At 36.0% G+C, this 72,089-nt stretch overlaps 2 protein-coding genes and 1 pseudogene across 4 annotated transcripts; all 3 read left to right on the top strand.

Annotated features, from left to right (window-relative positions):
• Positions 1–27,102: 27,102 nt before the first annotated feature.
• On the top strand, positions 27,103–33,074 carry LOC137713149 (cation/H(+) antiporter 18). 3 transcript variants are annotated; one of them, XM_068452413.2, is made up of 4 exons: positions 27,103–27,475; positions 29,617–29,863; positions 30,431–31,432; positions 31,535–33,074. In XM_068452413.2, exons 2-4 carry the CDS (start codon positions 29,663–29,665, stop codon positions 32,750–32,752), a joined length of 2,421 nt encoding a protein of 806 aa, XP_068308514.2. In that variant the 5' UTR covers positions 27,103–27,475; positions 29,617–29,662; the 3' UTR covers positions 32,753–33,074. The 3 variants fall into 3 exon arrangements, with proteins under 3 accessions (XP_068308514.2, XP_068308516.2, XP_068308515.2); XM_068452415.2 differs by lacking the exon at positions 27,103–27,475 and adding an exon at positions 28,759–29,070; XM_068452414.2 differs by lacking the exon at positions 27,103–27,475 and adding an exon at positions 29,349–29,457.
• A 10,743-nt stretch (positions 33,075–43,817) lies between these two features.
• On the top strand, positions 43,818–47,853 carry LOC137712924 (cation/H(+) antiporter 18). Its single transcript, XM_068452127.2, has 4 exons — positions 43,818–44,066; positions 44,608–44,849; positions 45,360–46,361; positions 46,442–47,853. Exons 2-4 carry the CDS (start codon positions 44,649–44,651, stop codon positions 47,639–47,641), a joined length of 2,403 nt encoding a protein of 800 aa, XP_068308228.2. The 5' UTR covers positions 43,818–44,066; positions 44,608–44,648; the 3' UTR covers positions 47,642–47,853.
• Positions 47,854–64,702: 16,849 nt separating this feature from the next.
• On the top strand, positions 64,703–65,260 carry LOC137711990 (dirigent protein 5 pseudogene; annotated as a pseudogene).
• The last annotated feature ends 6,829 nt before the right edge of the window (positions 65,261–72,089 follow it).

Here is a 72,089-nt window from a genome sequence, read left to right on the forward strand (position 1 = left end):
CATACAACGTACATGTTGTTATATAAAGTGTTATAATATAAGTAGATGAATATTACACGTGATGTTCTAGTTTGTAGTTCGGGTACACATTAATTTTTTTCAAAAAATAAAATCAATGCTTTGTGGGATTGACCATTCCCAATTTAGTATATTTCACATTGTAAAATGGATGAATTATCAACAGGGCCGTCGTCATTTCCATGTGTGGCAATATAAGGACGTTTTTTAAGAGTGTTGGTGAGTATCACCGAATAAATTGATGAGTCTATTTTTCCAGATATGGACACCCTGTGTTTTATAATATGTAGGCTTCCATAATAAGACCTACATAATTTGTGTGTTGATATGAATAATGAATTCAGAGTCAAACACTAATATATGCTCATATAAAAACTTGAGGTCTACTCTGTAAATGTGATGCCACACGATCGTATTGTGTTCGAAAGTCACATATTGCATACAAGAATACACACACACACACACACACACATACTTAACGGTGGCCTTAAGTGTGACATCCCACATCGCCTAGGGAGTGATTCTTATATGTATATTCCCATCTCTACCTAGCACGAGGCCTTTTGGGAGCTCATTAGCTTCGGGTTCCATAGGAACTCCGAAGTTAAGCGAGAAGGGGGCTTGAGCAATCCCATGATGGGTGACCCACTGGGAAGTTGCTCGTGAGTTCCCAAAAACAAAACCGTGAGGGCGTGGTCGGGGCCCAAAGCGGACAATATTGTGCTACGGTAGAGTCGGGTCCGAGAAATGGTCCCGCCCGGGCCGGGATGACATTGAGATTAGCTAAAGTGCGTAAGAGTTAAGAGTTTGATTTCTCTTTAATTATAAGGGAAAAAGATAATCAATATCAAGTTTGATAGCTTATTGCGCCCATAACCAAGTATGCATATGAATATGTAGACTTAGTGGATATACATCTTTATGAAAAAAAATTCTGACTCTGACGAGAAATTATTTTGTCCACTTTTTGGGAAATGAAATTGTACATCTTCGAAGACAAATTATTGAATTGAATTAGAACGTAAAATTCCTTGGTTCTATATAATTGAGAGCCTAAACTTTCTCGAGTTTTAATTGCATAACCAAATCGGAAGAAATTTTTTTTGTGAATGTGCTTATGCTAGGCACCAAGCACGACTTTGTCCCATGCCAACCCAGCTACGTATCATTGACCTTGGAGTTTATAATTCCTTCACAGTACCCAATTAGAAAATAACTAGGTGAATCAGGTAGGGTCTACCGAATATTTAACATAATTAGGTTCTCAATGTTAAGATTTTGGACAAGAGTTTGTCTTGCTTATGACAAGTTAGCCTTTTGGCCTTTAATGAGATACAAAATGCCGTCTTTTAATAAAATAAAATAAAAACTAGAATAATTCCATATGGTGTTTGATAATTTAACTGCATACTGGCCAATACTTAGATATTTATCAAACTCATATAAAATAAACCAATGCTTGGCTCCTCAATTCACTTAGTAGTCGATTTACGAAACTTCGTGTTTATAATCAGAACCATTGTAATTATAAAGTTTTATAATGATTATCTCTGCAAAAAAATACTTAAAACGAAGGTTGCTTAGTCAATCAATTGTAACAAATAGAATATATGGTTCTTATTGCTTTTACAGAATTTGTCCATCTGTTTTTTTTTTTTTTTATAGTTTGATGACTAAACATCTCATACTTTATTCTTTTTGGCAAAAATCGTATTTATAAAGTGCTTAATAATATGAACGATTTCGATTAATAAGCATAAAGTTCTGTAAATTGACCATGTAATAAATTGAGGAGAAACTCCTCCATTTGAGCCAAATTAATTATAATAAACTATGGGTCGTATGGCATTCAAAACTGAACTCTCTCGGTCTCTACCCCTCTCATTCTTTCGTTTTCATCCCACTTCTCTTAAACTATTTGTCTTTGTTTTCCATAGACCCTGGATTATTATATAATCTTGACATCAACTAGTGTCATTTTTTTAGGATCCATATGTTACGATCTTATTTGGTCATAACCAAGATTCTAAAAGACGTTAGGTGCTAGTCGAGCAACGGGTTAGGGCCTAAAGCCTAGGTGGAGCCTAGGCGGACTAGGTGGATTTAAATAAATCTATTATATTTTGTGTAAATAAGTGTTTACTTATGCTTAAAATATATATAATTTATCATAAACGAAAAAATAGAATGACATATATATTATGAAGTATTGGAACATAATGAAAACATGGGACCAATGATATAATGTGTGTTCATTTAAGTATGCAACAAGTCTCTTTCAATTTATTAAAAGAAACAAAAATGTAAAATTAAAGTTATATATCATCTGTTTAATTGAGTCACGATCTAGGCGGTTTAGACGGGCGCCTCAGCAGGTTTAGGCACCATTTCTTAATTTTCAAACGCCTAAGCATTAATCAGGGTGGTGGCCAGCTGCCTAGTACCTAGGCGGCTCTAGGCGGAGATTTTTAGAACAATGATCATAACTAGTGTCACTTTCTTAATTCTGTTTGCCAATAAAATTAAAATGTTGTCACATATTTGCAAATGTTAGTTTTGTGTCTAAATTTTTAAAGACAATAAGATAAAGCAGTTATCATGTTAAAAGATGATTTATATATAGTGTTTTCTATCATGTGGTGTTTCCCGCCTAAGCGCTAGGCAAAAGTTTTTAGAACAGTAGTCATAACTATTGTCACTTTCTTAATTCTGTTTGCCATTAAAATTAAAATGCTGTCACATATTTGCAATGTTAGTTTTGTGTCTAAAATTTTAAAGACAATAAGATAAACAGTTATCGTGTTAAAAGATGATTTGTATAGAGTGTTTTCTATCATGTGATGTTTCAGTTTAATAAAATGGAGTTTTAACGAAAAGTTCGCGGTACTATTTATTTTAACGAAAAATTACATTTTTACACTAAAAAGTCAAATATGGTACTATTCACTTTACCATTTATTTTGTCATTATGATTAAAACTCAAAATTTTCAAATATTTTTCATTAGTTTTCCTTTAATAAAATATATATTATAATGTACTATGATATGAATTACTAAAGTGAATCATAACAATTACAGTGAACATGATTTGTAAAAGGGACAAGGATTGTCTGCATTCTCACTTCTGATGTCCTTCTGTTTTGTGTGGTTATGGTTAAACCATATTAACATTTTATATTTTTTTTATTTATAAAAAAAATAAGATAAAAATAAATAATAATATAAAATATTGATGTGACTTAACCTTGATCAAACAAACAAAAAAATACGAAAAAGCACCGTAAGTGAAAGGGTAGACTATTCTTGTACTTGCATAAGTCGCTCTCGTGACACTGACAGCCATGTCAAGTTGTCAAGCGACATTATTGTTTTTTTCTTTTGGTGCAGGACTTTGTGTGCATACGGTAGGCGGCGGCGCCCGTCCAAATAGGTTGCTCCTTTCATTTTAACGGATGACTTTGAATTGTCATAAACGATCATTATGATAAATTATTTTAGTGGTAATAGCCTAATTGTTAAAATTATGTTATTCCAAACTTTATGGGTTATGCATGATAGGTATATTACTCCTTAATTTTTAGTCAAACTTCATGCATAACAGTTTGTTGGAAAACTTAAAAACTCTAATCTCATAAATCCACAATAACATTTACTAAACTCAAATATACATTTAAGTGCTCGAGTGTTAACTAGTTGATAATGTGATACGGTGCTAACTAATCACTCAACTGTGCCATCTCTACAAAGTAATTTTATGATTCGAATTGTGAATATTTTAAGTTCTTATTAGACCGTGACCTAATAAATAGATGAATATAGTAATATCACTTATATAGGAATCCTTTAGACCGTGACCAAATAAATAGACGAATATAGTATTGAACATAACAATAAAACTTTCGAACTTAAGTGAACTTTTGCAAGATTGATCATTGTGAAATGAGCTTGCACGAATGTTTAGCACCATATTAAATTACTAGGCAGATGCATGTATGGACCTAGATAGTCCTAGGACCACCCAGAAGTCTAAAAAGGTGCATGTGAGGACCTTTGAGGACCACCCAACGGTATGGGCAAGTGGTGCAAGAGCGAAGACAGCTATGGTTGTTCAAATGTTGTGCAACTTAAGTTTTGAACCAATAAGAAAGACCACCATGGATATGATGTTATTGGACCTTTGGTTCCAATGAAGAAGAGAGACTTTCTCTCTCCATTTCCCACATGACCTACTCTCCATTTTTCTTTTTCTTTTTGTAACTGTTTTTCAATCAGGTTGTTCCACCTAACATTTTAATTAATAAAGGAATGGTGTATACCTCAACCAAGAGTTTTTATACCATATGTTTAACCTCGTCATTTCTTTTAAAATTCACTATAAATTCATACGACATCTGAAAAATATTTCGTAAAGTACTACGAACTTGTAATCACTGAACTTTCATCTTACACCATCAAATTCACTAAAATACTAAAGCTAAAATTATGATATTTTTGTATGTTGTATGTTAAATAGTAAACGTAATTAAAATAATAAACTCAAATTCTCAATAGTAGTTCTTTTAAGTATAAATAGGAACTTATGTGTATGATATAAAATAAATTTACTTAAATCTACCTAGGTCTCGTCTAGGTGTATAGGCATTAGGCCCTAGCCGTTGCCTGACTACCACCTACCGTACCTTGATTATGACCACCCAATGTTAGAATCATGGATCCTCCATTGTCCCTCATGAATAAATTTTAACAAGATCCAAAAGAAAAGTGTTTCACTTAATTTAGGGTTGGATTCAGTTGGCAAACCACGCCAAATTTATTGTGCCACCATCTAGTTATATATACACAATTACCAAAAATCATCTACCGCCAGCCAACCGTTACCTTGCGATTGCCGAAAGTCAATTCAGCCGAAATCGTTGGTCGGTTCAATTGGTAAATGGCACAACCAGCAAGTAGCAAATGGTATCATATAATAGTTCAAAAACTCCGTAATTTAGAATTCTAATCGAAGGTTTCATAACAACGGGGATAATTTTATGTATTTATCAGCAAAAGCTATATTAGATGTTTTATGTACAATTCTTCACAGGCTCCGTTCTGCTAGCTGGCTTTGTTGATATCATATATAGAATACATAGGTACTACGCAATGGAAAATCTTAGCATTTAATCCTTTTTAGTTGACTTTTACATGCAATAAAAAACCTAAAATAGCTTTAAAATATTTGAAATATGTATAGTATATATCGGTATACCGCCGGTATACCAAAACACAAACCAAAATCATACCGTTAATCGATCGGTTATGCCAACCAATTTTGAAGATGTACCAAGATTACTGTACCAATATGAACCGATCGGTTTGAATCGGTCGGTAAGTCAATTTATGGAAAAATATTCCAGCCCTACCACTTATAATCAGGCTTCAAAATCTCTTTTTTTAGGTCAAATAAAAATATATAATGAATGATCAAGAACAGGCGCCGGGTAACATGTCATATGTAACTAGTTAGACACCCAAAAGGAAGAACCACAACTACACAATTTCTAACTCATCAAGAATACAATAAAATTTAGGGAACTTTAACGAATAGCTCCTGGTACTGTTCATTTTAACAAAAAAAATCACAATTTTACACTAAAAACTTAATCATGGTACTATTTACTTTATCATTTATTTTGTCCTTATCGTTAAAACTCAAGATTTTCAAGTTATTTTCATTAGTTTTCCTTTAAACTTATCAATCATGGAGGACCCACATCAATCCATCTTGATATGGATAATTTAGGAAGACTAAATCTTGTATGTCGTAGAAATACTATAAGGCACTACGAAGAAAGACCGCACTATGATAATCTTATAATCGTCCGCAAATAATGACTGCTACTGAATAAAAATACAAGTACTGTAAGTGTATCCTAAAATAAAACTTTGGCACTGGTATGTAACTTTTGAAGTACAGGAGGTGACTACTCTAGTCCAATTTTGGAAGCCACCATTTATTTTGGAGTATAATTCTCTCTCATCAAAATCCTCTTCTCTCCTTTCCCTTTCCTCCTCTTTCGTTTTCTGTTTTTGTTTCTCTATAAAGAAGTCAATAAAAGACCTTGACATTGTAAAATCGTGAACATTCAAATAAGAGAGGACTAGAGGCGAGAGAAATGGGAGAGAAGAAAATTCAAAATCCTTGTTTTCTTTTTTCTCGTTCATTTTACCTTTGGATAAATTATATTTTGACCCTTAGGTTTATGTCGAAATTCATACGGCTTTCAATTTTTTCAATGTCATCAGCGACTGACAATTTTGTATTAAGTGCAATTGTTCTTGGTTCCAAATGTGGTCTTTTCTAACATCATGCTTTATTGCCACTGTCACAAAGAGATGATTAATGCTATAGTAGCTAACATTTATTCAAATGGGGGTTGGAGTATTGATCAACTTCAGGAGTGGTTTCCAAAAGAAATTGTGGATCATATTGTTAACACTCCTATTAATATTATGGAAGGTGCCCAAGACAAATGTATTTGGAATGAGATTAGTGATGGAAATTTCACTGTTAAATTCATTTATAATCTTGTTATTTAAGTGTCTGAATGCCCAGATTGGAAGTGGAAGTCTATCTAGCAATGCTATTTACCTCCTAATGTGAAATATTTCTTGTGGCTTCTATGATTGGATATACTCCTCACTAATAGTCAACGCTTCAAGAGGGGCTTAGTTACTGATCATTCGTGCTACAAATGTGTGGGTGTCTATGAGTCTATTGCACATATATGTAGAGACTATATTATTTCTATTCAAGTATTGCAAAGTCTTAATGTTCCAAATTCTTTTCTTTTTTTCTTATTTTTTTTTTTGGGCCCTGGGAGATTCTATTATTTCTATTCAAGTATTGCAAAGTTTTAGGGGGGGTGTATTCAATTGGGATTTTGAAGGATTTTAATTTTTTTAATGAATCTAGGGGTATTCAATCAAGATTTTAAGTGATTATCTGAAATTCAAGGTGTATTCAATTAGAATTTTAAGATAGTTTATTAAAATCTTTAGAAATTCGGATGTATTCAATTAGGATTTTAAAGAAATTTATAACATTCCATGTGTATTCAATTAGAAATTGATTTTAAAGAATTTGAGAAAGTTGAGGAATTAGAGGGAATTGGAGAGATTTCGTAGTGTATTTTAAGCATCCACAAATCTCACCATTTTGAAACACCCCGACCTCAATAAAAACCACTAGTTATCTTACCTTAGACTAGCCTATAAGTACGAATGAAAGTGATTAGAGTAAAGACACACACAAACAGAGCATATGTATCAAAGTGCAGTCTAGAAGAATAAATAATAATTATACAGATCATAAAAGAAACCCTACACTGGTGGATGTCTGTCAGAACCGCCGAGAAGTCCTCGTGAGCGACCGACACTAACTTCTATCTAGAACCTGGAAGAGCGCAAAACAGAAAGTGTGAGTGGGCAAAAACAAAACTTTCAAAACGATTTATCTTTTCAAATATAATAACTCCTCGCTGTAAAACCCGTATAAGTTTCCTAGAAAATAATATTGTAAACATATATGAAAACTATACTCGAGAATAACCAAACCATGTGTATGCCATGACAATCATCTCAACCATGAATAAGTAAGCCAGGTGAATTGCTCTAATTTAAAGTGACATATCAGCTGAACTCACCTAACGTGACCTATACGGCTGAATCTATAACTCAACAATTAAATCAAATCCTGCACACGAGTCGGAACCACCTATGTGGTCTGTACAACAGGCTAGGTATAAATAAGTACGCTCAAGTGCTACGATCATGTGAAGGTTGTGCGAAGTATCGCAAGTCACCTACGAGTCAGAACCACCTAATGTGGTCTGTACGAAGGTTGGCACTTGCCTTGGATCCAAGGTGATCGTGTGGTGCGGGAGGTGAACGATCACGTGAAGGCTAGGCCCTGTCCCCGGGAAGAGCACTAATATTGGGATGCAGGATATAAATCACTAAAAGCAACTCATCATAATCATGCTCACTACCATCGCAATCATCACTATATACTTACCTGAAACTTACCTGAGCGTCCACAGCATCGAGCAGTAATATGTACAACTATAATAAAGCATATTTTAATATATAATGCATATGACATGGCATTTAAAACGTAAAAACACATTTAAGCAGTTTCTGGGAAACATAAGGCATATATATGTATATATATAAAACCAAAAAGCCTACTCACTGGTATGTAGCCGGGTCATAACCCCCAAGTCTCGCCTAGCTGCCCTCGTCCTCTAGAAACATCTCACCTATATGTAAAACAACTATTTTAATGTTACTTTTAAGCACATAACCATCACTATGAAATAACTTCTCATACGTTGCTCAATTGGGGTGTTTGAATATACCATCGTGGCCTACTCAACACCACGAGCATCCCTATATTTTTAGAAAAAAATTTCAGCATCCCACGTGCTGGCCAAGGCACTGCCACACGCACGGCCATGAGCCTGACACGATGGACGGAATCCCTAACGACGTTAAGGAATATTTCGTTAAATAACAGCATATTCCATCTAAAAACTAACGGTGTTACCTTACGCAGTTAGCATATCCCGTCAAAGTTGAAAAATATTCCTCTTCTTCTCCGATGGTTCGCTAGATTCCGGCACCGGCCGCCGCTGCACTCGCCGGTTTCTGGAAAAACTTTAAATCTTAATATCTTCGTCGTTTTAACACCAAATTTCATGAAATTGGTACCAAATTGAAGCTCTCAACTAGGAGAACATGATCTTACCTATTTAAAAGCCTAAAATCGACGGAACATGGTCAAAAATCCTTCGACAGTCCAACCAAATCTGTAACTTCCTAAACTCGTGTATCCCGACGTCCAAACCTACTCCAAAATTGTTCTAAAAGACTAGGGAAGTTGTTTGAGAACTACCACGAGTCTTAAATCCTTAAGTAGATCCCACGATCATGTCGAAGTAGTTTAACTCCTCGCCAGAGTTTAAGGATTCTCAGGTTCCCGAGGTCTTTTCCCTAAACTACTGGTATGACTGTGTTCCTCAGCTTGCAAGGAACTTAGAAGTAGTCTCCATTAGCTCAATCTGTGCACGACAAGATTGGTTGGGTGTGTGGATGTACGGACTGTATGGACAGGGAAGAATCAAGAGAAAGAGTGAGTGCAAGTACGTGAGGGTGAATGTGTGTGTGTGTGGTCCAGGTTGGGTGATAATAAAAAATATAGGGCCCTAATTTGGGCCATAAAATTTAAGGCTAACAATTTAATCCAAACAAACCCAATTTTCCACTACAACCCAACAAGGCCCTTAATTCATATCAACATTCTCGTGGCGTCAAATATAATTTGATTTCGTCAACAGAAAAATGATTCACAAATTATCTACGTACACCACGTCACAAGACCCACGAGGGCAAAATTGTCATTTCCACGCGTTCAAGGATAAAATATATTTTAATTTGGGACGGGTCGTCACATCTTTCTATCAGATTTCGAGGGAATTTAATCAAAATTTTATATGGAATCTCTACAAATCAATTAAACTTCATAAAAATCCATTAAAGTCTCAAATTCTCAATTGAATAATGTTCCAAATTTTTTTTTTTTATGTTTTAATTGTCTGCATAATATTTTTTTGTTTGAAGGGTCTCTTCTGTGACCATTATTATTAGCGTCTTGTGTTTTGTGTCACCTGTTGGTTCATTTGGCAAAAGCAAAATAAGAGCATTTTTTAAAAGGAAAAGTAATGAAAAATGCTTGAAAACTTTGAGTTTTAACGATAAGGATAAAATAAATGGTAAAGTGAATAGTATCATGATTGACTTTTTAATGTAAAATTGTGGTTTTTCGTTAAAGTAAACAGTACCATGAGCTTTTCGTTAAAGTTTCTTTTTTTTAAAAGTGATTTTGTCTTCCCAAGTGATCTCAAAATTATTATTCACTCTTTTGTCGTGAATGGCTACAAGCAAATATTATGACTTCTCATAAGGTACCTGGAACCCTTACTTTCCTTCATTGGGAACTGCCTCCAAATGGGTGGTTTAAACTAAATGTGGATGGTTGCAGAAAAACACCCTCTTAATTTTTTTAGAGCAGGTAGTGTTCTTAAGAACTCTTTTGGAGCTTAGGATGCTGGTTTTTGTGTTAATCTTAGGCGTGGTTAGATTCTCAACGTTGAAATTTGGGACATCTTTTTGGGTTTACAACTTTCTGGGAATAAAGGTATTCAATGCCTTTTGATGGAGTATGATCCTACAATTGTTATCCAACTGATAACACATGGTGTCACTGACAATCATTCTATTGCTGAATTGATTTAAGCCTGTCATGTGATGTTACTACATGACTAAGAACGTAATATTCAACATATCCATCGTTAAATGAAGTAGCTGATAAGTTGGCCAACCTGAGCCTCTCTCATCCTTTGAGTCCGATCTACTTTGAGTAAGCTCCATCTTCTTGTAAGGAATTATTATTTTTTTATATTTCTGGGGTCTCTCAACTGCGCTACATTAATTTCTCTTTTGTCCGGCTATTAGTCCCTTTGTTTAAAAAAAAAAATGTAAAAAAACTATCCAAAAGCCAATATGAATATCATAAAAAAGAATGGCATCTTAGTAAAAACAATATGGTGTTTGAAAAGTATCGTAGACAATTAAAAAAGGGTAAATTACATTTTACCCCTTTAGGTTTATGATCGATCTCAATTTCTTACAACATCTTTAAAACATTTAAATTTCATATATCCGTTAGAAAATCTATTAAGTAAATCGTTAAATGATGATGTGACAAATATGATATTCACATTTGTGCTGACGTATCTGCCAAATTTTTGCCACGTGGCAAAAAAATAATTTTTTTTATGCATTTAAAATATTATAATAATTTACCCCATTAAAAAAAAAAAAAACAAAAACAAAACAAAACCCATCTCCCTTGCCCGAGCCCTTTCTCCTCTTCGCCCCACCCTCATTATCCTCTTCACCCCCACTCAAGTAATTCGTTTGTTAAGTTGTAGACTAGAGTTATTTAATATACACACGTTATCTTCGAAGAAAATATATGTATCTAATATCCAACATACATTCATACCATTTACACTCTATATCAAATATTATGAGTAAAAGTGTTCTTACTCTGTCATTCAAACTGAAAATCTCCTCTCCCGCCTATCATGTATTAATATTTTTCTCACCACTTTTCCATTTTCCACTACTATACTGAAATTTTTGTAACATGAAATTGTGATACATCATCATTTGAAAGCATCCCTATTATCATATTGAGTATAAGCCACACTATAATAAAGTTTTCTTAATTGATTTTTGGGATGCCCCCACTAAAAGAAATTTGTAGCTCCGTCCCTACCCCCACCGCAAGCTTGACTCCCTCCACGGCGATGGCCTCTCAAAGATCGCATCTTTCGACGACCTAGGTTTTCCGTCTGTGGCCTAATCGGCTGGTTCTCCATTAACGTCATGATCGTCCTCGCCCAGACCTGGGTTTTGAAATCCATGAAATTTCTGGAACATTGTTGTCGATAAGGGCGTCCATGAGAACCCTAGCGAGGAATTTGGAATTTTGGGTTAGAGAAGGAGGTGCATAATTAATGGGGGAAGGAGTGGGTGATGGGTGATGGGTGATGGGAGATGGAAGAAGGGGGTGGGCTTGGGTGGGGAGGATGAAGATTGGGAATCTTTCGTTTTTTTTTTTTTTTTGGTTTTGGTTTCAGCCACCTTTATCCCTTCCTCCCTTTCATCGAACACCTTCTCTTCATCTCTTCGTCTTCCTTCTTCTTCTGATAATTTCCGTTTTAGTATAATTTTTTTTCATTTTGATGTGCTTGTTTTGAGCAGATTAAAGTCGGCTGTTTCTACCAAACCTACCAGTCTAAGCTCCATGGAAGAACTCAGGGCCGTACGGATGGTCATGGTACTATTTCATATTTTCATAACCATAAAACCCACTGATCATTTTCGTCATTGTTCTTGATTTGGGTTGTATTTTTCATTTTTTTTTTGTTAGGTTTCAATCAAATGGGGTTGTTTGATTTGTATACAACTGAGTGCGAAAGGGGTTTTTTTATTTGGTTTCAATCAAATGGTTTTTTGAGTTGGTTTCAATCAAATGAGGATTTTTATTTCGTTTCAATCAAAGGGGTTTTCCAAGCCTTCAGTCTATCCACACTCATATCACCGAAATGGGGTATCCAAAACCAGACGCCGAGCAGATTTTGGCGCTCAACGAGAAGTAAGTGCTGTCGTCGACATTAAAGGTGATTTATCGGAGAATTCTATGCAGGAGGTAGTAGATCGAAGCAACATTTGGAGCTTCTGGGCCATTCAATCTTCGTTAAAGAATGGAGCTTCTGGGCCGTCAGGAGGGGTGGTGCGCTGGTGGTTATGGAGATTGGAGGAGATGAAGGTCCTGTGGTCGGTGGAAGAAGAGAGGGTGGGCCCCTTTTCATTTTGTTTTAATTTAATTTAATTTTTTTTTATGATGTGTCTAAGTTTTGGAGGGAATGGGCTGATGTGTAATGGCATCCCCTAGCTAGTTTTTAACGAACTAATGGATGAAAAATATAACAGATGTATTATATTGAAATAAAATAGTACGTGACGTATGAAAGTGAAATTTTTTGACAATGTTGTATGAGGTTGCAATAGACCTCAAACTTGATGTGGTAAAGTGTAATTTACCCATTAAAAAACGTAAAAATAAATAAGCCTCGTTAAAAAATACCCACACGTTGGGTTTGATTTGTTTTCATGATGAGTTTGTAATTGTAAAATTATGGTTTTTTTTTAGCTTGTGTAACGGGTCTACATTTTTGTTTCTGTTTTTGTTTTTGGCACAAATGATTTTTTATTTTTGTCAAACAATAGGTTTTGTTAGATAGATGTTAGATTAGTCACCGACAGAGTTTGAATCCATGCCGTTATGTAAGGGCTCAATAAATTTCCACCACTTTGGTAAAGTGTCACTTGCGCATAAACGATATTATCTACACTAAGAAGAAGGGAGTGGGCTTAACCTCATAAGTGCTAGCGATAATGTGTAATGGGGCTACTTTTTTTGTTTAACTCAGCATTTATGCGATTTCAATTTAAACCATAATCTTGCATTTATTTCTTATTGGTATAACTACTTGCCTTTGATAGTAAATATAATTTTTTTTTTTAAAACCCATATGGTACCTATTTTCTTGTCGATGGGTCCTTACTCACTATTGCTTGAAATGCTTATTTGTTTGATTATACTAAACGTTGTACAAAAGGTTTCCTTCTTTAATTAAATTTACTTTTCCATTAAAAAAAAAACAAAGATGATTAATTCTTTATTATATTTTGTCAGAGACTAATTGTTATTTGTTCAAAATTAATAACTATCACATTATACCTATATTGTAGATGAAGCTAATTTCCAAGAGTGATGTTAGATAACTTGTATATGAACCTATATGGTATTATACCTATTTGTTAGATAACGTGTGTATTGAAGAATGGAAATCCAGATGGCTTGCCAGAAATGAAAGTGTTATGATTCACTTGTACCGAAAAGATTCATCACATTTTAAAAGTAAAAGAATTCTTTTCATGAAGAACATTAAATCAAAACAAAAATTAAGGAGTAAGTATATACTTATAAGCTAAGTATTGAGGTAACAAATAAAAATAAGGCATGTATGGGGCTAAGCTAATTTTATTTATGCAAAGTCATACATCAGATTCAGGAATCTCTCACTTCCTTAAATAACGAAGAACACGTCACTAGACAAGCTTATGTCACCCTAACAATCTTGCAATGCACCATAAATTTCAGCATAAGGCCACAACCACAAATTGCAACCATTGTCAATGTCAAATAATCGATCTACCATTGCGACAGCTTAGCAATATGATTGAGGTTGCTTTCTCCTAGTTGCCTATAAAAAGAATTAGAGGCCTTCAATCTCAGTACCTTCATCAAATTCAATCTCTACGATTATATGAATCTCAAATGATTATTCAATCAACTAAACTGCTCTTCTGCACAAACCAATTCCTCTTCAGCAAAACCCCTTAGCTCTTCATATACAAATCAAAGCAATCCTTCGAAGCAAGCACTACTTCCAATCTCTAAGATCTAAAACTGTTACAGCTCTACCACCCCGTGGTATGATTTGGATGATGTGTATGAAGGAAAAATTTTGTCCTAGCTAAGAACATGTAAGAACATTTGAATACATAGGCATACTAATAACACTTTAAAGTAGGCATGCATTCAAAAACAATTCATAAAACCCATGACTTTCAAAGCCTAGTATATGGTGAACCATAAGACTCTTTAACAATATTAAAGAGAATAAGAATTTAGAGATTCTTTACCCTTGAAGCTCATCCTTGATTACACAAGGGATTCACCCAAGTGGAGGGCCTTCAAGTCACCTCCTTGCTCCTTGGATCTTCCTTGTGATTTTCTCCCTTTTAGTGCTCCTTTTCTTCTTTGAGGATTTGAGGATTTGTTCTCCAAAACACCAAAAGTTTGGTGTCTCTAAGTCTCCACACCAAAGATGTTGTGTGAAGATGAAAATGGATGACTTAGGGAAGAAAGATTGCTAGATGTTCTTCCCCTAAGGTGGCCGGCCTCTATGTAGAAAATGAGAGAATAGGTTTCACCCAAATTCCATTAGCAAACCCCTTAATGTGAAACCAAGCTATAATGTTGATTTTACACTTCATTTCATGTGAGTGGCAAACTTGTAATTAATACAAGTTTGCTACCCCTCACCCTTATGGCCATATGTTGTTATTGGGCTTAATTGCCCATTTTGTTTTAGTTGTCATACAACTTAAACATAATGGGCCTTGTGGACCAAAACGTTTTTGTGCCCCGAAGCCCAAAACTAACTTAAACGCCCAATACGAACGTTTCGTATAATTAATTAACTATTTAATTAATCTTGACCATTCTTCAATTAAACCATTTAATTGCTTATCCATTTCATATAATTTCTTCACTTATATCCTTACTCGGTGTACGATCCATTAGGTTCCAATTAGCGAGGTAGTGGGCGATGTTACTCTTAACGATCGATTGTGAATTGAAACCACATTTCAATTCTCCCTTAAAATTAGTGTTTGCTAATCTTTAGGGCTTCCACAAACCATGGGTGACGCCTAGCAGCATGTCATGGTTACCCAAGCTAAGTAGATGTGGTTGGAGAACCTATCCAGTTACAACTACAATGCAATACGGTCCTTCTCTAATACAATACTCTTAATTACATTGTTTAAGTGATAGTTTGTTTCATGTCTACTATCCAATGTGATATTTCTCTATATGATTCAATTGAATAAGATTTGGAACAACCTTCCTTAGTCATATTCATATGCTTTGGCCAAAGACTCTCGAATCATATCTTAGAGTATTCTCCTTCCACTATGGAAGGTTAGAGATCCCTTGTTGTGCATTCATATGCCTACATGACTAGATAGCTTGACCCCAACAATGCCGTGGACACTCCAATGGAATGCCGTTGACATAATCAAAGATCAAGGACCTAACCATTAGACATCAATGATGCCTCAGGTCAAAGGACTACTTTGCATATTGCAACTATTGAGTTCTCACATGACATGTATGTTCGAACTCTCGTTTGATCGTTGTTCAGTGTACTCGATTACTCTTTCGAGCACCTATGTGTTTGCCTTAGTGTCCAACACCAAATGACTTGAGACTAGTTCATACTCACGCTTGAGTCGACATAACACATACTAACCTTAGCGGATTGTCAATGCCCAATTGGCAATCCTATGGCTAGGAACGTTTTAGGAATGAACATAAGAGAAAGGTCTCGTTAATTTAACTAACTTAAATCACTTGTCTCTTAGATCAATTACATTCCTTGGATTCCCTTATTGCTTAAACACAAGATACTATAAATAGTGATTAACAATAAGCTTTGCCCTCTATTAAACATATAAAAGTTTAACACAATAAGTATTCCAAAAAGCTATTACATCAAATGAGTGGCTTTGTGGGCATACTTCCAACAATCTCCCACTTGCACTCAAAGCCATCTTCCCATGTATCTAATACCCATCTTTTCCATATGACGGTCAAGTTGGATTTGAGACATTGGCTTCGTTAGTGGATCTGCTACGTTATCGGCTGAAGCAACTTTGAGGATGTTAACTTTCCCCTCGGCAGCATATCTTCTAATGATATTAAAGCGCCTATCAAAATGCTTGTTCTTTTGATGTGCCCTGGGTTCCTTGGCTTGAGCTATCGCCCCACTATTATCACAGTACAAAGTTACTGGTGATGTAATGGTTGGAACCACTCCAAGTTCATTGATGAACTTCTTCATCCAGAACGCTTCTTTGCCGGCTTCAGCTGCAGCGACATATTCAGCCTCTGTCGTGGAATCAGCAATTACACTTTGTTTCTTGCTTTTCCAGCTGACAGCCCCACCATTCAGAGTGAATACATATCCGGAGTTGGAACTTCTATCATCGACGTCAGATTGGAAATCTGCGTCTGTATAGCCTTCCACTCGCAACTCTGTCGCTCCTCCATAAACGAGGAACATGTCCTTAGTTCTTCTTAAGTACTTAAGGACCGTCTTGACAGCTGCCCAGTGTTCTGATCCTGGGTTAGATTGATATCGACTAGTAATGCTCACAGCATATGCGATATCAGGCCTTGTGCATATCATGGCATACATAAGACTTCCTATGGCGGAAGCATAAGGAATCATATTCATATGCCGTATCTCTTCAGGAGTCTTAGGTCCCATGGACTTAGAAAGATGAATTCCATGTCCTACAGGAAGAATACCTTTCTTAGATTGCTCCATCTGGAACCTACTTAGCACCTTATCAATGTACATAGATTGGGATAATCCAATTAATTTTCTGGATCTATCACGATAGAGCTTTATCCCAAGTACATAAGATGCATCTCCTAAATCTTTCATGTGGAAGGTTTTGGACAACCACACTTTCACAGAAGAAAGTACTGCAGTGTCATTCCCGAATAGCAATATGTCGTCTACATATAACACTAGGAATACAACTGCTTCCCCAACGACTTTTTGATAAACACAATTGTCGTCTTCGTTTTGGGTAAAACCAAACGATTTGATTTCAGTATCAAAACGAATGTTCCAGCTCCTGGAGGCTTGCTTAAGTCCATAAATGGACCTTTGAAGCTTGCATACCTTAGTCTTTTCAGACTTGGACACGAAACCTTCGGGTTGAGCCATATAAAGCTCTTCCTCTAGGTAGCCGTTCAGAAAGGCTGTCTTCACGTCCATTTGCCAGATTTCATAATCATGGTACGCAGCTATTGCAAGCAAAATCCGAATGGACTTAATCATGGCTACAGGAGAGAAAGTTTCTTCATAGTCAATCCCTTCTCGTTGCCTGTAACCTTTGGCTACTAGTCTAGCCTTATAAGTCTCCACGTTCCCATCAACGCCTATTTTCCTCTTGAAGATCCATTTGTTTCCAACAGGTACTATACCTTCTGGAGGGTCTACAAGAGTCCAGACTTGATTTTGATACATGGAATCCATCTCGGATTTCATGGCCTCTTGCCATCTCTTTGAGTCAATGTCGGACATTGCCTCAATGTAGTCTCTAGGGTCTTCCTTTGTGTCATTGTCACCTAGAAGGTACAATTCCCCAAAGTCTTTGTCTAAGCCATACCTCCTAGGTGGCTTATTAACCCGTTCAGATCTACGTGGAGCTAGGGGTTCAGGAACAGGGTTGTCAACTTGTCGAGTGCTTGTTTGTGGTTCATCATTAATCTCATTAATTTCCTTCAATTCTATCTTGCTAGTTCCTTTAAGAACTAATTCATCCTCCATGAATATAGCAGTTCTGGCGACAAAGACTTTCTGATCGTCAGGGTGATAGAATTCGTATCCATAGGTTTGTTTAGGATACCCCACAAAATAGCATTTAACGGATCTCGCTTCAAGCTTTCCAGCATCTTGTTTCTTAACGTATGCTGGACAACCCCAAATCTTAAGATGTTTAAGACTTGGCTTCTTTCCATACCATATCTCATATGGTGTTTGTGGAACAGATTTAGAAGGCACTGCATTCAGCAAATAAGCTGCTGTGTGTAGTGCATATCCCCAGAATGATATTGGTAGATCAGCGGAACTCATCATAGAACGAACCATGTTCATCAAGGTTCGGTTTCTCCTTTCAGAAACTCCGTTATGTTGAGGAGTTCCTGGTGGAGTCCACTGTGATACAATTCCACACTCTTTGAGATAATCTAGGAACTCATTACTCAGATATTCACCCCCTCGATCCGATCTTAGGGTCTTTATCTGTTTCCCAGTTTGCTTCTCAACTTCATTCTTGAATTCTTTGAACCTTTCAAAGGATTCTGACTTGTACTTCATAAGATACAAATAGCCAAACCGAGAGTGATCGTCGGTGAATGTGATATAGTAGGAGAAGTCTCCTCTCGATGTAGTAGACATAGGTCCACATACGTCAGTGTGGATTAACCCTAGAATTTCAGTGGCACGCTCTCCTTTCCCAGTGAATGGAGATTTGGTCATCTTCCCCAGTGACAAGGTTCACAAGTTCCCATGAGGTCATTACCTAATGGGCTAAGATATCCATCTTTCGACATCTTGCGAATCTTATCCTGGTTTACATGTCCAAGTTTAAGATGCCAAAGTCTAACTTGGTTAACTTCTTCTCTAGCCCTTTTGGGTTTTGAGGTATTCCCGCTTTCAATACAGTGCATCCCACTATTCGTCTCTTGGTGAAAAAGTCCCTCTATCATATTACCATGAGAGATAATACGACCGTTCAAGTATAAAGTGCAACTCATTTTGTCAAACAATACTGAGTGCCCATCTCGTAAAAGCTTAGAGATAGAAATCAAATTCTTTATACATGAAGGAAAATATAAACAATTTTTAAGTTCCAGGACTTCCCCAGAGGGTAGGTTAAGCATGTAGGTGCCTATTGCTTTTGCAGAGATTTTAGCGCCGTTCCCAACTCGCACAACCATCTCCCCATTGCGTAGTGTCTTACTCCCTACTAGTCCCTGCATCGTATTACAGATATGTTGACTAGCGCCTGAATCAAATATCCAGGAATTGGAGCTCACTGTAAAAGCACTTTCTATGACCGAAATAGTTTCTTCAAAAGTTCGTGTCATAAGGCTCGCAATGCGCACCCTGTATTTCTTCTTCCAACGTTCATCCTTTCCACAATGAAAGCATGTTCCTTTGGATTTCTTTGCCTTCTTCTTAAGTAACCTTTTCCTTGTTTTTGCATTCTCACTCCCACTGTCCTTTTTGAAACATTTTTCAAATTTACAGCACATGTCAATCATCTCGTTAAAAGTATGATCAAATCTATTCACTTTATAGTTTACAATAAACTTAGTGAAATCATCCGAGAGATATGCAAGGAAAAAGTCTTGGGCCATTTTGTCAAGTATAATGGTGGGTAGTATTTTAGGCATGTCGTTAACTACATAACATAACAGAAATCGTATTAGATTGTTGATTAACTACTTGATTGGGTCTTGAATCAAATAGTATCACCCACTATTTTTGGCAAATTCCATATCCCTCAATAGAATCCGAGAGTTATGTTGAACTCTTAGCGGGGTATGGGAGACTCACCATTACCAAGCCCACCTCAGAATTATATCATGTTGGTTAGCAAAAATAATGATGAGAGAATAACACTTTAGTCATTTACAACTCTTGTAATTACCCATCTAGTTTGGCCTCTAGAGAATGAATGCCTCAGAATTATATCATGTTGGCACCATTGCACTTAGTTAAGTTATTCCCACCATGCTTAGTTTATGTAGAGGTTCAAGCACAACCTCAGAATTATATCATGTTGGTCATACTCGTTGTCTACACTCACCTCATCATATGTTTATGGACTCCTCCTGGATGTAAGCCCATACTTTGTACTTCCCCATTATAGGGTGAAGCCGGTGCATGAGTCACAAACGATTGGAGCCCACCACGGTGGAAGGCCTACGAAGAAATGTTCAAAACATCTCTCGTTTATCAACTTAATATTCGTTTGTTGAGGGAGTAGTTTTGGGCTACATCAAAAACATTTTAATCATATTAAAAGAACATGGGCCTATCACAACTATTGGTCCAGGTTAATATGAATTAGTAGCATATAATACTCCCACTGTTTCGTTGAAACAAGCGAGACTATATGGAACTACTAACGAACGCATTGCATCCTCATATGGACTATATAGTCGTTTTAGGTTTTAGGATGATTATGAACCGTTTGATTTGATCCAACACGAGCCTTGTGTTGTACCTTGGGTTTAAGGTAGATAGTTGTTGATTTTAGTTACGCGTTTAATCCAATTAAACCATTATTTCCTATTGGGCGTTGGACCCAACTATTCCAATTTGCATACATATAAACAAAGAGGAATACATGAAATAATAAGAAGGGCTTATGCCCTTTTACAACACAAATAATGGGCTTATGCCCTTTACAACAAATTGAAGGACTTATGCCCAATACAACAACTTGAATTAATCAAATTACATTCAAATCTACATTACTTAAAACCCAAGCATTCATAATGTAAATCGGCCAATCACATAGCTCAATTATCGAGGCCTTTGGTTCATAATCACCCTTTTCTTAATTAACTAAATTAACTAAGAAAGCAACTTTAAACAATTGGTTTTTGGATCCATAGAATTGATTTAAATGGAACTAAATATAATGAAAATCCAATTCTCATTAAAGAGACAAAACAATTTTTGTTCTCATTTTATTTGGGCCATTTTGTAAAACACAAACTTTTGGGCCAAAATTCAAATACACAAAAGTATCAACATTTTATATAATTGCACAAAAGTACCCCACTAGAGGGGTGGCCGGCCATCATTGAGATTTTTGATAAAAAAAAATTTTTGTAAGTGGATTTTGGTGGGTGAGATTAAAGATGGTGGGGATGGTTTGAAAAGAAAATATATCTTTGATATAATTAAAACCATTTAATCATTTCTTACCAACAATCATCATCCATCAACTAATATTCAAAAATATATCTTTGACATAATTAAAGCCATTTAATCATTCCTCACCAATAATCATCACCCATCAACTAATAATCAAAACTTTATGTAAAACATAAAACTTTTGAATCAAAACTTCAAAACTTTTTGTTCTTGATAAGAACTTCAAGAAATATGAAGAACATACATGAAAACTCATAATAGCTCCATGGATGTTTTCTTTCACCAAAAACTCAAATTTTCACAACTCAAAAGAGGGTTAATATCCTAGGGTACTTAGGGGTTCCAAAAAGCACTTTAAAACCATTTTAACAAGCCTAACATGAACCCAAAAAATCACCCTTTGGATTTGGCCGAAAATCCCAAAACACTTGACACCAACTTTTAGTTCCATTATTCATGCTTTAATGAAATACATCTACAACATTTGAGATGCTAAATTTTCAAGTAAAATTTATATTCAAAGCAAGAACAAAGCTTGTAACATTTACAACACTTAAATCACAAAATATGAAAAATCACAAAACCCAAAAGGATCCACCATAAACTAGGCCTAGGCTCTGATACCACTTGAAGGAAAAATTTTGTCCTAGCTAAGAACATGTAAGAACATTTGAATACATAGGCATACTAATAACACTTTAAAGTAGGCATGCATTCAAAAACAATTCATAAAACCCATGACTTTCAAAGCCTAGTATATGGTGAACCATAAGACTCTTTAACAATATTAAAGAGAATAAGAATTTAGAGATTCTTTACCCTTGAAGCTCATCCTTGATTACACAAGGGATTCACCCAAGTGGAGGGCCTTCAAGTCACCTCCTTGCTCCTTGGATCTTCCTTGTGATTTTCTCCCTTTTAGTGCTCCTTTTCTTCTTTGAGGATTTGAGGATTTGTTCTCCAAAACACCAAAAGTTTGGTGTCTCTAAGTCTCCACACCAAAGATGTTGTGTGAAGATGAAAATGGATGACTTAGGGAAGAAAGATTGCTAGATGTTCTTCCCCTAAGGTGGCCGGCCTCTATGTAGAAAATGAGAGAATAGGTTTCACCCAAATTCCATTAGCAAACCCCTTAATGTGAAACCAAGCTATAATGTTGATTTTACACTTCATTTCATGTGAGTGGCAAACTTGTAATTAATACAAGTTTGCTACCCCTCACCCTTATGGCCATATGTTGTTATTGGGCTTAATTGCCCATTTTGTTTTAGTTGTCATACAACTTAAACATAATGGGCCTTGTGGACCAAAACGTTTTTGTGCCCCGAAGCCCAAAACTAACTTAAACGCCCAATACGAACGTTTCGTATAATTAATTAACTATTTAATTAATCTTGACCATTCTTCAATTAAACCATTTAATTGCTTATCCATTTCATATAATTTCTTCACTTATATCCTTACTCGGTGTACGATCCATTAGGTTCCAATTAGCGAGGTAGTGGGCGATGTTACTCTTAACGATCGATTGTGAATTGAAACCACATTTCAATTCTCCCTTAAAATTAGTGTTTGCTAATCTTTAGGGCTTCCACAAACCATGGGTGACGCCTAGCAGCATGTCATGGTTACCCAAGCTAAGTAGATGTGGTTGGAGAACCTATCCAGTTACAACTACAATGCAATACGGTCCTTCTCTAATACAATACTCTTAATTACATTGTTTAAGTGATAGTTTGTTTCATGTCTACTATCCAATGTGATATTTCTCTATATGATTCAATTGAATAAGATTTGGAACAACCTTCCTTAGTCATATTCATATGCTTTGGCCAAAGACTCTCGAATCATATCTTAGAGTATTCTCCTTCCACTATGGAAGGTTAGAGATCCCTTGTTGTGCATTCATATGCCTACATGACTAGATAGCTTGACCCCAACAATGCCGTGGACACTCCAATGGAATGCCGTTGACATAATCAAAGATCAAGGACCTAACCATTAGACATCAATGATGCCTCAGGTCAAAGGACTACTTTGCATATTGCAACTATTGAGTTCTCACATGACATGTATGTTCGAACTCTCGTTTGATCGTTGTTCAGTGTACTCGATTACTCTTTCGAGCACCTATGTGTTTGCCTTAGTGTCCAACACCAAATGACTTGAGACTAGTTCATACTCACGCTTGAGTCGACATAACACATACTAACCTTAGCGGATTGTCAATGCCCAATTGGCAATCCTATGGCTAGGAACGTTTTAGGAATGAACATAAGAGAAAGGTCTCGTTAATTTAACTAACTTAAATCACTTGTCTCTTAGATCAATTACATTCCTTGGATTCCCTTATTGCTTAAACACAAGATACTATAAATAGTGATTAACAATAAGCTTTGCCCTCTATTAAACATATAAAAGTTTAACACAATAAGTATTCCAAAAAGCTATTACATCAAATGAGTGGCTTTGTGGGCATACTTCCAACAGTGTAATTCCAACTACCTTGATCAGCTCTTTGAGGAAAATGTTTCCCACTCAGTCCAGTCTGATACTAGTGATCTTAGTGGATTCCTCTAGCATTAACTTGTCATACATGGCCTGAATGTTGCTAGAGTTCACTACTTTCTTTATACTTTCAAATTTATATACTTTTCAAGTCATGTAGATTTGTTCATCAGCTCGGAATATCTTTCGTAAGTGATTGTAATCTCGATTCCATCATGAAATGACTTCATTCAATTTCCTACTTCTATTTCTATTTCTACTTTTACTTTTAGTTATAACTTAGGCAAACACATAAGTTGTACTAGATTTCAAGCCCTCGTTTGTTCGAGGCATAAAAAAGAACTTAATCAAACCAGTGTCCCATTTAGTACACAATCTTTTAGTTAAGAAGTCATATCTAAGCCCAAACACAACACAACTCTACACACACAATTTTCTGTTAGCAACCTCCAACAGTGGTACACATATTTTCTCTTTCCTCGAGCCATCTCATGGCACTGAGAATGAAAGCAACACTCGGAACAAATACATATCTAACCTAGTCAGACTATACTGAGTTTTGAAACCAACAATAAGTTGCTTATGCGGAAAGATGGTCAAAGGGTTTAAATTTCAAATTTCAAATTTTTGGTTTTACCTTAGAGAACTGCTAGTAGCACTCCAAAAATCTTATTATGCACTCCTCACAAGTGTATTTTCTTTCTAATTATTTAAGGTTTGTAGTGCAAAATGAGATTTTTAGAGTGACAATAACAATTCATTGCCTTAAATACTTTACAATAGTATTGAAATAATTAGCATTAACTGTATAGAGCCACTAGAAGTTCTTTTTCCTTTCTAGATTTAGGAGCTCCTTGAGGAATCCCTATTTTATGAGCCACTCATTTAAGAAGCTAATTGGAGATGCTATTAGAATAAAAAAACCACACTCATCTGACTGTAATCATTAAGGTGATGATGCTGCCACTTAGTACTACAACAGTAATATTCATCTCAACTTATAAGTGAGAAATCTTAACTTTAAATATCGTGAACAAAAAATTCGATACCGATTTATTCATCTCAGCTCTAAAGTATAAATATCTAATTACATATGATAAAATGACAATGCAAATCTCGTCGAGGTTAGTCAGCAAAATACACCTAAATTTTGATTCTCATTAAACTTTGACGATGACGCATGGTAATTGTGTTGCTGTCTACCTTTTAGAAAAATTAATACAGACACACGCTAAGAGCAAGTCCACCCTTCCTTTTGAGGCTGGCCCAAAGTCTAAAAAAATAGGCTGGCACCCCAAAAATCTAGTCAACCCCACAAAATAGACCATCCCAAAGTCCACCCTAGTCTCTAGGCCGACCTATAATGGGCTGAGTTAGGAACCGGCCAATCTGACGTTATGCTGACGTCAGCCATGTCTGATTCTTTTTTTGTGATTGGCACATAGGATACACGCTTGCGTGGGCGTGAATTCCAGACTTAAAAAAAAAATGTCATAATCTCACCGCCGGCCACGTGTCTGCTTTTGGGCTGTTGGATGTCAACCTTTTTGAAATCCAATGGTCCAGATTAATTGACTTAATAAAAAAATTATAAAAAAAATGTTTAAAAATACAACAAAAATTAAATGATTTTTTATATATAAATACCTAACCATCTTCTACAAAAATTGTATTTTCGAAAAATGACGCGTAGCGTGAAAAGATTAGTTAAAAATTCTATCCGAAATTAAAATTAAAATTATTTTTTTATTATTTTATAAAAAAAATTAATAATATTTTAATACGAATTGACTAGACTTTGGGCCAGCTCATTTTTTAGGGATGGAGATGCACTTGGCCAATTACTGTTTAATCAAGTCAATTACTATTAATTTGGGTGGATTAAATGGATTTTAGGCTAGCTCATTTTTTAGAGGTGGACTTGCTCTAATAATCCGTTTTTGTCATGGTTGTTTTACAATAATGTCCTTAAAGATTATGGACACCCCAATGGGGCAGAATTGAATTTTCAAAAGTCATGTCGCACATTTTTTGAATCACGACGTGCTACGCATGATTTTACGTTTTAAATGCATATATATATGTGTAAATTGACAAAAGGAAAGTCAAATATTTGAAGTAAATGAATAATCTTAGATCACGCTAGAAGAAACCCCTCATAAACCAATTAAAGCATCTAAATTCACATAATAAAATCGGTCTCTATAGAATGTACATTAAGAATAGAGAAAATAACATTTAATAAACAATTGATTGAATCATATTATTGCTAGCCCATTGTGAGGCTAAGCCCACCCCTTCCCCCTTAGTATAGATAATATCATTTGTTAAAAAAATAATAATCATTTGACAACTAATTTAATCATATTATTATCCACGTGCGAAAGACTTTTTTTATAACCGGCATTACATGCCTCTTAAGATGTTTTGAACGTATTTAAAATAGAGAAAATAATATTTAATAAACAACTGATTGAATTACATTGTTACTAGCCTATTGTAAGGCTAAGCCCACCTCATTCCCTTTTAGTATAGATAATATCGTTTGTTACAAAAAAAAAAAAAAAAAACAATCATTTGGCAACTAATTTAATCACATTATTATCCGCGTGCAAAAGATCTTTTTTATAACTGGTATTGCACGTCTCTTAAAATGTTTTGAATATGTTTAAAAATAGATAAATTGAATCACATTATTGCTAGCCTATTGTGAGGTATTAATTTCAAAAATAAAAAAAAACCACAAAATAATTAATTATTAAAAAAAATACTATTAAAATTATGAAAACACCCCTGCCTTATTTGATGCATTATTTTGAGATGCCTTTGAAGATTTTTGTTTTGGGGGCATTTTTGTGCAATTCTTTTGGTTGAAGCTTGGTGACACCAAAACACTATTCACCAATAAACAATTGATTGAATTACATTATTGCTAGCCCATTGTGAGGCTAAGCCCACCCATTCCCTATTAGTATAGATAATATCGTTTGTTAAAAGAAAAAATCATTTGACAATTAATTTAATCACATTATTATCCGCGTACGAAATACCTTTTTTATAATCGGCATTATGCACTTATTAAGATGTTTTGAACGTGGTTAAAATAGATAAAATAATATCTAATAAACAACCGATTGAATCACATTGTTGCTAGCCCATTGTGAGGCTAAGCCCATCTCCCTCCCCCTTAGTATAGATAATATCGTTTGTTACAAAAAAAAATAATAATCATTTGACAACTAATTTAATCACATTATTATTCGCGTGCGAATGATTTTTTTTTTATTTTTATAACCAGCATTACACATCTCTTAAGATGTTTTGAACGTGTTTAAAAATAGATAAATTGAATCACATTATTGCTAGTCTATTGTGAGGTACTAATTAAAGAAAAAATCCACAAAATAATTAATTATTAAAAAAATACTATTAAAATGATAAAAATACCCCTACCTTATTTTATGCATTATTTTGGAATGCCTCTAAGTTTTCTGTTTTGGGGCATTTTTATCCAATTACTTTTGTTAAAGCTCCATGACACCAAAACACTATTCACCTTTTCCTCTTATATATAAATATATTTATAATAGACTTGGGAGGTCCCTTCCCAAACCCGTTGGCATCACACTTTCGACTCCGTTTCCCCTCCCCTGTCCCAATCTCTGCAAATTATCTCAGCAACCAAACACCCCATTTCTTTCTCTACCCTTTTCTTGAAAGTCCATAGCTAATTACCCAGAAAAGGCTCTGCCTTTTTTGGTAGAATAGAATGTGTCATAGACTCTCTAAGGAAACAGTCTTTTTTCAGAATTTATAGATAAATTCTATAAATTCTGTGGCGGCTCTGATTTTCCCTCTCTTTCTACTCTGTTTTTATGCAAAATTCTGCTTGGTTTCCCGGAAAATCTCAGGGGAAAGGAAGAGAACGAAAGTGCAAGTTTACACAACGTGTAAGTACACATTTCCAATGCCTAAATGCTAAATTTTTATTTATTGTCAGTTCTTTTATCCCATGTAGTAATTGTTAAACATAGGACCTAATATTACATTAATTCCCAAGCTCATTTTTTTTTTAATGTTTTTATTTATTTCATAATTCTTGTGGGTATTCCGAAAATATATGTATTTTTCTCTCTTTTGTGTCCACAAATGCTTGAAATATTAATAATTGTTGGCTGATTCGAAGAGAAACCAACATTATCTGTATCTTGGAGGAAAAAAAAAAAAAAAATTCTGGAAATTAGTAGACAGTTTTAGCCTTTGAGCTAAACTCTACAAAAAGGTAACTTTTTGGAATATTATTGAACTTTTAGAGAGGGTAAATTTGATGGGTGGTGTTGGGAATTGTTGTCTTTTAGAACCCAACCTTTAACATGCAGGTTCACCACAGCTTATGGTGGTTTCCTGGGGTTCATTATTTAATTTTAATTTTTTTGTATTACTTTTTATTTTCTCTTTGTTTTCTTATGTTCGCTAAAAAATAAGGAAAAAAAGGCCTAACAAATAAGGGGAGTTGTGACGATAATTGTCCTTAGATGGTCAATTTTGGTCCCACATTGAAATTTTTTCTCATTTTTGTATCCACCTCTAGTCAGATCTCCATCTTTCATGCCATTGCGTCTGTTGGGTTCAAGAAAAATGAGCTTTGTATTTGGGATGCCGGTCTCCCAATGGAGGCTAACATGGACTCCATATTTGACTGTAATGGCTCACTGGGTGTACAAGGGGATTCTCTCTTTAATGCATTTTATTTCACTATCAAAAAAAAAATTATTTATGTGCCAGTTTTTTCCTTTTTTATGATCTCATTAAACAATTTAATATGTTATATTATCGAACTACTTAATTTAATTGCACAACAAATCAATTTTGCTTAATTAATAAAAAAAATTGCCAGACTAACAATATAACATGTATTTACGTGTTAATATAAATATCTCACAAATATCTATTGTTTTGAGGACCATATAGGTCGGTCGTACACGTTTTCTTAGGTCGAAATTTCCGTGTCAGTACAGAAGCAAAAAGAGGGAAGTTGATTGGAGGCAGATTGTCTACGGGTGTCCTTCTCTAACGTGATCGTTCAAATAGAAAGGATTAGAAAGGGCACTCAAAGAGGAGTGCAGACAATCTGCCTCCAAGTCGATTCGAGCTAACCTTTTATGCACGTTAATTCAATTAATTCGCTGTCACGATGTAGCTAGTTTCCACAGGGCCAGAGACTTTTCACACCATGTTTTTCTTGAATATTCAACAGCCCAACACAAGTATTATACGGATGTTTTACTCACAGGAGTTAGTTAATCGTGCCCTTAATCCGAATTAGTTCGTCTTAGGTTATGGTTTCGGATTTATTTAATATAGTTTGTGGTTGATTACATAAAGTCGTACGTTGAACATGGATATCCAAAGATTGCATGTTATTCAAGGAAGTCTGCAGTTATATAGGCTAGGATTCTTGTGAGCCTTTCTGGAAACTCTGACCCGAATCGAAGGGCAATTTTCCTTTATTATGGAGTGGCTTACAATTATGTAACAACGGAGAGTATGAGCCTTGTACAACTTTTTGGTGGCATATTGATTATATTGTGACTGCTCTGTTTTTTTTTTTTTTTTTTTTTTGGTAAAAAATGTGATGATTTGAACGTGATTCATGGTTAGTCCTAGTTACTGTGCCTGCTAAAATAATTGCAAATTTCTTTTGCTAGCGTACTTCTTTGAATCCTAAAAATTAATTATCGTCAACAGTTATGGATTTGAATTTTGAATAATTGTTGCTGTTTGGCTTTTTCTGGCGTTTGTTATAATAAAAGAAAATGTGAACAAAGACATCGCCCTTCCATGAATCATTTACACATGGACAGAAACGATTTTAGAGTAGTCACTCGGCAGAAACTAACACAACACAAAGGCGCTCACTTTATTCTGAACTGTAATCTCTTCCCTTTTTCCTTTTTTTCTTTGTTTTGGGTGGTATTGAGTCTGGAAGCTATATTTTTAAGGAAAACTAATGAAAAGGGCTTAAAAACTTTGCTGATAACTAATTTATTGGAGGATAACTATGCTTATATATGTGTATCACATTATGCAGGAATTCAACTCAGACTCTTTAGTTCCTTGTCTTTTGCTGGTGCAAAATGGCTACAAATACCACAGTTGCAACCGCATGTCCAGCACCGATGAAAGCAACATCTAATGGGGTCTTTCAGGGTGATAATCCTCTGGATTATGCTCTCCCTCTTGCCATCTTACAGATATGCCTTGTGGTTACACTTACACGGATTCTTGCTTATCTTCTTCGACCACTAAGACAGCCTCGTGTGGTTGCAGAGATTGTGGTAAGTATATATGCTTTTTGTTTTCTTTATATGCTATATGATGGCCTTCAAAATGATAGTCAATTTATCGTATCATGATGTATTATCAATTTTATATGTGTGGAAATCTTACCCCTTCTCTCTTTGCCTTTGGTTGAATATTTTATGCAAATCCTTTTTTTGAATACGCAAATGATGTTATCAGTTATCACTGAGAGAGAGAGAGAGAGAGACACACACACACACACACACATAGAGAGAGAGAGAGAGAGAGAGAGAGAGAGAGGAGAACTTTCATGCACCGCTAAAAGTGACTAAGAGGAGCTATGCATTTCCAAACAATATGGTGTGGGAATTAATAGATTTTGGTGCTTTCATTGGCAACTTCTCGTCTGAAAGACAGATGTTTTCAGTGGCCTTTGAAGTAAAACCATATGTGCCATTCAAACAATAATAATTCCTCGTTTCCAAAAAGGAGAATGAAAAATAACATAATATTTTGTTGTATTAACGTTTATTGGAAGTAAACAAATATCTGCACATCCTTGTGCATGGAGAGTTTAACTTAGTATTGCATTTTTTTTTCAGGGTGGAATATTACTTGGCCCTTCAGCTCTTGGTCGCAACAAAGACTATATCGAAGCAATATTTCCAAAAAGAAGTCTCACAGTGTTGGATACTTTAGCCAATCTTGGTCTTCTCTTCTTTCTGTTCATAGTGGGCTTGGAGTTGGATCCTAAGTCCATCCGCCGCACTGGAAAGAAGGCTCTCTGCATTGCACTTGCAGGAATTACCTTACCGTTTGTTTTAGGAATTGGTACATCGTTTGCCCTCAAAGAAACTATTTCTAAAGGTGTAGATGGACCACCATTTCTTGTTTTCATGGGAGTGGCTCTTTCTATAACTGCCTTCCCTGTTCTGGCTCGTATTTTGGCTGAGCTCAAGCTTTTAACCACTGATATTGGCCGAATGGCCATGTCAGCAGCAGCGATCAATGATGTGGCTGCGTGGATTCTTCTTGCTCTTGCCATTTCCCTCTCTGGCACTGACCGTTCTCCCCTGGTTTCGCTATGGGTATTGTTGTGTGGGTGTGCTTTTGTCCTCAGTTGTGTATTTTTCGTTCGACCAATCTTTAAATGGATGGCACAGCGCTGTCCCGAAGGTGAACCAGTAGAAGAATTGTATGTATGTGCTACTTTAGTTGCAGTTTTGGCAGCTGGGTTTGTCACTGATACTATTGGAATTCATGCCCTATTTGGAGCTTTTGTGCTCGGAATCACTGTCCCAAAGGAAGGGCCATTTGCAGGCGCTCTTGTTGAAAAAGTTGAGGATCTCGTATCTAGTCTATTCCTCCCATTGTACTTTGTCTCTAGTGGATTGAAGACCGATATAGCTACAATTCATGGAGCTCAGTCATGGGGCCTCCTCGTTTTGGTCATTTCAACAGCCTGTTTCGGAAAGGTCTTTGGCACAGTAGCTGTTTCCCTCCTCTGCCGACTGCCCTTTCAAGAGGCTCTGGCACTCGGGTTCCTCATGAATACTAAAGGGTTGGTGGAGCTCATTGTCCTTAACATCGGTAGAGAGAGAAAGGTAAAATTAAGCATTTTCCAATTTTAATGGGATTCTCAAGGCTTCCTCTGTAAATTTTTGTATACACATGTAACTTTAGGTGCTAGCTTTCTGTTATTGCAGGTTTTGAATGATCAAACGTTTGCTATCATGGTTCTCATGGCTATCTTCACAACCTTCATTACGACACCTATAGTAATGGCAGTATACAAGCCAGCTAAAAGAAAGAGTACATCTGATTATAAGTACAGAACAATTGAAAGGAAAGATCCAAACACTGAGCTCCAGATTTTGACCTGTTTCCACAGTACAAGGAACCTCCCCACAATGATCAATCTCATCGAGGCTTCTCGTGGGACTGAAAAGAAGGAACGACTTTGTGTCTATGCAATGCATCTTATGGAGCTTAATGAGAGATCTTCTGCAATTCTGATGGTTCACAAGGCGAGAAGAAATGGGCTACCCTTTTGGAACAAGGTGACGGATTCAGATAATAATCAAGTAGTTGTGGCTTTTGAACCGTTTGAGCAGCTGAGTCGAGTGGCTATCCGTCCAATGACAGCAATCTCTTCCGTTTCTAGCATGCATGAGGACATCTGTGCAATAGCTGAAAGGAAAAGGGCAGCAATTATTATTGTCCCATTCCACAAGCACCAGAGGTTGGATGGGGTATTGGAGACAACTCGAACTGAATACAGAGGGGTCAACCGAAGGGTTCTTGAGCATGCGCCATGTTCAGTGGGGATCATGGTGGACCGTGGCCTTGGTGGAAGCACCCACGTATCTGCCAGCAACGTTTCTTCAAGCATAGTTGTCCTATTCTTCGGGGGTAGTGATGATCATGAGGCCCTTGCTTATGGGATGCGAATGGCTGAGCACCCGGGTAACAATTTAACCGTTGTCCACTTCTTAGCAAGTCCTGAACTTCAGCGGGAGATAGTCCAAGTGGACATAAACGAGGGCTCCAACACTTTAGCTGGGTCAGTGAACGAGAAGTTCATTGCTGAATTGAAGAAGGTTCCAAATGACGGCTCAATCAAATATGAGGAGAGGGCAGTGAGAAATGCTGCAGAAACTACTGATTTGATTCGTGAGTTTAATCGATGCAATCTGTTTCTGGTTGGTAGAAGGCCCGAAGGTCAAGTAGCTGCTGCCTTGAATATCAAGGGAGACTGTCCGGAGCTGGGGCCTGTAGGTAGCTTGTTGACCTCTCCAGATTTCACAACTACAGCATCGGTCTTGGTTGTGCAGCAGTATCTTGGGATGGCAGCAGTTCCAGGTTCAGTTGGTCTGTCGAAGGTCGTCGTGTTGCCTGAGGACGAAGATTCAGAAACCGGCTGATCAGCTCTCCCGAGCCTGTATTGGAATCATTATACAGATCACTGTTCTAAAAATCCCTGCCTAAGCCTATTCTAGGCACTAGGTTGTTGGTTACTGCCCCGATTAATGCCTAGGTGTTTGAAAATTAAAAAAGGTCACCTTGACCTATTAAGGCGCCCGCCTAGACCGCTTTAGTACCCGTCTAGCCCGCCAAGTCCCGCCTAGGTTGTGATTCACTTAGATAGAAAATAGATAACTTTCATTTTGCATTTTATTTTTTTTAATAAATTGTAAGAGACTTGTCGAATACTTAAATGAACACAAATTATATGCTTGTTTTTCATGTTTTCATTATGTTCCAATAACTCATAATATATATGATATTATATTTTGTAGTTTACGATGAAATTATATATATTTTAAGTATAAATAGACACTTATTTACATGAAATATAATAGATTTAATTAAATCCGCCTAGACCCTGCCTAGCTACCTAGGCGTCTGCCTAGACCCTACCTAGCTGCCTAGGCACTAGGCCTAACCCATCGCCCAACTAGCGTCTAACGTCTTTTAGAATCTTGGTACAGATGATGACGAAAAGTATAGTCGGATAAATGTCTATCTTTACCTCCATTTAACTTGCTTGTTTACGAAAGGTTTGATTTATCAATTGTCATAGCGTATAGTTGTATATGGATAGACCTGTTACCTGCATCGACCATACCTAATAGATGCACCTACCTAATGGCTAAACACATAATCCTCTTTATAATGGAAGAGAGAAAGTTGTGGAGCTAGATTGCACATAGAAATAAACCTGAATTGCCAAGTGTTAAATGCTATTATTTGATTCAGAATGAGATTTGTCATTTGCATTAATCTTCTAAACTATGGATGAATAAGGGATACTATTCCATCTTTCTTTCATGTAAATAACATTAGCCTTTCTTTGTTCAAAAAAGAGACTTCTTTAATGAAAGGGAGAAATTACAAATTGTGATAGATGGGTCTAAATCCAAACCAAACACAAAACATTACACAAGGAAAACAAAACATAAAAGAGTAGACAGACCCAAGTAAAAAGAGAGCGACAACCCAAGACAAGAAGGGATGCCCACTCATACTTAGACCCACAGTATAAATCATGTGCATAACGTGAGATTGCAACTTAATTCCGAACTAATTATCAGCCTTTAACACCCTATTTGCCCTCTCCCTCCTTCTATTACGTTTTGTGACCTTCCTTGCAGGTGTGGTTGTGGATGTTGTGTTTCTTGGTGGATTGATTCTGCTCAACACTCTCAGATTTAGTTTATGGTTTGGGTGCTCTTTTTAGATTAAGGCAATGTTTTCCTTTGCAGAGGATGCGCTGGCAGTGGAGGCTGCCTTTTGCTGCTTCTATTTAGGGGTTTTTTTTCGTCTGTTTTTTTTATTGTTGAAGATTTTTATTAGTGTCTTTCTATTAGTATACGACACGTGGTGTACGGACTCACATTAATGTATCGATTTTTGTTCCAAATACATGAAAAAATATCTCGTCCGAGTGTTGCGAATGACCCCACCAAATTCTCTATGCTCTGAGACCATCTCCAACTGTCGAGTTAAAGCCTAAAATTTTTAACCCAGAAAACTCCAACCCTTCTAGGTTAAATTTTTAGCCCTAGATTATTAAAAAATAAATTTAGGATTATTTAAAAAAAAAAAAATTTCTTAAGGTAATTTAAAAAAAATTATGTAGACAATCATAATTAAATTTTATCAACATTTTAACCTAAAAATATTTAGATTCTGATAAATATTGAAAAATCAATAAACCTACACCATGAAACTCGTGGAACTCTAAGAAAGAATTTTTTTTCTTTAATTATTTTAGCAGTTGAATTTAAATTTGGACCGTTGGATCTTTTTTTTTTTTTTTTTGTTTACCGTTGGATTTGATTATATTATATCTTAGCTATTTGATTCAATGAATTTATAAATATAAAACTAAAAAAAATACACATATATATAATGGGGCTAGCCCACTAACCCATGGAGAATTTTAGGCTAAATTTGTCCCAAAAATGAATTTTGGGTTAATACTCCTATTTGGCCCAAAAGTTACAACAAATTGAAGTAGGTTTAAAACATAAAATTAGAGTTTTACTTCAAATGTTGAAGTAGGTCTGAGTCAACTGTTTAGAATAATGCTGAGAGTACTAAATGATTGGCCTATACTTGACCCACAAGCAATCTCAATATATATTAATTCTGCCACATGACTTTGAGTTGTCTTTCTTTTTGGTGCAATCAGCTTTGTTTATTCTCTCTCTTTTAGGAAAAGAAAAGCTTCTGTTTGTTTTTTTAGGAATTTCGTAAACCAAATGATATCCAGTGATTGATTACCATATTCATAACAATGACCACTTTGGATGAGAACCCTTCGTTAAGGAATCAACTTAGATCGTGAGAACATGCAATTGTATAAAGCAAAAGTGTTTTGCATGTCACTGTTATTTAATCTTAATAATCGTATCTACAGCCACAATTCATAATACAATATTGGATGGTTGGGATTTTGGCCTTCAATTAATAATCAATCGTGGATCGTCACGAAAAAAAAGTCAACTGAGAATGTGGTATGGTAAATATTGTGAATTATTAACAGTACGTGATAATACTATGATAGTTATACTATAAAACTTCTTCAAAATTACATCATCTTCGGTCATGTTGCTTTGATATTGATACCTCAAATTGCTAATGCAGTGGTCATTCCATTAACTAAACCAGGTTGGAATTCCTTAAGAGGTTTCTTTGAGATTTGGTTAAATTTTCAAATTCTTCTTATGTTAGCAGGAATTTTTTTTTCAATGCCTATAATAAGACATTGTGTATGACAAAATATTTCATTGTCAAATGATTTGAAAATTCAGATTTAGAAAGAAAAAAAAAATTGTGGTGGTTGTTCACATTCTCTATATAGTTTTTTTTATTTCTTTTTCAAAAATGGAACCGGCGGGTGGCTTCGCACTCTTCCGAGGGAATGAAAGACTTATAGAGGCATTTTAGCATCATGAATCGAACCCATGATGTGCCATGTGGAATATGGGACTGAAATTCATCTCCAATCACTAGATCACCCTGTGGTGGTTAAATTCTTTATATCGTTAAATTTCTATAAATTAATAGCCTTGAGACCAAGATAATCTATTATTCTAGCAGAATATTAAATAATCAATCAATTAATAATTTATTAATTTATTGGTTAATTAATAACTTATTAGTTTATCAAGGGATTCCTTATTTTCTTAAATACTGTACTTTTTTATGTAGTTTCTAGTTTTATAAATTAACAATTCTATGTATTTGTTTAACCAAGTAAATCTACTTGTTTATCTCAAAAATAGATTATACATTGTTCAATGTACTATTATTTCATTTCATGAGCATTAACCAAGCAAAAACTCTATTTAAATAAACAAAAGCCATGGTATGGAGCCCATTTCGAAAAACCAAAAAAAAAAAAAAAAAAAAAACTCTCAAACCAGTGATGACAATGAAGAATTTGTTGTTGCAATATGAGAAAACCACACTAGAACTTCTCATCATGTTAAGAAAAGTTAGAGATGAGATCCAATGTGACATCAATTTCAAGATGAAATGAACAAAGACAAAAATGCACCCATCTTAGAAGGCTTCATAGTCGAATCATAAGCACTACGTATCAAGAAATTATTAATTGTATATTATGTGGGACCTATATAACTTTTTTTTTTTTAAGAAAAAATTACACATAAAGCCAAATTATAAGATTATATTGAGAGAGAGAGAGACAAAGTTTTTATTTATTTCATGGTTGTTCTTTTAATTGCCTTTGGATTTACAATTTTACGCTTTATGTTTGAAGGTGAGTTTCTATCTCCTTATTTTTCTCTTTCTCTCCTCTTTTTTCTTTTATACCTCTCTCTCCTTTCCTCTCAACCTTCTTCCTACCTCTTTCTTTCTCTCTCCTGCTCCTTCTTCTTCGTCCTTATCTCTCCTACTTCTTCATCATAATTTTCTTTCTCCTCTTCTTCTTCGCCTTGTTCCCTAAATTTATGAGCATTTCTTCTTATGAGGAGCCTTCTTTTTTACTTTTTGGGTTTTAGTTATATTATTTTTCCAAAGGTATTTGATTTTGAGGTTTTGATGCTTTGAATTCATGAATTTTTTAAACTTATCTTGCAGAAGTGCTACAATTTTGAAATTGTAATTGTAGAAGTGCATGAATTTTAAATTGATCTTGCAGAATTGTTGGAATTTTGAATAGCTCTTGTAGAGATGTAAGAATTTTGATACTGATCATGCAAAAGTGCATAATTGTGAAATTGATCTTGCAAAAGTGAAGAAAATTTAGAAAATTATGAAATTGATCTTGCAGAAGTGCATGAATTGTGAAACTGATCTTGTATAAATTAATTTTTACGGATCTAAAATTCGTTTGAAGTTTTTATAGATGATATAGTTTTGGACAAGTCTATTAGGGGCATGACTAGAATTTTAAAATTTTGGTTTGCTTGTTTTTGGGCTAGGTTTGTTGGTGTTTGTATTTTTGTCTCTCCTTTAAATGATTAAAAACTGGTAGAGTTCTATGATATATGATAGGTATTTTGTGTTTTTGCCTTCCTAGGTAAAACTCTCATTTATAAAATATACTATCTTATAAATTTAGCGACTTATTATTTTAATACGTTATCTCTAATTCGGGACCAGCCAAAAATATTATTCCAAATATTATTAATTTATTTGGGTATTAACACCCAATACACTTTTAATACTTAATTTTTATATTGAGACGTCATTTTTTAAACGTTTCAAAGAGAGACAAAAGTTAATACATGTCAAAGATGACATTGTTCCCTTTTTTTTTCTCTTGAGTTTAAGTTACAAAAATACCCTTTGTAGTGATAAAGTCTTTTCACACTTCTATCTCATTCATCTTTTATCCCCATTCTCTTCCATAAATATTGGCCTGATTTTTCCTTCTTTCTCCTTCTCTCTTTACTCATCTGATAGCTTACTTCTACGTTTTACCACCAGAAAATATTTTCGACAAATTTATATTAGAATACCAAGAAAAAAAAACGAAAGAGCTTCGTTAGCATTAATACGAAGAAAGCACAAGAAGTGTTATTGAAGCAAGTTGATAAATGGGTTATTAATGTTGAGAAACTGCAAGGAAGAAAGGAACTTCCATTCCATTGCCTTACTGTTGTTATTGTTGAACAATTTCATTAAGTGGATTCTCTCCTTGCCCCTACTTTCTTCTTATATGGCCTTTTCGTTTTTATTTCTCTTTAAAAAAATATTAATCAAATTCAAACACATGATCGTGATGAAACACCTCGGACATTAGGAAATAACAACTCTAAGAACCTCAATAGTTTTTTTTTTTTTTTTTTTTTTTTTTTTTTGTTTTTTTTGGAGGTTGAATTGATTGAATTTTAAAATTTTATGTATGGGTTATTCACATCTTCATTTTGTAATAGAAAAATGATTGAACTGATTCTGTAAAATGATCGAATATGGGTTAAACTAATTCTGCAAAAATGTTCGAGGATTGATTGATCTGATTCTGCAAAAATGGTCGAAAATGGGTTGAACTGATTTTGCAAAAATGGTCAAGGATGGGTTGAATTGATTTTGTAAAAATGATATGATTCTGCAAAAATGATTGAGGACAAAATGAACTAATTCTACAAAAATGGTTGAAGACGGATTAAACCGATTCTGCAAAAATGGTCGACGATGGGTTGAATTGATTCTGCAAAAATGGCTGAAAATGGGTTAAACTGATTCTGCAAAAATAAATGAAGACGAGTTAAACTGATTTAGCAAAAATGACCGAAGATAAGTTGAACTAATTTTACAAAAATGGTCAAGGACAGGTTGAACTAATTCTGCAAAAATGGTCGATGAATGATTGAACTAATTATGTAAAAATAGTCAAACACTGGTCGATGACTGATTGAACTAATTATACAAAAATGGTCGAGGATGAGTTGAACTAATTCTAGCAGAGTAAATTGTGGCAATTGTCTCTCAACTTTAACCCAATTGGAGCAATGATCATTTAACTAAAAATTCATGACCATTGGTTCCTTAACTCATCAAAATGTGCAGCTATGATCATTTTCGTTAACTTCATCAGAATTCCGTCAAAATGAGTTATGGGGAAAGCACCATTGCTACAATTGGGTTAAAATTAAGAGATCATTGTTCTAATGAGTTAAAGTTGAGGGACCATTGCTCTAATTAAATTAAAATTGAGGGATCTTTACCACAATTTTTCTCATTTAATTTTCCTTATTTGCTCTTTGATTAAGCCTCACATGTGTAGCACGTAACTCATTATGACGGAAGTTTTAACAGAATACGAAAATGAACATAATTACATATTTTGATGAATTAATAGACCAAAGATCATAGATTTTTATATAACATACATGCATACACGTTTTGAGGTGGACAAAAATATTATCCAACATACAGAGCTGACTTTGGGGACGTGTGACAGGTTCCATGGCGCAAGGGCCCCGAAAAAGTTTACTATCTCATATAATATATAAAATAATGTTAAATATATAAATAACATATAAAATGCTAATCAGAGCAAAAAAATTAAATAAAAATGCTAGCAGACCCCACAAACCACAAGCCACAAGTCTACATGCCTACAAAAACCCACCAAATCCGTAACAAATATGTATATTATAAAGCAATAGAAAAGGTAATAAATTTAATACAGCAAATGAGTCTGAGTCGAATCGAAAAGGTTATCAATTAAGTGTTGGAATCCACTTTTCTCTCTCACGCCACCCCCAACCGCTACTTCTCTAGTATCTCCCCTCTCCATTGCTCTTTATCCCATAAAACCATTAAACCCTAATTCATAAATTTCATGCAATTAAAGAGAAATTTTTATTATAGAGACTTCAAGTGATCAGAGTGGTGCAGATTTCGATTAAAGTAAGATATTTACTCATTTAAATATATTGAGTAGAAATTTGAAGATTTAGGTATTTCTAATCCATAATGATTTTTTTTTTCTTTTGTACTTTTTATTCATAATTTCATGCAATTGAAGAGACATTTTCATATCACAGATACAATTCAAGTGATCAGAGTGATGCATACTTTGATTAAAATAAGATATTTACTAATTTAAATATTTTGAGTTGGAATTTGAAGATTTAGATATTTCTCATGCATATTGATAAGTTCTTTGTTAAAGAAAAAGAAGTACAAAGTTTGTTTCAGTAGTGCTTTTTAGCATCAATACATTGTTCAATTTTTTTTAACATTGTCTTATAAGGGCCCTTTATATAAATTTCGCACGGGTCCTCCGAAATCTCAGAGACGGCCTTGCCTACATAACATATACCACAAATTTATATCATCAATCCTTCTACATTTTCTCCTTTCCATACTTGCTTTTGATTTTTTTTACATTGATAATTTAATCATTTGGTTTCGTAATAATTTTCTATAGGTTAATCAATGACAGATGATACATATTGCTTTTTATACATGGACACGAACACATTTGGAACAAAGCATAAAAACAAGCACTCGATGGCATAGATAAAATGGATCAAAATGCAATAAACTAAGGAAATGAAAAAAAGGGTTTGGTAGTTTCTTTTCTTTTGACGCATGTTAGTGCGATCATCTTCAATCGGCTTCTTAAATGAATTTTTAATTAAAATTTAAGAAAGATTTCAAAAAAATCAACACCAATCATGATATTTATCAATCTCCTAAGATAGAGATTCATCTAGAAGCTCATATGTATTGAGAAAGGAACTCCTCGTGCTTCTCTACAAATCTAGAATGTAAACAAGGCCTAGTTGAACTACTAGCAAAAAAGTCACATCGTAGAAGCGAATTTTCTACGGTGGCCTAGAGTATATATAGAATATTTCGAATACATTTTAACCATTAGATCTTAGTTTAAAAATGAAAAAAATAAAAAAAATTAAACCGTCAAAATGTTTGAAGCATATTACATTCCCTAGCACCATAAAATTTTTGTTTTAGAAGTTGTGCTTTTATAGAAAATTTTGACCATTGATATGTGAATAATTTTAGGTCATTTCAAGCCTCTAAAAAAACATGGGACGTCACATATGTATACAAAAGCAGAATTAACCTTACATGCGCATGAGTTTTAAGAAGGTTAAGAACTTAAATATTGAATTGAGTAGATCTCTATAATAACATCTCATGTAAAACGAAACTAACATTTGATATTATTTTAGACCAGAACACCATCAAATTCCAGGACAATCTACGTTGCTGTCCAAAGTACCAACCCCGTGTCATGATCTCAACCAAAACAGTAGAAGGCACCAAAGTACCGACCCCATGTCATGATATCGATCACAAAATTCCAAGTGGGTAGAGATGTAATGTAGGGCTATAAAGTCATCCAAGGTTTCTCTTTCTGAATATCGAAGAAAAGTGACAAAATGTCATGTCTTCCATTTTCTATTCTCCACTTGACAACTCATCTCCCTGCTTGATGGCTCTCGTTGTCGCAAACACAGACAATTGCTATGAACCATCCAACTTCTATTGAGTTTTTATACCCACATTTGTCCCGTTTTTTCAACCATTTTAGGTTGATTTGCTATTATGTTTTCACCATAAAGTTAGTGGAAAAGAGACATATGAGTAGTAGCACTCTTTTTATTGTGAGCGATTAGTGACATCTTTTTTTTTTTTTTTTTTACTTACGTTTTTGTGGAGCTTAGTCTATAATATATTTTGACATCTGATATATCTATCTTTTAGAATATTATTTATAGATCGTCATTATAAAAAAAGTTTTTTTAGTCAAAATTGTAGTATCCCACATCGCCCGTGAGGGCGTGGTCTTTGGGCCTTATATGTACATGCCTGGTGGTACCCTTTGAGGAGGCCTTTTGGGGCTGCGGCCTGCAAAAACAAAACCGTGCGGTAGCCTGGTGTCTGCGACCTAGTCCAGGCCAGGAATGCCAAAGCGGACAATATCCTCAAGGCGGGAGACCGGGATGTGACAATTTGGTATCAGAGCCAGACTCACGGCCGTGGTGTGCCGACGAGGACGTCGGGCTCCCTAAGGGGGGTGGATTGTAGTATCCCACATCGCCCGTGAGGGCGTGGTCTTTGGGCCTTATATGTACATGCCTGGTGGTACCCTTTGAGGAGGCCTTTTGGGGCTGCGGCCTGCAAAAACAAAACCGTGCGGTAGCCTGGTGTCTGCGACCTAGTCCAGGCCAGGAATGCCAAAGCGGACAATATCCTCAAGGCGGGAGACCGGGATGTGACAAAAATGGTTCATGAGATTTGCATAACACATAACTTTGGTCTCTGAGATTTAAAAATCAATAGAAGTGGTCCCTGAGATTGTCCATCATCCATTATTTTGGTCATTTTGTTAAAAAACTACGTTAAGTTGAGCGTATAATACATAACTTTGGTCTTGAGATTTGCATAACACATAATTTTGGTCCCTGAAATTTGCATAACACATCACTTTGGTTCCTGAGATTGTTCACCATCTATCATTTTGGTCATTCCATTAAAAAGCTCAAGGACCACTTAACGAAGTTTTTTAATGGAAGAACCAAAATAATGGATGGTGGACAATCTCATGGCCCACTTTTATTGATTTTAAGTCTCAGAGACCAAAATTATGTATTATGAAAATCTCAGGGACTATTTTGGCTAAAAAGCCTTACAAAAAAATTAGACAAGTTCAAAACTATTAAGGCATTCATTTGTAGTGAAGAAAATTAACAAGTATGGTTCTACAAAAACACCCTAAACCCTTAATCTAATAGTAATATGGTTTTCAGATTTGGGTGATTTTTGGTAGACATGGTAGATATAATCTTTGAAAGAAGACTTAAAAGATAGACAGTTTAGATCGTTGAAATACAATACGAAGTGGGCTCTACAAAAATGTGTGCCAAAAGTTGTATAAAAAAGGCGTAGTGTTATTTACACATCCATTTTTCCAACCCATACACCCTTGTTAATTTTTGGTTTGATCATATTCAGTTCATTCGATCGGACAGTAGAAAATTGAGAGAATTATGTAAGAAGTAAAAATGAGTGGGTCGATGACACTACCAAAATAAACTGGTACCACAAATCCGTCCCAATTTTTATTTTACAAATAAAATTCTACAAGAGATATGAAGGGTTGAATTTAGAACTCTGTTGTTTGAAGAAAAAGACCATTTTCAATGGTAAAATCTTCTATATTTATTAATATTTAACAACTAGTTTTTTAGCGTGAATATATCATTGTTCAAAAAAAAAATCACTAATTACAGAGTTGATAATTGGTTACACTATTTCACTTTAAGGGTCTTAAATGTTCGTTTAGGTCTTACAATGAGTTACTCATAATAATTTTGTAATAAACTTGCCAAGCCACTTAGTACTACGGTCTAGTGACATTTATTTTCACTTATTAGAAAGAGGTCTTAGGTTCTATTCTTGTCAAAGGTGAATTTGAACCACATTATTGTTAGCCTATTATAAGGCTAACCTCATCCCCTTTCTATTAATGTAAATAATGTCGTTTGTTCAAAAAAAAAAAAAAAAAAAACGAACTCGCCAAATTTGTAAATCAAATCTGAGGTCTCATATATATCAAAAGGGGTGTGATATCCACACATCCCTTTTTACTTCTCACACACTTTTTTAATTTTCGGCCGTCGGATCGGATGAATTGAAGAAGATCAGTGAACATAAATTAGCAAAGAGTGTGTGAGAAGTCCACACACTCCTATCAAAAATAGATCAGGCCGTGGCTCTAGTGGTGAATTCGAACTTAAACACAAAAAAAAACCAAAAAAAAAAAAAAAAAAATTGACACACTATCATAAATAAATGATATACGAAGTTCTGAATTTATTATGTTTTATTATAAAAAGGGAGAAAGTCGCCACTTAGTACTACGATATAATAATATTTGTCTTCACTTGTATATGAAAGGTCTTAGGTTCAATTCTCATCAAAAGTAAATTTGAATACATTATCTTAGCTCACTCCTCTCATCCCCTTAGTATACGTTATATTAAAAAAAAAAAAGAAAAAAAAATAGAGGTGGGGAAAGTCAGATCTTGTTAATCCCACCTGTCATTACCTCTCTCTCTCTCTCTCTCTCTCTCAGTCAATTCTTATTTAAAAGCTGGTGGCACAATCTCCAAGTTCAGGCGCTGACTACACTTACAATTCAGAGCCATTCCTGAAAAGCACTGTTTCCACCGAACCGAGGTGGGGATTCATATTTGAACCTGCTGACCCAATAAACAGGTAAATTTATCATCTCTCTTATGGTCTGGAATCGAAACATGTTTTGTTTTGCAAAATTTTTTATTGGTTTTTGTGAAGTACGTGATTAAGTTGTAAGGTTGAATTCTTTTTCCTGAAATCTCACATGGGTTACTGTCATTGATTAGAAAGCTGTTTGCTAATTTATTGACTGTGGTTTCCAAATTCCATTTAAATTTATTGACTTTGATCAGGATTGGGACTCTTTTATCCCAACCCTCTGTGCAAACCGCGGATTTTGATCAAAATTTCCAATTGGATTGGACTATTTCTTTTCTTCTTTCACTCTTGAACCTTACTATTTGATTTGGAATAGTGACCCAAAAGAAAAATAAACCGTTTTAATTTGGCTTTTGGGGCATGATATGTTGTCCAATTAAGTAAATGCTCTTTTGTTGGACATATTTGTGTTGGATGTGTGTATATTTGAAGGATTAGTGTAGTGGAGATGTCCTTCGCTTCTAACTCATATATTTGCTAGTAATTCCGGAATTTGAATTCTGATTTGGGTTTCTTTTGGCAGATAAGGAACTTGAATTTTCGGTTTTTTGTTCGTTGACTTTCATGGCTTACAATGCTTCAGTGGGGCATACATGTCCGCCTCCAATGAAGGCCACATCAAACGGTGCGTTCCAGGGGGACAGTCCTTTACATTTTGCACTGCCTCTCGTTATTTTGCAGATATGTATTGTAGTTATAGTCACTCGGGGTCTTGCCTATCTTCTGAAGCCATTGAGACAGCCACGAGTCATTGCGGAGATTGTTGTAAGTTCATTTCTTTTTTTGTCCAGAAATTTAATCGAAGGGTAGTTAGTTTTGTCTGTGATCACATTGCTGTATATACACTAGGTCTTACTTCCTGGGACCACTTCCAAAGAGAAAGCTTTTGAACCTTCGATGTTAAATTTGTGTGTGTTTGATGTTTATTGGCCGTTAAGATTCTTTACTTTGAAATTTAGGGGGCGTCGAACTGTAGTCTAGCAAAAAGTAGCACAATGTTTCTGAAAAATATTTATTTTGTTTCGTTTTCAATTTAAATGATTTCGTGGATATGCAGATATGTTTAGGATCGATACAGATATTCTTATTTGTTTCTTCTTTGTGCTGTTGAAAATGTGGACATGATGTGTAGGCATATTGGAACGAAGATTTTTTTCTAGACAGGAGTATGTTGTTTGAGGGTTAATAGATGTATTTGCATTTAACTGAACCTAAAACGGAACACCATGCTGATTGTGATACATCCGAGGTTGAATGACTTTTCTGGTTTGACAGGGAGGAATCCTACTCGGGCCATCGGCTCTGGGGCGGAACAAAAGTTATCTCCAGGCAATATTTCCACCAAAGAGTATCACTGTGTTGGACACCTTAGCAAACCTCGGTCTCCTATTCTTTCTGTTCCTTGCAGGGCTAGAGATAGATCCTAAATCCATTCGTCAGACTGGAAAGCAAGCCCTTGCCATTGCCGTAGCAGGAATAACCCTCCCATTTGCATTAGGAATAGGTTCATCATTTGTCCTCCGAGAAACCATAGCCAAAGGGGTGGATGCTACTGCATTTCTTGTGTTCATGGGTGTGGCCCTTTCAATAACTGCTTTCCCTGTTTTGGCTCGTATTCTGGCTGAGTTGAAACTCTTGACTACTGACATTGGAAGAATGGCTATGTCGGCTGCAGCAGTTAATGATGTGGCCGCCTGGATTCTACTGGCTCTTGCTGTTGCCCTATCTGGCAATAACCAATCTCCCCTTGTTCCACTATGGGTCTTCTTGTCCGGGTGTGCGTTCGTTATTTGTGCAATTCTCATTGTTCCTCCAATCTTTAAATGGATGTCTCAACGATGTCAAGAAGGTGAACCTGTTGACGAGATCTACGTATGCGCTACACTAACTGTTGTTCTGGCTGCTGGTTTTATTACTGATACAATTGGAATTCATGCCATGTTTGGTGCTTTTGTGGTCGGAGTTCTTGTACCGAAAGAGGGGCCATATGCAGGTGCTCTTGTGGAAAAAGTAGAAGATCTCGTGTCTGGTCTTTTTCTACCGTTGTATTTTGTGTCCAGTGGACTGAAGACTAATGTTGCCACAATTCAGGGGCTTCAGTCGTGGGGTCTTTTGGTTTTGGTCATATTTACTGCCTGTTTTGGGAAGATTTTTGGGACGATTATGGTATCTCTTTCCTGCAAATTGCCTGTCCGCGAGGCTTTAGCTCTAGGGTTCCTGATGAACAGTAAAGGCTTGGTGGAACTCATTGTCCTCAATATTGGTAAAGACAGAAAGGTAAAAAATTAATTCTTTTATCATTGTCTGTTTTATATTAAATAACCGTTTAAATTGTATCATTTGTTTATGTTTCGCAGGTCTTGAATGACCAGACTTTTGCCATTATGGTTCTAATGGCTCTGTTTACCACATTTATCACCACGCCTCTTGTCGTTGCTGTTTATAAGCCAATGAAAAGGGGAAGAATGGCTGATTACAAGCATAAGACAATTGAAAGGAAAAATACGAACACTCAACTAAGGATCTTGGCCTGTTTTCATAGTGCAAGAAACATTCCATCCATAATAAATCTGCTTGAGGCCTCACGAGGCACAAACAAGCGCGAAGGCCTTTGTGTCTATGCAATGCACCTCAAGGAGCTCTCTGAGAGGTCATCAGCTATATTAATGGTACACAGGGCAAGAAGAAACGGGTTACCCTTCTGGAATAAGGGCCAGCAATCAAATTCTGACAACGTGGTTGTGGCATTTGAGGCATACCAACAGCTGAGCCGGGTGTTCATCAGGCCAATGACTGAAATATCTTCAACATCTGATATGCACGAGGACATTTGTGCCACTGCTGAGAGCAAAAGAGCTGCAATCGTAATTCTTCCATTCCATAAGCACCAGAGGCTAGATGGTACACTAGAGACTACCCGAAATGACTTTCGCTTTGTTAACCAGAGGGTTCTTCAGTATGCACCTTGCTCAGTTGGAATTCTGGTCGATCGTGGTCTTGGTGGAACTACCCACATTGCTGCAAGTAACGTTTCTTATTTCATCACAGTTCTCTTCTTTGGGGGTCGTGATGACCGTGAAGCCCTTGCCTATGGTGCTCGTATGGCTGAGCACCCCGGCATCAGTTTAATGGTCATTCGCTTCCTAGTGGAACCTGAGCTTGCGGGGGAGATATCTAGAATTAATATTGATGGCAATGCTAGAACCAAAGTGGGATCAGTAGATGAGGAATTCCTTACTGCGTTCAAGCAGAAAATCGCTAAGGATGACTCTGTGACATACGAAGAGAAGGCAGTCAGAAATGAGGCACAGACAATTTCTGTGGTTCGCAAGATAGGCCGGTGCCATCTGTTTCTGGTGGGGCGAACACCTGATGGTGAAGTAGCCTTAGCTTTAAATAGGAGGAGTGAGTGCCCGGAACTTGGTCCAGTTGGGAGTTTGTTAATTTCACCAGATTTCTCTACATCAGCGTCCGTCTTGGTGGTGCAACAGTACAATGGTCAGGTATCGTTGGATTTGCCCTCGGAGATGGAGGAAGAGTCACCTGAAAGAGACTGAGAATCGGCCTAGGTGGATTTCGAATGTCTTGAGTGACCTTCAGATTTCTGTGCAAGTTAATGTTCCAAGCATTCAAAGTTTAGGCTCTCGTCTAATAATCATAGTAGTGTCCTACAAAGTCAGGGAATTTAGTTGTCGCGAAGTCTTTGTTACAGTTTCATTATCTTCATGGTAATTCACATATTAATATTTAAGTCCTTTTCAAGCATAAATTGTCTCCATTTTATCTGTTTGTTGGTAAAAAGCTCGATGTAATATAGTAGATCATCAAATACTAGTCATTTGAATTTAGGGGAACTCTATTGATAACCCCCACTGCTCAATATAACCCCTTTCAAAATTCCGAGTTTATCCTCAAACGCACCCCTTCCCTCTTCAACTCACCGGCAGTTAGAGCCACTCCTGAGAGTAGCTAGAAGAGGCGACCACCTAGGGCCTCCGATTTAGAAGGGCCCCAAAAATATTGTTGATGTCTTATGCCACAAGGTTTCTCCTCTTTTTTCAAAACCATATTTCTTTGCTTGGCTTCCTTTCAAAAGTTGACATATGAATATCCTACGTCCCAGACTCCCATCCTTGAACATTTTCCTACAATTATTATTATTATTTTTTTCTCTTTTTCAAATTCTCCATATCAGCTCACAAGGTTTTGAGGATAGCAAATGAGGTAATACAATCGAAACTATGAATTTCTGTAACTTTTTAGAGTAATTCTATGACTAAAATTTTTGTTGGATCATACGGTTTATCAATGAAATAATAAAGATTGGCAGAAAAACTTGATTATATGAATTTAATTAGTACTTTTACGGCTAGAAACACAGGACAAATATATTTATCAAGTTTATCTTTGATTATATTCTTGTCAGAGTCTTTGATTTCTAAACCATGACATAATAATAGATTTTTACAATTAATTACCGAACAAAATAAAATATATGAATTTGCAACATATTAGAGGACTTGAGAACCAAGAGGCCCCCTTTCGAAGTTTCACTTGGGCCCCGAGAACTTCAGGGTCGCCCCTACCGGTAGTGTGATCCAACATTGATAATGTATATCAAGCTAGCTTACACCCTTCTTCGAACCCTGCTAGTGAATGCGACAAATGATAAAATTGAGGACAAAGAGCTTCAACCCAGGACCTCACCATACCGTGACAAAGGGTTCCTATAAATCTCAGCAGAACTATTCTTCACATCAGAAGGAACTGCAGTCGGAATTCATTCTTGGCAAGTCTTGTATTTTTGCAGTCAAGGTTGAAGGAATTTATTATAAGCGAGCTGAGAAGTTGAGTGCTCCTGTATTTCTAATCCTTTGTCTACTAACTACACAGTTATTATAGAAGAGAATCATCTTCGTTGCACTAAAATAGTATATTAAGATTTTTTTATATGGTGGATTATAAGAGAGCATCATTTAGAAGCATTTTATCATATACTTAATTGCTTTATTTTTTTTTTTCACAAAAGAAAAGTTTTATTTCTCGGTTGATTATTTACACAACACAACAAAAAAATTAAAAACAAAAACACAACTTCAAACTGTGTATTAATTTAACCCCTCAAATTACCCCCTTACTGAGGCTATTTCATTCTTGCCCCTCAAAACAATATAATTTAAAAACAGAAAAATTAGTATCCGGTCCATAGTTACTAATGTTCATTGACTAAACCTTATTAGTTTTCAGATTTTGATCCAAATCCCTAGCATTAGTGTAATAATGAATTTACATGTCAGTTACATAATTTTTTAAAATAAAAATTAATAATTGATTTAGAATTTTAATATTCACACTGTAACATCCCACATCGTCCAGGGGAATGGATCATGTAAGCATTATATTTATATTCCCATCTCTACCTAGCACGAGGCCTTTTGGGAGCTCATTGGCTTCGTGTTCTGTAGGAACTCCGAAGTTAAGCGAGTTCGTGCGAGAGTAATCCTAGGATGGGTGACCAACTAGGAAGTTCTCGTGTGAGTTCTCAGAAACAAAACCGTGAGGGCGTAGTCGGGGCCCAAAGCGGACAATATCGTGCTACGGTGGTAAAGCAGGCCCGGGATGTGGTGGACCCTGGGCCGGGATGTGACAAATTGGTATCAGAGCCAATCCATGGCCGGAAGTGTGCCAACGAGGATGTCGGGCCCCTAAAGGGGGTGGATTGTAACATCCCACATCGTCTAGGGGAGTGGATCATGTAAGCCTTATATGTATATTCTCATCTCTACCTAGCACTGACCTTTTGGGGGCTCATTGGCTTCGGGTTCTGTAGGAACTCTGAAGTTAAGCGAGTTCGCGCGAGAGCAATCCTAGGATGGATGACCCACTGGGAAGTTCTCGTGTGAGTTCCCAGAAACAAAACCGTGAGGGCGTAGTCGGGGCCCAAAGCGGACATTATTGTGCTACAATGCTGGAGCAGGCCTGGGATGTGGTGGACCCCAAGCCGGGATGTGACACACACCTTTATTAAACTCCTAACTAATTTTCAATTCAAAACATTTCTAAAATAAATAAATAAAATTAGAACAAGTTTGTACCCATTAGCTTTTTTAAAAAATGTTTTCAATTTTTTTAATCTTATATGTACCCATTCATGTAATTTTTTCAAAATTTTAATCTTAAAATGCACTCATTCTTAAATATACCAATTTGTTATATGTAAAATGTACCCCTTTTTTTTTATATAAAATCTATCCAATTTTTTTCTAATCCATTTTAAAACTTATATGGGCACATTCTTTTTTCTTTGATTTGAGAATGTATCCATGTCAAGTTTAATCGAAAAAATTTACTCACGTTATCAAGCCTAATATCTTTTTTTATTTTTTTATTTTTTGTGATTTTGAAGAATGTGCCCATGTTTTGGTACAATAATTGTTTGGTTAATTTTGATGAATGTACCCATGTTTACACACACACACACACACACACACACACACACACATTAGTATATTTATATTTTAATATTTTTAATCCCACAAATTATAATTTTTTATTTAAAATCTCATTAATATAAACAATCATAAATTTCAATTTTTAATTTAAAAAATATAGTAACATACATAGAAATAAATTATCACATTAATTTCAGGGACTTCGATCAAAAATTGAAAACCACCAAGGTTTCAGTCAAAGAATATTCATAGCTAAGGACCGCATCCAAAGTGTCCTAAGAATCATTTTGGTTCTGGTCCCTAATCAACCTAATTGTTAGATTGAAACCTTGTTTGCTTAAATATTTTGATTGAGGTCCTTAAACATTATTTAAGAGATTTAACTCATGCATTTAATGTTAGATCCCACATCACCCAGGGGAGTGGATCCTCTATGCCTTATATGTACATGCCCACCTCCTTTAGCACGAGGCCTTTTGGGAGGTCACTAGCTTAAGCAAGTTCGAGCGAGATTCTCAAGATGGGTGACCCACTGGAAAGTTCTCGTGTAAGTTCCTAGAAACAAAACTGTGAGGGTATGTTCAGGGCCCAAAGCAGACAATATTATGCTACGGTGGAGCGTGTCCGGGATGTGGTGGAGCCCGGGTTGGGATGTGACAATTTGGTATCAGAGCCAATCCCTGGCCGGAAGTGTGACGATGAAGACGTTGGGGCCCAAGGGGGTGAGATTGTTAGATCCCACATCGCCCAGGGGAGTGGATCCTCTATGCCTTATATGTACATGCCCACCTCCTTTAGCACGAGGCATTTTGGGAGCTCACTAGATTCCAAGGATGGGTGACCCACTGGAAAGTTCTCGTGTAAGTTCCTAGAAACAAAACCGTGAGGGTATGTTCGGGGCCCAAAGCAGACAATATTATGCTATGGCGGAGTGTGTCCGGGATGTGGTGGAGCCCGGGTTGAGATGTGACAATTTGGTATCAGAGCCAATCCCTGGCCAGAAGTGTGACGACGAGGACATTGGGCCCCCAAGGGGGTGAGATTGTTAGATCCCACATCGCCCAGGGGAGTGGATCCTCTATGCCTTATATGTACATGCCCACCTCCTTTAGCATGAGGCTTTTTGCGAGTTCATTGGCTTCGGAGTTCATCGGAACTCCAAAGTTAAGCAAGTTCGGGTGTGTGAGTCCTCATGATGGGTGATCCACTGGGAAGTTCTCGTGTGAGTTTCTAGAAACAAAATCATGAGGGCGTGGTTGGGGCCCAAAGTGGACAATATCATGCTACGGCAGAGGCATGCCCGGGATGTGACGTTTAATGTCTCACAAATTATGAAATTTAAACAAATTCAAATAATATTTTTAAAATATAATAAATACTTAAAATAAATATTAGAGTAATATTGTTTTTCACAAAATTATAGCAAGAAAATAATGTTCCCACATAATTATTACCATATTTAAAAAAATAACTATTGATATATTTTAGAACATAAAATAAATACATATAATTAGCATGGGTACATTTAGCAAATTAAAAATGGGTACAAATACAAATAAAACTTTAAAAAATATGGGCACAAAATGAAATTAATATATGGGTACAAATTAAAGCTTAAAAAAAAAAATGGTACAAATTAAAAAAGGGTTGCAAATTAAAAATGGGTACAAAGTGAAGATAAAAACATATGATTAAAAAAATTAGCCATAAATATATATATATATATATATACCAAATGTAACATTTCTAACATTAAACAAATATATTTAGAAATAAAAAATATTTTATTATTGAAATAATTAATGACGTTTATTAATAACTAAGGACCTCGATCATAAATTGAAAAGGAATAGGTCTTAATCAATGGAGTAGCAAAAATAGGGATGAAAACCTAATTTCTTCATTAGGAAATTGACACACCCCGACCCGGTATGTCCACTAGGACTTTCAATTGAGTCGTACTGGCAGACACCTGAAAGGTAATGAAGTCATAAAGTGTAGTGATGTGGAAAATGTGAATAAATTTAAACCTAAAAGTGTCTAAATATAAGTGTCACATCCCAGTCTCGGCTCCGCCGTAGCATAATATTGTCCACTTTGGGCCCCAGCCACGCCCTCATGGTTTTTGTTTCTGGGAACTCATACAAGAACTCCCCAGTGGGTCACCTATCCTAGGAATGCTCTCGCCCGAACTTGCTTAACTTCGGAGTTCCGATGGAACTCGAAGCCAATGAGTTCCCAAAAGGCCTCATGCTAGATAGAGATGGGAATATACATATAAGGCTTACAGGATCCATTCCCCTAGGCAATGTGGGATGTTACAATCCATCCCCCTTAGGGGCTCGACGCCCTCGTCGGCACACTTCCGACTAGGGATTGGCTCTGATACCAATCTGACATGACTCGATCACGATATTCCCCGAATACTAGGATAAGCATGTGTTGGCCAACACCCGAGGATGACGAAAACCATTTATTGAGTGCAAATGCTGAAAACAAGGGGTAGATAAGGCTTATAAATATAAAAGAATAATGAATATGCATTTAAGGAACGTGTTCAGAGTATAGAACTAACTAGAACACTAAAAGAAATAATATAAAATTGAATGAAACAAAGGATGGATCCTACACCGAGAAGACTTGAAGATGCCAATGCGGAAGTGCCTTGACGTCGGGATTGTATGCCTCGATTCTAAGTCCTGAAGGGGGCGCAAAACAAACATGAGTAGACCAAGTTGATATATATATATATATATATAAAATAAAACAGTTATCAACGTAACCCCTAGGTTTTATGACAACACATATATCATGATAAACATAGGTTTTCCGAAATCTAGCATGCCGTGCAATGTCTCAAATCATAATTTATATATATATATATATATATATATATCATAATCACTAGTGAATGTTCGATAACCCCCATGTCCCATGCCGGCTCCTCATCTCTGAGCAGACAGTCAGAAGAAAATACACTCCAGGCCCCATGCCAGCTCCCTGTCCCTGTGCTAATAGCCAGAGGAAACACACTCAAGGCCCTATGCCAACACCAAACCGTCGCCAGGGACGGACCAGAAACTATCCCTACGTCCCATAGTGGAATAAGGACCACTAGGTAAGTACAAAACCATTGAACATACATACATTGAAAAGCAACTTCATAGTATAAAGTCATCCATCATCTATACTATAAAGAGGTGTTCTAAACATGTTCTAAATATCATATAGTCATTCATCATAAATTCTATAAGAACACGGGTTATAGGAAAAATAGTAATAATTCAAACTAGCCTCAGTAAGCATGTTATCTCATAAAACGTTTCATAAAACATAGTCATCAAATCATGCTTTTCATGTATGCATTTCTACTATCAAAACATGCATTTTTAGAAGGGGTCCACTCACAGTACTTCGCCGTCGAAAAGTTGCGTTGTTAGCGAAAACAGAAACATCACAATATATGCACCTAAGCACATAAAGGGTACATTTAGTCAAACTCTACTCAAACGATTTAATTTGGGAAAACGAACATTGGAAACAGGTTCAGGACGTCGAAATTAGGCTAGGAAGGGTTCCAGACGAAAACCCGCAAAATCAATGGTCAAAGTCAACGTTGACCGTTGACTGTTGACCAATCAAAGTCAAAGTCAACGATGACCATTGACTGGGTCAAAGTCAATGGATCCGGATCAAGGGTTTTGGGTTGGACCGGGTTGGGCCTAAAGGGTTTGGGTCCAAGAGTTTAAAAGGTTTGGGCTTTAAGCCTAGCCTACTGTAAAAGGGTTTTGGGGTTTTAAATAAATGAGTTTAGAGTTAACTGGCCTAAGGCTCTAATTGAAACAGCCCAAAGGCCTTTAATTTAAATAATTAAAAAGGGTTTCAGGTTTAATGGGTAATGGTCCTAAAGCCCGATTTCACTACGGCCCAAGGGCCTTTAGAATTAAATAGGAATAAAAAAAATAAAACAAAACTAAAAAGAAATGGGCTTGGGCTTAGTGATCCAGCCCAAAGGCCTGGGTTTCAGACTTGGGCTTGGGTGATTGGGTTGGACCTTGGGTTAATGGGTTGGGTTAACCCATTTCCAAGACAAGGTTTTGGCCGGTTTCTGGGCAAACTTCAAACGCCCATAACTTCTTTGATACTCAACGACATTGGGTGAAACGAAGAGTAAAGTTGTAGTACTCAGCGAGACGAAGAGATTGATACATTGCATGCCAGCCAACTAGCCCTGGTTTGGCCGGAAATTGCCTCGAAATGGGCGGTGCTTGTAGGAAAATTTAGAAAAGCTACTCCGAGCTATTTTCTGCAATTCAAATGTATACACAACTTAAAACAAGCTTCGATCTAACTCTAAAACACATCCCAAGGGTTTTTAGAAGCTTACCAACGTTGGAAAATACGAAACACGACGGAGAAGATGATGAACAGTACATGCCGAAAGAAAGAGAAGGGTATGTGGTGTTCTTTCTTTGAGTCTTAGTTCGCAGGGGTGATGCTGATGTTGTTTTGTTGTTGTTGTGGTGATTGATGATGAGGGAGATGAGGGTGTGTAGGGAGGGAGAACATGGGTGAGAGGGAGAGAGAGCGAAGGGGAAATGAGAGAGTTGTGAGAGAGGGAGAGAGAGAGCTCACAGGTCCAAAGGAAAAGAGAAGAAAGGGGGTTGAGTAGGGGAGACCAAAAAGGAAAGAGGGCCCCACGGACACACACATTAAGACTCAAAAAATAATTTTTTTAAATAAAAACCCAAAACTATTTTTAAAATCAGGGGTAGGGTGCAACAATCTACTCCCGTTAAAAGAATTTCGTCCTCGAAATTTAAAATCACTTATTAAACTGGAATACTCGAAAATAGGAAGAATAATAATATATATATATGTACGTAATGAATAAATCAAGTCAGAGCGGTTGCACAAAAGGGAAAATGCCATCCTGTCATGATCGGGTTGCAATGATTCCATCTTTTGTGCCTCCAGGCTCATACTTTCTTTCCCCATTAGTGTAAAAGTAGAAACATACTTTATAAAGATATAAAGCTGAAAACATATATTGACGTAAGGTCAAAAATAAGTACGCAAAATACGATAACGTCAAAATAGATACGTACTAACATATAAATCGAAAACTCGTACAGAAATTAACATCGAAAATGGAAATAATTTCCCCCAAAACATTTGTAATGTCAAAAACAAATAACTAAAATAAAGGAAGTTAAAATACTTATACTGAAAACCAAAACTGAAAAATGAGAGTGGGTCTCGCCCAAGCATACCAAGCATACGAACGTCACGTACTCCGAGAACTTATGTGTTTTTGGGTCAATTCCCAACAATAACGAATCTGTAATAACTGCTGAAGACGAATCTTCCTGCCATTTGCTTAACGAACCCAACGAATAAGTTATCGATACCACAGTTGGCCATCCGCGATATCGATCACACATTTGTTGTCTCGATAAGTAAGCAGTAATTTCCTAAGGGTGCACAATTTCACACGTCATAAATGCGATCCTCCGAATACCAATTCACAATACTCCTCTACCAATCAATGTTGCATATAGAAAACTCTCGTACCGTGTCACAAAAAGTGCCATCTTCAAACCGAATCAAATAAAAACCGTTGGCGTAACAACTTCATCTAGTACCAAGCACCCCATCTTCCTCAGTTCTTCCCAATGTGACCAACTACTCCACTGTTTACCTATATAGAACCCATTTGAAAACTGTACCTTGGGATTCAAGAGAAGTGGCTACCATTTTAATAGCAAACTCAAGTAAAAAAACGAGAAGTCATCTTCCTCAACAAACAGTTTCTCTTGGGAGCTGTTCTGGTGCTCAATTCACCTCTCCATTTTTGTTTGGTAGTAGGTTTCTAGTCAAACAAGGTCAAAGTTGATGGAAAGAAGGAGGAATCGCAAGTGATCAACCTAAAAACAAAAGAGAGTACACATATTTTCAGATAAGTGTAAAGATTATCCGATTCTTACCTCGACCATGTTATGGTGCCATTCCAGAGTGCTCCAAATAGATATGCTAGAAGCATTTCGACATCCACATACTCACAACAAGGTTCAGACATGAAGCAGTGGAAAGATGCATTGAGACAAACACATAACATTGGAAAAAAACCGATGTGATGCCTATGAATTATTGTAAGATAGTGATACAATCCGCTGACCTTCTGTACTAAAACCTTCATCCAACTCTTACTAAAAGACCGCTCAAACTTCACGCCCACGTGCTTGCGAACCGAATGATCTTGGTGCGAGGTAGTGGAAAGCTGGGTTGAGGCGAACACATCACATCATCGAAAAGGTCTACCAGAGTACAATATGATGGTTATGAATTGTAGCAAAATAATGAGTGGTGACCATTCAATTCAGCGTGAAGATAGTGATGCAATCAGCTGATCACTTGCACTACAATCTTCACCAATTTCTTACAAAAAGACGAAGACGGCTTAATCTCACACCTACATGGAGCTCTTTCTGGTAATTATGGTAAGCTTGTGAAAAGGTTATACTCCTAACATTTATGTCTGAAACGATAAGAATTGGGCGCACACTTCCGCTGAATCGATTGATTGTGAATTCTTCCCTGATTGAGCGAGAAACCATGTAGAGAAGGCTAAAAGAACACTCAAGAATTTGAGGATCAAAACAAGTCCATTAAATCTAGAGTACAAGATATCTGGTTAAGTGAGAAACCATGCCGAGAACAATTGTTTTTTTTTTCTTTCAGTAAAATGTTCCGGTATGAGCCAGTTCGCATTGAGAAACAAACCAGTGAAGGAAGGTAAATATGCAAAAATAGAAATCATTGTTTATGTTGTAACATCCCACATTGTCTAGGGGAGTGGATCATGTAAGCCTTATATGTATATTCCCTAGCACGAGACCTATTGGGAACTCACTGGCTTCAGGTTTCATTAGAACTCTGAAGTTAAGCGAGTTCGGGCGAGAGCATTCTTAGGATGGGTGACCCACTGGGAAGTTCTCGTGTGAGTTCCTAGAAACAAAAACTGTGAGGGTGTGGCGGGGGCCCAAAACGGACAATATCGTGCTACAGCGGAGCCGAGATTGGGATGTGACAAAATGGTATAAAGCATGGTTTGTTCAGAGCATACTTAGGATCTTCTGTCACTGTAGTAGTGTGTTAGTCATGACATCATTTGGATGTCATGACTTTCGGATTTGGTGTCATTCGAAGCAGTTGTGCAAACCTTTCTCTGTTTGAATTGTCACCATATGGTTGAAATACAAGAATTCGTGTCGAGATTAATACCTTGCACACCGGCTAACTCACTGTGGTTTGGCCGGAAATTGCCTCGAAATGGGCAGTGCTTGCCGGAAAATTTGGAAAAGTTACTCCGAACTATTTTTTGCGATTCAAATGTATACACAACTTAAAGCAAGCTTCATCTAACCCTTACCAACGTCAGAAAAATACGAAACATGACGGAGAAGATGATGAACAGTGTTGACCGAAAGGAAGAGAAGGGTATATGGTGTTCTTTATTTGAATCTTAGTTCGTAGGGGTATTGGTGATGGTGTTTTGTTGTTGTTGTGGTGATTGATAATGAGGGAGATGAGGGTGTGCAGGGAGGGAGAACACTGGTGAGAGTGAGAGAGAGTGAGAGGGAAATGAAAGAGTTGTGAGAGAGGGAAAGAGCGAGCTCATGGGTCCAAAGGAAAAGATAAGAAAGAAGGTCGAGTAGGGGAGACCGAAAAGGAAAGAGGGCCCCACGGGCACACACAAAAAAACCCAAAACTATTTTTAAAATCAGGGGTGGGGTGTAACAATAAGATTGCGCTAGTGAGCGGGAATGAACTAATTTCACACGTGACGACAAAGCATAAGTACAATACAGTAAAATAGGCTGAGAATTATACCATTGATGGTAATCATCTACACCAAGGTTTGCCAATAATCCTCGTCGGTATGAAAACTCTGCTACTAGAACCTGGAGGGGCGAAAAACAAGGGTGAGTGGGCTTGAAAATAATGTTTTATAAAAACCTTTCTGAAAACATTGTAACCCCTTATTGTGAAACAAGTATAGTTTCCAGAAAATCGTACTACATATAAGTAGGAAATCAAATGCATGCCAACAATAGATATAGAAATATGCCACAACATAATATCTCAACGACAATATGAATATAATCATGTGCTCAATAATTTATACTAGCATGCAAGTTGGAGTCACCTAATGTGACATGTACGACTGCACCTATGACTCATCAATCTATGCTAGCACACGAGTCGGAGTCACTTAATGTGACCTGTACGATAGGCTATGTGTGTAATAATATACGCTCTAGTGTTACGATCACGCGAAGGTCGGCGCTATGCGCGGGTCACCTACGTGTCGGAGTCGCCTAATGTGACCTGTACGATAGGCTAACACCTAACTTGGATCCAAGGCGAACGTACGGTGCAGGAGGTGAACAATCACGTGAAGGCTGGCCCTAGCCCGAGGCGGGAGCACTAACACTGGGGTGTAGCAATGATGAGCAAACTATATGAGTATAAGGATGCCATAATGATGCAATAATTCCTATCAACATAATAAACTTACATGAACTTACTTGCGCATCCCGTAGGATCCTCTTGGTATTTCACAACAATGCAACATTTCTCATAACATAATTTAATCATGGCATGAAGTGCATGAATCAATTCAAAAGCATTTGTGGAAACTATCAATCATATACACACACACACACACACACACACATACGGAAAAAAGAAATGACCCACTCACCAGGCGTCCGCGTTACAATTCCCTAGCATGAATATCAAGGAGTCTAGAACGATCGATGCCTAGAAACAATTATCAAATCACGTCTCATAATTCTTATCGATAGAACGTGTAACTTACACAAAACACATCCCCAAGGACATTCTAGAAACATAATGTGGATCTTTGGAAGTTAATAATCATAAATCTGAGGTGCGGATCTTCCGGATTGAGTTACGTAGGGTTGTGGACCCTACCGTCGACCTTTGATTGACAGTTGACTTTTGGTCAATGGGTTTCAAGACGAGGACGTCGGGCCCTAAGGGGGGTGGATTGTAACATCCCACATCGACCAACGGAGATGGGGTGATGTGCCTTATATATACGTGCCCACCTTCATATAGCACGAGGCCTTTGGTTCTAGTAGCAGAGTTTTTGTACCGACGACGATTATTGGCAAATCTTGGTGTAGAAGATTACCATCGATGGTATAATTCTCACCCTATTTTACTGTACTGTACTTATGCTCTGTCACCACGTGTGAAATGGGTTCATTCCCGCTGACCAGCGCACTCTTATATTTAGGCACTTTTAGGTTTAAATTTGTTACATTTTTCACATCACTACACTTTATGGCTTCGTCACCTTCTAGGTGTTGGCCAGCACGGCTTGATTCGGAGTCCTAGTGGACATACCGGGTCGGGGTGTGTCATAAATGGTACATGAGTGCTGTCTACATCTATTAAAAAGGTTGTCAACAACATGATCAATAAATAAAGTTCAAATATCATTATCTTATAATAAAACTACTAATTTACCCTCCAAAGTTAACTCCATACACTATTTTTATTTATTTATGAAAAACTACTAATCTACCCTCCAATGTGTATCATATGCAAGTAACGAGACTTAAATTGACGGAAATAGTAGCTTCAAAAATAATATTAGGGATGTAATTGGCAGATTTTTATAATTCAATGACTGCTTTTTCTAAAAAAAAAAAAAAAAAAAAAAAAAAAAATAGTTTAGGGATCTAATTTTCACTGAGGTGATAATTCAAATACTAAATTAGTAGTTCACCCTATGCCTATATATGTATATATTGATGGGCATATATATATATATATATATATATATATATAAGTACAACACAAGAGTTAATTATGGCCAACGATTTCTTCATTCAATTTGCAATTAATAACAATGACAACTTTTGCAGAAAAAAAGCTGTCCTTTTGCTTGTCTTCGTTATATTCCCATCTATTTTGGCCACCAAACCCCCAAAATTCCAAGCTCAAAAACCATGCAAGAGGCTAGTGCTGTTTTACCACGACATTATATTTGGTGGCACGAATGCAACAGCTGCTGCCGTTGCAAATGCAACCAACCTTGGCATCATAAACTTTGGTTTGGTATGCTAGTTGTATTTAACGATCCCCGGACAAACGGCGACATGCTTCTGTCACCACCCGTTGCAAAGGCTCAAGGCTTCTAGTTTTACGACTTTAAGGAGGTGTTCAACTCGTGTGAATACAAAGGTACATTGAATATTATGGGCGCAGATTTGATGAAGGAAAAAACTAGGGATCTTTCCGTCGTTGGAAGGACTGGAGACTTCTTCATGGCTCGAACGATTGCCACATTCAGACTGATAGTCAGCAAATATTATTTTCGTCTCCAGACGGACAACAAATTGTGTGAATGTAATTAATTACGCTAAAATTTGAGAAATTCTTGTACATAATGCCCTCTCACTATATAACGTGTAAGACAATTGAGAGAGTTGCTGTACGCATGCAAAGAATAAAAAAGAGAGATAAGATTCGATTGTAATTATTCTTAATTTGCTTTTCTTTATAAGTGTGGCCTGCACTTCTGTTCTAATTTCACTAATAAAAGAGGACCAAGGATGGTTATTTGCGAGTGTGCTATGATCATTGGAATCAAAATAAGTATGAAAGGCGGAACAGAGAGGACAAAACTTTATATATATGTAGGCAGCTAGCTAGGATAGCACAATACCTCAAAAAGTACATATATATGTAGTTTGGATTTAAGCTATTCTAATTCCTGGACGACTACGTTTGGGTGAGAGATTTCCAATCCATAAAGAATTCAGGCCAAATTACTAAGAAATATATCATAAAATGTTAGATAGAAGGGATTATAAATGCCCCCATGAGCATTAAAAAGGCATGTGAAAGAGATTTTCATTATTTCGCCGAACAATGTCACTTTAATAGCTTTCTTGACGAAATAAGGTGTTACCGGGTTACATTTTATGCCTGGGCAGCCGAACCATTTTGAACTCACTGCAAAAACATAATATTGTTTTCAGATTTTAGAATCCAAGGCCGAGAGTATTCTTTCTTCTGCCGAAATCCCTCGTTATAGGAGTTAGCAGTGCATTCCATTGTATCACCATCATATTCGGAGTATTCACTTCATGCTTATAGTGCAAATAGTGAATAGAATTCATTCTTATGGTTTTGAATTTAATATTAAAAGCACGCTATACGTTTAATATAAAAATTTGGAAGCGATGGTATAAATCATTTTATATATATATATATATTTTTTATTTTGGAAAAGCATCTATTTGGTACAAGCACATTCAAGTGGGTATTTATCAATAATAATCAAAATTTAACACCTAATTTCATAAATGTCATTTTTTTTATAAAATCTTTCAAATGTAGCAGAAAAACCACTTCAATCGACCTAAATTGTCACATCCCGTCCCGGGGCGGACCACTTCCCGGGCCCGACTCCACTACCGTAGCACGATATTGTCCGCTTTGGGCTTACCATTCCCTCACGTTTTTGTTTTTGGGAACTCACGAGCAACTTCCCAGTGGGTCACCCATCATGGGATTGCTCTAGCCCCATTCTCGCTTAACTTCGGAGTTCCTACGGAACCCGAAGCCAGTGAGCTCCCAAAAGGCCTCGTGCTAGGTAGGGATGGGAATATACATATAAGGATCGTTCCCCTGGGCGATGTGGGATGTCACATAAATAGCCTCAAAATTAAAACCAAATAACAAAACCCTATTAAATCATAATTTAAGAAAAATGAGAGACCACTATGTCATAATGTTCCCAGCCAATATCAATGAAATCAAGGATCTTAGTATAAAGGAAATCTTGAAGGCGACTGACAATTTCAATCAAGCAAAGATGCTTTAGGTTCTTGTTGTCTATGATGTATGCTTTAGGTTCTTTCTGTTAGATCAGCAGATAGAGAAAAAGGAGAGGGTGTAGGGATTGGGAATGGGAAGGAGCACAATGGGCCTCTATATATTGTGGGAAGAAGGAAAAGTACAAGTACCCAAAAATTAGCATGGACGCAAAATTTTGTTTATATTTTGTTAATTATTTTTTTAATATTTCGAATTATTTCCCTTTTCGAGGGGCTGAAAATGGTTGAGAAAAGAACAGAGCCATGCGGGTGTTCCCGCCTGTTTACTGGGAAGGTTGATGTGTATTGTAGGTGTGGAATGGAAGGGCCTTGAAGAAGAGATGCTTCAGGTTCTTGCTGTTTAGGATGTTTACTTGATTGAAATTGGCAATAGCCTTCACGATTTCAGTTATACTAAGAAGATCTATGATTTCATTGGTCTTCGTTGCGAACGCCATGACATAGTGGTCTCTCATTTTCCCTAAATTCTTATCTAATAAGTTTTGTTATTTGGTTTTAATTTTGAGGGTATTTAGGTCTATTTAAGTGGTTTTTATGCTATTTTTGAAAGACTTTATAAAAAATGACATTTATGAAATTAAGTGTTAAATTTTGGCTATTATTGATAAAAACTCCATTCAAGTGATTGGTCCACGAATCACTTGTTTGAAGTAAAAACATCGTTGGTGGATTTAATTTAGTCCCTTAAAATTAGGCCTGGTAAACGGATCGTGTTTGTCATGTTTGTGTTGTTTTCGTGTAACACCTGTTATCTTAACGGATCGTGTGGTGTCATAACCGTTATCTTAACGGGTCCTTAAAATTTGCACATACCACACATTGCCACATAAATATTACTTCAAAACATTAAAATACATTTGTTGTTTAAGTACTAAATCTACCCTAAAAAATAAGAGCCTAATAAAAAAAAAATCCATACACTACTAGTCTATTACAAAATATTAAATGTGCAAGGATATGCAAAATGAAAGAGTTTTTGTTTTCAAGATTGTAAAGCCTTTCTCAAAAGTTTAAACCTTGTCAATGAAACTCAAAGCTTGCATGTTATTCCTTTTACAAAATCCTCAATTTTCATCGATCATCATGAGAAAATTGTATTGAAACTTTGGCTTGATCTATTGCCTTCAAGAGAAGGATAGCCTCCAACCTAATGCATAATGGACTGCTGAGATTTAGATTAAATCTCAACCAATCCAATGGTCACCAATTTTTAAAATTTAATTTAATATATATATATATATATATATATATAATTATAGTTTTTAGGGGTATAAAATTGTTAAATTAATATATATAATTATTATAGTATTTTTTTTAGGATTATAAAATTATAAAATTAATATTTTACTTATCGTGTATCGTGTTACCCAAGTGTATACCCGAACCAATCCGTTATCTTAATAGGTGCTTATCAGGTTACTCGATAACGATCTGATTTGTTATCGTGTCGACCCGAACACCTATTAATTTCGTATAGTATTATGTCGGGTTATTGGATCGTGTCAGTAATTGTCAGGCCTACTCAAAATGCATAATAATAACAATATAATATGTTTGCCATTATGACATTAAATTAAAAATATTTGGATCGAAAGTAAAACAAGGAGAGATTCTAACCTGTCTTCCCAAAAGCTCTAACCTTTACGTATCGCCCACTTCTTTCACTTTGGTCAGCGGCCAAACAACAAAGCAGAGTTTGTGGGAGTTATTTACAAAGGCGCTCTATAGTCTATAGCTCTGTGCTAGTGACTAAAGTCCTACCGTTGGCTTTTGTCTCAGTTCCTTCTGCTGGGGACCTCATCACTTTGCAAAACAGCCAAAGTTGATACGGGCAACTTCAGTTTCAGGCCTTGTCGATAGGCATTGGCTACTGCAGTATCTCGACCTAATACACATTGGAATCAAGATATGTATGAGATGAGGATATATAAGTACAAAACCCTAAAAATCACTTAACATTTTTTGTTCAAACGATTCTGATTCCTAGACGGCCCAAAATCTTGAACATGGCACTTTCTATGTATTCTATTGTGAAAAATAGAGCAAAGTACAAGAGTATGTGCTCAAAATTTTGTACAAAACACTGTTCGGCATATTCTTCAATAAACTCCTACCAGTAAAACGACAGAATGAATCAACCTCCAAACTTCAATATAAATTGAAACAATAGGTAGTTTTATCTAATCAAACACAACAATCCGATCAAACGTAGGAAAGTAATACCATGACAACTTTTTCAGCAAAATTTTGTTTCCTTATTTTGGTCTTCATTATTTTTCCATCTGTTTTATCAACCAGAACTCGAAAGTTCAAAGCAGAGAAACCATGCATGAGAATGCAGCTGTATTACCACGACAAACTGTTTGACGGCACGGAGAAGGATAAGACTAATGCAACATCTGCTGCAGCAGCAAATTCAACCAAGCTTGCGCCAAACTCTCAATTCGGTATGCTTGTTGTCTTTAATGACCCTATTACAAAGGACGATAAGTATCAATCTCCGCCCATTGCAACTGCGCAAGGCTTCTATTTCTACGACAGAAAGGACACCAACTCAGCTTGGTTTGCGTACACATTGGTATTCAACTCAAGTGAGCACAGGGGTACATTGAATATCATGGGTGCGGATTTGATGCCAGAGAAAACTAGGGATCTTTCGGTTGTTGGAGGGACTGGAGACTTCTTCATGGCTAGAGGGATTGCCACTCTTCAAACTGATACTTTCCAGGGTGCATATTATTTTCGCCTCAAGATGGATATCAAGTTGTATGAATGTTACTAATTATGTTAAGATTTGAGATAAGAAATTTTCTGTAACGTTATGTTGCTAGTCACATGTTCCCGAGTGTCATAGTAATTCCATGATAATTTTCTAGCTATTTTCTTGCATTATGTGGAGAGGCACTTCTGTTGCAATCTTAATTACTACTAAATATATAGAGAGAGGATTAAGGAGGTTCATCTAGTGTGCTATGACTAGTCATGACAATAATCTAAAGTTTCGGATCATCTTGTTTGCAGAGGTGTAATTGCACGGAAAGAATATCTCAAGGTTAATATACAAGGCAACTTGCCTGTTCCCATATTTTTCTTGGTGATATAACAAACATCATTTGCATTCACACAAAGACTAATAACACATATCCAAGTTCCTTTGTCAATTTCATCAAATCATATGGCAGTTCGTTAGTTAGTTTTACTAAAGAGTGTTGCTATGTACATAGTCATTTTTACCTTTCACATACATCGGTTAAATTTTGTCCTTTAATCCTCTTCAATTCACTTGATCTGACGGTCGATAATTGAGAGGATAAAATAAGATTTATATATGGATTTTTAAGGATTTCTATGAGCTTGATTTATGATTTTGATGGATTTTTATAGGGAGATGGGGAATAGGCTTACTATCAGAACCCTGTTGAGATTTTAAATCAGAAGAAGATCAACTTCTTAGGGTGAATTTTTTATTTGTGATCAACTTCTTTCCTCCAACCTTTCATCCCCAACTATTCATAGCCATTTTTCCCTCTTCAATTATTCTTTTGCCGCTGTATATTTGTCACCGCATCACTCCTCAGTTTCATGTAGGCCTGGCAAACAGGTCGTGTTTGTCGTGTTCGTATCGTTTTCATGTAACACCTGTTATCTTAACGGGTCGTGTCGTGTCACACCCGTTATCTTAACGGGTTCTTAACAGGTCGGGTCACTTTACCCATCGAATAAAGTGACCCGACTCGTTATGACTCGCTATGACCTGTTAAGAAAAATATTTTTTTTTCTTAAATTTGCACATATCATACATTGCCACATAAATATTACTTCAAAACATTAAAACACATTTGTTGTTTAAGTACTACATCTACACTTGAAAATAAGAGCCTAATAAACAAACATCCATACACTACTAATCTATTACAAAATATTAAATGTGCAAGGATATGCAAAATGAAAGAGTTTTTGTTTTCAAGGTTGTGAAGCCTTTCTCAAAAGTTTAAACCTTGCCAATGGAACTCAAAGCTTCCATGTTATTCTTTTTACAAAATCCTTAATTTTCATCGATCATCATGACATAAGATTTTGTGATATCCACTAATGTAAATATTTTAAATTGAAGATCGAATTCATCTCTGAATGTTTTTTTTTTTTTGCGATTTTTGGTGTATGCGATCTTGAAGCATATACAAGCAAGTTTGATGGTTGGATCATTGAACTTATTTTCGTAGAATGCATATCCCATCAAAACAATAGATTCACTAACACTTGGAGTTTATTTATGCTTTCATTAAGTATAACATAAGATTTTGTGGTATCTACTAGGGTAAATATTTTAAATTGAAGATCGAATTCATTCATTGTATTCATATAGGGTCAAGGACTGTAGCTGTAAAAAAGAATCAAAATCGGAGTTAAAATAACCTTTAAATTGTGATTTTTCGTTGATAACCTTCAAAAAATTTTGTCTCTTTACTTGATCTCTGAATGTTTGTTTTTTGAAATTTTTAGCGTATGCGATCTCGAAGCATATACAAACATGTTTGACGGTTGGATCGTTGAAACTAATTTCGTAGAATGCATATCCTATCAAAACAATAGATTCACTAACACTTAGAGTTTATTTATACTTTCATTAAATATAACATAAGATTTTGTGGTATCCACTTGTGTAAATATTTTAAATTGAAGATCGAATTCTTTCATTGTATTCATATAGGGTCAAGGAGTGTAGTTGTAAAAAATCATCAAAATCGAAGTTAAAATAACCGTTAAATCGTGATTTTTCGTTGATAACCGTCGAAAATTTTTGTCTCATTACTTGATCTCTGAATATTTGTTTTTTGAAATTTTTGACGTATGCGATCTCGATGTATATACAAACATGTTTGACAGTTGGATCGTTGAAACTAGTTTCATAGAATGCATATCCTATCAAAACAATAGATTCACTAACACTTAGAGTTTATTTATATACTTTCATTAACATAAGATTTTGTGGTATCCACTAGTGTAAATATTTTAAATTGAAGATCGAGTTCATTCATGATATTCATATAGGGTCAAGGAGTGTAGTTGTAAAAAATTATCAAAATCGGAGTTAAAATAACCGTTAAATCGTGATTTTTCGTTTATAATCATGGAAAATTTTTATCCTGTTACTTGATCTCTATATGTTTGTTTTTTGCGATTTTTTGCTGATGTGATCTCGAAGCATATACAAACAAGTTTAACGATTAGGATCGTTGAAATTAGTTTTGGAGAATTTGTATCCCATCAAAACGATATATTGACTAACACTTAGAATTTATTTATACTTTCATTAAGTATAATATAAGATTTTGTGGTATCCACTTGTGTAAATATTTTAAATTGAAGATCGAATTCATTCAATGTATTCATATAGGGTCAAGGAGTATAGTTGTAAAAAATCATCAAAATTGGAGTTAAAATAACCGTTAAATCGTGATTTTTCGTTTATAACCGTCGAAAAGCTTTGTCCCGTTACTTGATCTCTGAATGTTTGTCTTTTTGTGATTTTTTGCTGATGTGATCTCGAAGCATATACAAACAAGTTTGACTGTTGCGATCATTGAAATTAGTTTCGGATAATTCGTATCCCATCAAAACGATAGATTGATTAACACTTAGAGTTTATTTATATTTTCATTAAGTATAACATAAGATTTTGTGGTATTCACTTATGTAAATATTTTAAATTGTAGATCGAATTCATTCATTGTATTCATATAGGGTCAAGGAGTGTAACTGTAAAAAATCATCAAAATCGGAGTTAAAATAACCGTTAAATCATGATTTTTTGTTTATAGCCGTCGAAAAGCTTTGTCCCGTTACTTGATCTCTGAATGTTTGTTTTTTGTGATTTTTTGCTGATGTGATCTCAAAGCATATACAAACAAGTTTGACGTTGGGATCGTTGAAATTAGTTTCAGAGAATTCGTATCCCATAAAAACAATAGATTGACTAACACTTAGAGTTTATTTATACTTTCATCAAGTATAACATAAGATTTTGTGGTATCCACTTGTGTAAATATTTTAAATTGAAGATCAAATTCATTCATTGTATTCATATAGGGTCAATGAGTGTAGTTGTAAAAAAAATCATCAAAATCGAAGTTAAAATAACCGTTAAATCGTGATTTTTCGTTCATAACCGTCGAAAAGCTTTGTCCTATTACTTGATCTCTGAATGTTTGTTTTTTGCGATTTTGTGCTGATGTGATCTCAAAGCATATACAAACAAGTTTGATAGTTGGGATCGTTGAAATTAGTTTCGGAGAATTTGTATCCCATCAAGTTCAATGGTGTGTGTGTGTGTGTGTCTATATATATATATATATATATATATATATATATATATATATTTATTAAGTAGATTTAAATCTATTTATTTTGTACGTATAATTGATTGGTATACGGAGTAGTACATAACGTGAGTCATTATAAAAATAGTGAGATATGTCATATGTGTGATAAAAAGTTAATAACTTAAAAAAAAAAAAAAAAAAAATTTCTCACCACTTCTATTAATTTTCATTTTCCCCTCTCTTTTTTGTTTCCTTTTCAACTTTTCTTATAATTTTCACTTTTCCCTACGGTAGCCTACGGTGCCTACCCATCTTTCCCTAATTCCCTCTCTTTTTTGTTTCATTTTCAACTTTTCTTATCATTTTTATTTTCCCTCCCTTTTTCTTCAAAAAGGGCGGCACAGCAGGAAATGAAATGGAATTATCAATTATGGAATCAAATCAATGGATGCATATTAATTAATAATTATTATAGTTTTTATAAAATTTAATTCAAAATTTAATATATATATATATATATATAATTATTATAGATAGTTAATATTTTGGGGGTTATAATTATTATAGTTAATAATATATATATATATATATATATATATATATTTATTTATTATAGTTTTTAGGGGTATAAAATTGTTAAATTAATATATATATAATTATTACAGTATTTTTTTAGGGTTATAAAATTATAAAAATAATATTCTGCTTATCGTGTATCGTGTTACCTAAGTGTATACCCGAATCAACCCGTTATCTTAACAGGTGCTTATCGGGTTACCTGATAACGACCCGATTTGTTATCGTGTCGACCCGAACACCTGTTAATTTCGTGTTGTGTCGTGTCAGATTATCGGATCATGTCAGGAATTGCCAAACCTGGTTTCATGTTTCGTCCACCCATATTCAATCGAGAGCAACCAAAGCTGAATTCATTGATGCATACAGAATTGAAGAAGGAAACCAGCAATGCCCATTCCTTGTTTATTATTTCTTAGAGAAAGACTATCATGTATCTGTTTATTACTTGCTAATCCAACACTCAATGAATTGCACCTAACCAGATTAAATTATAATATATAGTAGCAGAAAATAAATCTACCATTCTTATAATTAGCCCAAGTTTTTTAAGATTTATAAGCCCAATCTAACCCCATAAAATGGATTATTATTGCAACTAAGCCCATTAAACTGATTACCATCCTATTTTTCTCCTACAACCTTTTTTTTCAAGCCATAATCGGTGGTTTTTGGTTTTCATTTTCTTTCCTTTTTCCCATTAAATAATAAAGTGGAGAACTATTATTTCGTGGTGTGGAATTGGCAGTGTTGATTGTCGGCCGCTTCTGATTTTTGGGCAGCTGGAGCGGGTCATTTTTCATCTAGGCTTCTAGGGTTTTCTCTACTAGTCACCTTCTGGGTTGAAACCCTTTTATGTTTTTTCCCTTATGTACTGTTGTTTTCCTTTATGTACTGATTCGTCCGTTTAGACTTCGTATAATGGATGTTCTCTACCATTGACCAAAATATATATAGCCTACCCCCTTGGAAAATCCAACATCCTCTTAGCAGTTCTTTTTTTTTTTTTTTTTTGGATGAAACCGGGAAATATCATTCCAGGGCAAAGAAGCCAGAGAGTTATAAAGAAAGCCTACCCCGAGGCCAACAAACAGAAACAACATAAATAAAGCAGCAAAGGGGATCATAGAAAGACACTGGAACCGAGTTCAAGTGTCACCCCTTGAATTACCCTTAAAGATCAAGGGGGACAAGGCAAACCATCTTTATTCAATACATAAACCAATGAAGATAAAGGTATGCAGACCTAAATGCACTTGCACATCTCTGCATTATGTCGCGACGCCAAGAAATGCGCCACCATATTGGATGACCTTGGAATCCAAGACCAGCGATAGTCCTGGAAGGACTCTCCATATCGTTTAACCAGAGTTAAGGTGGGAAAAGACTTCCATCTGCCAACATCCAACGAATTTGATAAAGATGTATTAGTGTCCTTTGAGTCGGATTAAAAAAATTACATGACGATGCCCCAACGCATTTGCAAGTTCACAATCTCGCAACATAGCCAAAGCTTTAGCCGTAATGGCATTATGAGCCTTAACCTCATACTGTGCCACAACAACAAGGAGACTACGTGATTCACGAATCACAACACTCATAAAACCATTCCTCGTTGATGAAGGCCAGCTATCATCCACATTGACCTTGAGGAAGGGAAATGTAAGGGGTGGCCAAACAACCACCAGGGCCTCCACCCTAGAGAGAGTCGGGATGGAAACATGCTAAGGAGCAGTAACGTTCAGGAAAACAGAAGCCGAGGTAGAGATGGCAAAAAGAACATGTGTAGGGTTGATTGGAGAATGATTATACAAAAATTGACACCTAGCTTTCCAAATATGCCAACAAGTAAATGCAACATGAGAAAGCAAAAAGCAGTGTTTTTCCTTCGACCCAAACCTCCCCGTCGCAATGGTTAGGAACCACTGAAGCCATGAAGAAATCCAAGGTCGATCAACACTAAAGTTAAGAACGCCACCAAAACAAATAAGCTCCACCCATGGGCATAAGAAGAGGAGATGTTCAACAGATTCAGCTTGGCAGTTACATATCGGACACTTTGGTGATGGAGCACGTTTCCGTATAAATAAATTCTCTATCGTAGCCAGGGCATAGTGAGCCAGTTGCCATATAAAATGTCGAAGGTTTGGTGGGGTTTGCAATTTCCAAATAATATTCCAAACTAGTCGTGAGGGAGTATGAGAAGAAGAAGGCCGAAGATCAACCTGAGGACCATGCAAAAACCTCGCACAGTAATACCTAGACTTTACAACATAAGACCCGTTTTGGTGGAAGGCCAAACTAAGTGGTCATTGTATTGAGGATCTCCAAAAGGAGTTGCCAAAATAGCAACCATGTCCTCAGACGACAAAAAAGGTTAAAGGAAGTTTAGATCCTAACGCGAAGTAGGATTGATGAGAGATTGCACCCGAGTATCCCTAGTAACTGGCATATCCCCACGTGGCATAACATGACTCAACAGAAGAAAGGGAAGCCATTTATCCACCCATACACGGACATTTCTCCCATTCATGATCTGCCAATATGCCTCATTCATCATAGATCTCGATCAACTAAAAGACTATGCCACACCCAAGAAGCCCTACTCCTTCGTTTAGCATTAAGGAAAGAACAATGAGGAAAGTATCTAGCTTTGAGGACCTGAGCCCAGAGAAAATTAGGGTTATGAATCAACCTCCAACACTATTTTGC

The sequence above is a fragment of the Pyrus communis genome, chromosome 14, assembly GCF_041283825.1.
Source record: "Pyrus communis isolate YQ-2024b chromosome 14, ASM4128382v1, whole genome shotgun sequence".
NCBI lineage: Eukaryota > Viridiplantae > Streptophyta > Magnoliopsida > Rosales > Rosaceae > Pyrus > Pyrus communis.

Coding starts and splice junctions, on each gene's coding strand:
- LOC137712924 (XM_068452127.2), top strand. CDS start 44,649: ATGGCTTACAATGCTTCAGTGGGGCATACATGTCCGCCTCCAATGAAG. Junction 44,850..45,359: donor GAGTCATTGCGGAGATTGTT/GTAAGTTCATTT, acceptor CTGGTTTGACAG/GGAGGAATCCTACTCGGGCC. Junction 46,362..46,441: donor ATATTGGTAAAGACAGAAAG/GTAAAAAATTAA, acceptor TATGTTTCGCAG/GTCTTGAATGACCAGACTTT.
- LOC137713149 (XM_068452413.2), top strand. CDS start 29,663: ATGGCTACAAATACCACAGTTGCAACCGCATGTCCAGCACCGATGAAA. Junction 29,864..30,430: donor GTGTGGTTGCAGAGATTGTG/GTAAGTATATAT, acceptor TTTTTTTTTCAG/GGTGGAATATTACTTGGCCC. Junction 31,433..31,534: donor ACATCGGTAGAGAGAGAAAG/GTAAAATTAAGC, acceptor CTGTTATTGCAG/GTTTTGAATGATCAAACGTT.